This window comes from Oncorhynchus clarkii, chromosome 12, assembly GCF_045791955.1.
Source record: "Oncorhynchus clarkii lewisi isolate Uvic-CL-2024 chromosome 12, UVic_Ocla_1.0, whole genome shotgun sequence".
In the NCBI taxonomy this organism is placed as follows: domain Eukaryota; kingdom Metazoa; phylum Chordata; class Actinopteri; order Salmoniformes; family Salmonidae; genus Oncorhynchus; species Oncorhynchus clarkii.
The window spans coordinates 102241373-102313461 of NC_092158.1; the positions used below are offsets into that span (position 1 = coordinate 102241373).

Here is a 72089-nt window from a genome sequence, read left to right on the forward strand (position 1 = left end):
CTCCTACTGTATCATAGGTCTATAGACCAGGGTGATCTCCTACTGTATCATAGGTATATAGACCAGGGTGATCTCCTACTGTATCATAGGTATATAGACCAGGGTGATCTCCTACTGTATCATAGGTCTTTAGACCAGGGTGATCTCCTACTGTATCATAGGCCTATAGACCAGGGTGATCTCCTACTGTATCATAGGTCTATGGACCAGGGTGACCTGTTACTGTATCATAGGTCTATAGACCAGGGTGATCTGCTAGTCTAGCATAGGTCTATAGACCAGGGTGATCTGCTATTGTAGCATAGGTCTATCGACCAGGGTAATCTCCTACTGTATCATAGGTCTATTGACCAGGGTGATCTCCTACTGTATCATAGGCCTATAGACCAGGATGATCTCCTACTGCATCATAGGTCTATAGACCAGGGGGATCTCCTACTGTATCATAGGTATATAGACCAGGGTGATCTCCTACTGTAACATAGGTATATAGACCATGGTGATCTCCTACTGTATCATAGGTCTATAGACCAGGGTGATCTCCTACTGTATCATAGGCCTATAGACCAGGGTGATCTCCTACTGTATCATAGGTCTATGGACCAGGGTGATCTCCTACTGCATCATAGGTCTATAGACCAGGGTGATCTACTATTGCATCATAGGTCTATAGACCAGGGTGATCTCCTACTGTATCATAGGGTATAGACCAGGGTGATCTACTACTGCATCATAGGTCTATAGACCAGGGTGATCTCCTACTGTACTATAGGTCAATTGACCAAGGTGATCTCCTACTGTATCATAGGCCTATAGACCAGGGTGATCTCCTACTGTATCATAGGTCTATGGACCAGGGTGATCTCCTACTGCATCATAGGTCTATACACCAGGGTGATCTCCTACTGCATCATATGTCTATAGACCAGGGTGATCTCCTACTGTACTATAGGTCTATTGACCATGGTGATCTCCTACTGTATCATAGGTCTATAGAACAGGGTGGTCTACTACTGTATCATATGTCTATAGACCAGGGTGATCTACTACTGTATCATATGTCTATAGACCAGGGTGATCTCCTACTGCATCATAGGTCTATAGACCAGGGTGATCTCCTACTGTATCATAGGTCTATAGAACAGAGTGATATGCTAGTGTAGCACAGGTCTATAGACCAGGGTGATCTCCTACTGTATCATAGGTATATAGACCAGGGTGATCTCCTACTGCATCATAGGTCTATAGACCAGGGGGATCTCCTACTGTATCATAGGTCTATAGACCAGGGTGATATCCTACTGTATCATAGGCCTATAGACCAGGGTGATCTCCTACTGTATCATAGGTCTATGGACCAGGGTGACCTGTTACTGTATCATAGGTCTATAGACCAGGGTGATCTGCTAGTCTAGCATAGGTCTATAGACCAGGGTGATCTGCTATTGTAGCATAGGTCTATCGACCAGGGTAATCTCCTACTGTATCATAGGTCTATTGACCAGGGTGATCTCCTACTGTATCATAGGCCTATAGACCAGGATGATCTCCTACTGCATCATAGGTCTATAGACCAGGGGGATCTCCTACCGTATCATAGGTATATAGACCAGGGTGATCTCCTACTGTATCATAGGTATATAGACCAGGGTGATCTCCTACTGTATCATAGGTCTATAGACCAGGGTGATCTCCTACTGTATCATAGGCCTATAGACCAGGGTGATCTCCTACTGTATCATCGGTCTATGGACCAGGGTGATCTCCTACTGCATCATAGGTCTATAGACCAGGGTGATCTACTATTGCATCATAGGTCTATAGACCAGGGTGATCTCCTACTGTATCATAGGGTATAGACCAGGGTGATCTCCTACTGCATCATAGGTCTATAGACCAGGGTGATCTCCTACTGTACTATAGGTCAATTGACCAAGGTGATCTCCTACTGTATCATAGGCCTATAGACCAGGGTGATCTCCTACTGTATCATAGGTCTATGGACCAGGGTGATCTCCTACTGCATCATAGGTCTATACACCAGGGTGATCTCCTACTGCATCATATGTCTATAGACCTGGGTGATCTACTACTGCATCATAGGTCTATAGACCAGGGTGATCTCCTACTGTATCATAGGGTATAGACCAGGGTGATCTCCTACTGCATCATAGGTCTATAGACCAGGGTGATCTCCTACTGTACTATAGGTCTATTGACCATGGTGATCTCCTACTGTATCATAGGTCTATAGAACAGGGTGGTCTACTACTGTATCATAGGCCTATAGACCAGGGTGATCTCCTACTGTATCATCGGTCTATGGACCAGGGTGATCTCCTACTGCATCATAGGTCTATAGACCAGGGTGATCTCCTACTGTATCATAGGCCTATAGACCAGGGTGATCTCCTACTGTATCATCGGTCTATGGACCAGGGTGATCTCCTACTGCATCATAGGTCTATAGACCAGGGTGATCTACTATTGCATCATAGGTCTATAGACCAGGGTGATCTCCTACTGTATCATAGGGTATAGACCAGGGTGATCTCCTACTGCATCATAGGTCTATAGACCAGGGTGATCTCCTACTGTACTATAGGTCTATTGACCATGGTGATCTCCTACTGTATCATAGGTCTATAGAACAGGGTGGTCTACTACTGTATCATATGTCTATAGACCAGGGTGATCTACTACTGTATCATATGTCTATAGACCAGGGTGATCTCCTACTGCATCATAGGTCTATAGACCAGGGTGATCTCCTACTGTATCATAGGTCTATAGAACAGAGTGATATGCTAGTGTATCACAGGTCTATAGACCAGGGTGATCTCCTACTGTATCATAGGTATATAGACCAGGGTGATCTCCTACTGCATCATAGGTCTATAGACCAGGGGGATCTCCTACTGTATCATAGGTCTATAGACCAGGGTGATCTCCTACTGTATCATAGGTATATAGACCAGGGTGATCTCCTACTGTATCATAGGTCTATAGACCAGGGTGATCTCCTACTGTATCATAGGTCTATAGACCAGGGTGATCTCCTACTGTATCATAGGTATATAGACCAGGGTGATCTCCTACTGCATCATAGGTCTATAGACCAGGGGGATCTCCTACTGTATCATAGGTCTATAGACCAGGGTGATCTCCTACTGCATCATAGGTCTATAGACCAGGGTGATCTCCTACTGTATCATAGGTATATAGACCAGGGTGATCTCCTACTGTATCATAGGTCTATAGACCAGGGTGATCTCCTACTGTATCATAGGCCTATAGACCAGGGTGATCTCCTACTGTATCATAGGTCTATGGACCAGGGTGATCTCCTACTGCATCATAGGTCTATAGACCAGGGTGATCTACTATTGCATCATAGGTCTATAGACCAGGGTGATCTCCTACTGTATCATAGGGTATAGACCAGGGTGATCTCCTACTGCATCATAGGTCTATAGACCAGGGTGATCTCCTACTGTACTATAGGTCAATTGACCAAGGTGATCTCCTACTGTATCATAGGCCTATAGACCAGGGTGATCTCCTACTGTATCATAGGTCTATGGACCAGGGTGATCTCCTACTGCATCAGAGGTCTATACACCAGGGTGATCTCCTACTGCATCATATGTCTATAGACCAGGGTGATCTACTACTGCATCATAGGTCTATAGACCAGGGTGATCTCCTACTGTATCATAGGGTATAGACCAGGGTGATCTCCTACTGCATCATAGGTCTATAGACCAGGGTGATCTCCTACTGTACTATAGGTCTATAGACCAGGGTGATCTCCTACTGCATCATAGGTCTATAGACCAGGGTGATCTCCTACTGTATCATAGGTCTATAGAACAGAGTGATATGCTAGTGTAGCACAGGTCTATAGACCAGGGTGATCTCCTACTGTATCATAGGTATATAGACCAGGGTGATCTCCTACTGCATCATAGGTCTATAGACCAGGGGGATCTCCTACTGTATCATAGGTCTATAGACCAGGGTGATCTCCTACTGTATCATAGGTATATAGACCAGGGTGATCTCCTACTGTATCATAGGTCTATAGACCAGGGTGATCTCCTACTGTATCATAGGTCTATAGACCAGGGTGATCTCCTACTGTATCATAGGTATATAGACCAGGGTGATCTCCTACTGCATCATAGGTCTATAGACCAGGGGGATCTCCTACTGTATCATAGGTCTATAGACCAGGGTGATCTCCTACTGCATCATAGGTCTATAGACCAGGGTGATCTCCTACTGTATCATAGGTATATAGACCAGGGTGATCTCCTACTGTATCATAGGTCTATAGACCAGGGTGATCTCCTACTGTATCATAGGCCTATAGACCAGGGTGATCTCCTACTGTATCATAGGTCTATGGACCAGGGTGATCTCCTACTGCATCATAGGTCTATAGACCAGGGTGATCTACTATTGCATCATAGGTCTATAGACCAGGGTGATCTCCTACTGTATCATAGGGTATAGACCAGGGTGATCTCCTACTGCATCATAGGTCTATAGACCAGGGTGATCTCCTACTGTACTATAGGTCAATTGACCAAGGTGATCTCCTACTGTATCATAGGCCTATAGACCAGGGTGATCTCCTACTGTATCATAGGTCTATGGACCAGGGTGATCTCCTACTGCATCATAGGTCTATACACCAGGGTGATCTCCTACTGCATCATATGTCTATAGACCAGGGTGATCTACTACTGCATCATAGGTCTATAGACCAGGGTGATCTCCTACTGTATCATAGGGTATAGACCAGGGTGATCTCCTACTGCATCATAGGTCTATAGACCAGGGTGATCTCCTACTGTACTATAGGTCTATTGACCATGGTGATCTCCTACTGTATCATAGGTCTATAGAACAGGGTGGTCTACTACTGTATCATATGTCTATAGACCAGGGTGATCTACTACTGTATCATATGTCTATAGACCAGGGTGATCTCCTACTGCATCATAGGTCTATAGACCAGGGTGATCTCCTACTGTATCATAGGTCTATAGAACAGAGTGATATGCTAGTGTAGCACAGGTCTATAGACCAGGGTGATCTCCTACTGTATCATAGGTATATAGACCAGGGTGATCTCCTACTGCATCATAGGTCTATAGACCAGGGGGATCTCCTACTGTATCATAGGTCTATAGACCAGGGTGATCTCCTACTGTATCATAGGTATATAGACCAGGGTGATCTCCTACTGTATCATAGGTCTATAGACCAGGGTGATCTCCTACTGTATCATAGGTCTATAGACCAGGGTGATCTCCTACTGTATCATAGGCCTATAGACCAGGGTGATCTCCTACTGTATCATAGGTCTATGGACCAGGGTGATCTCCTACTGCATCATAGGTCTATAGACCAGGGTGATCTCCTACTGCATCATAGGTCTATAGACCAGGGTGATCTACTACTGCATCATAGGTCTATAGACCAGGGTGATCTCCTACTGTATCATAGGGTATAGACCAGGGTGATCTCCTACTGCATCATAGGTCTATAGACCAGGGTGATCTCCTACTGTACTATAGGTCTATTGACCATGGTGATCTCCTACTGTATCATAGGTCTATAGAACAGGGTGGTCTACTACTGTATCATAGGTCTATAGACCAGGGTTATCTACTACTGTATCATAGGTCTATAGACCAGGGTGACCTCCTACTGCATCATAGGTCTATAGACCAGGGTGATCTCCTACTGTATCATAGGTCTATAGAACAGGGTGATATGCTAGTGTAGCATAGGTCTATAGACCAGGGTGATCTCCAACTGTATCATAGGTCTATAGACCAGGGTGATCTCCTACTGTATCATAGGTCTATAGACCAGGGTGATCTCCTACTGTCTCATAGGTCTGTAGACCAGGGTGATCTCCTACTGTATCATAGGCCTATAGACCAGGATGATCTCCTACTGCATCATAGGTCTATAGACCAGGGTGATCTCCTACTGTATTATAGGTCTATAGACCAGGGTGATCTCCTACTGTATCATAGGTATATAGACCAGGGTGATCTCCTACTGTATCATAGGTCTATAGACCAGGGTGATCTCCTACTGTATCATAGGTCTATAGACCAGGGTGATCTCCTATTGAATCATAGGTCTATAGACCAGGGTGATCTCCTACTGTATCATAGGTCTGTAGACCAGGGTGATCGCCTACTGTATCATAGGCCTATAGACCAGGATGATCTCCTACTGCATCATAGGTCTATAGACCAGGGTGATCTCCTACTGTATCATAGGTCTATAGACCAGGGTTATCTCCTACTGTATCATAGGTATATAGACCAGGGTGATCTCCTACTGTATCATAGGTCTATAGAACAGGGTGGTCTACTACTGTATCATATGTCTATAGACCAGGGTGATCTACTACTGTATCATATGTCTATAGACCAGGGTGATCTCCTACTGTATCATAGGTCTATAGACCAGGGTGATCTCCTACTGTATCATAGGTCTATAGACCAGGGTGATCTCCTACTGTTTCATAGGTCTATAGACCAGGGTGATCTCCTACTGTATCATAGGGTATAGACCAGGGTGATCTCCTACTGCATCATAGGTCTATAGACCAGGGTGATCTCCTACTGTACTATAGGTCTATTGACCAGGGTGATATCCTACTGTATCATAGGCCTATAGACCAGGGTGATCTCCTACTGTATCATAGGTCTATGGACCAGGGTGATCTCCTACTGCATCATAGGTCTATAGACCAGGGTGATCTCCAACTGCATCATAGGTCTATAGACCAGGGTGATCTACTACTGCATCATAGGTCTATAGACCAGGGTGATCTCCTACTGTATCATAGGGTATAGACCAGGGTGATCTCCTACTGCATCATAGGTCTATAGACCAGGGTGATCTCCTACTGTACTATAGGTCTATTGACCATGGTGATCTCCTACTGTATCATAGGTCTATAGAACAGGGTGGTCTACTACTGTATCATAGGTCTATAGACCAGGGTGATCTACTACTGTATCATAGGTCTATAGACCAGGGTGTTCTCCTACTGCATCATAGGTCTATAGACCAGGGTGATCTCCTACTGTATCATAGGTCTATAGAACAGGGTGATCTCCTCCTGTATCATAGCTCTATAGACCAGGGGGATCTCCTACTGTATCATAGGTCTATAGACCAGGGTGATCTCCTACTGTATCATAGGTATATAGACCAGGGTGATCTCCTACTGTATCATAGGTATATAGACCAGGGTGATCTCCTACTGTATCATAGGTCTATAGACCAGGGTGATCTCCTACTGTATCATAGGTCTATAGAACAGGGTGATCTCCTCCTGTATCATAGCTCTATAGACCAGGGGGATCTCCTACTGTATCATAGGTCTATAGACCAGGGTGATCTCCTACTGTATCATAGGTATATAGACCAGGGTGATCTCCTACTGTATCATAGGTCTATAGAACAGGGTGGTCTACTACTGTATCATATGTCTATAGACCAGGGTGATCTACTACTGTATCATATGTCTATAGACCAGGTTGATCTCCTACTGTATCATAGGTCTATAGACCAGGGTGATCTCCTACTGTATCATAGGTCTATAGACCAGGGTGATCTCCTACTGTTTCATAGGTCTATAGACCAGGGTGATCTCCTACTGTATCTTAGGGTATAGACCAGGGTGATCTCCTACTGCATCATAGGTCTATAGACCAGGGTGATCTCCTACTGTACTATAGGTCTATTGACCAGGGTGATATCCTACTGTATCATAGGCCTATAGACCAGGGTGATCTCCTACTGTATCATAGGTCTATGGACCAGGGTGATCTCCTACTGCATCATAGGTCTATAGACCAGGGTGATCTCCAACTGCATCATAGGTCTATAGACCAGGGTGATCTACTACTGCATCATAGGTCTATAGACCAGGGTGATCTCCTACTGTATCATAGGGTATAGACCAGGGTGATCTCCTACTGCATCATAGGTCTATAGACCAGGGTGATCTCCTACTGTACTATAGGTCTATTGACCATGGTGATCTCCTACTGTATCATAGGTCTATAGAACAGGGTGGTCTACTACTGTATCATAGGTCTATAGACCAGGGTGATCTACTACTGTATCATAGGTCTATAGACCAGGGTGTTCTCCTACTGCATCATAGGTCTATAGACCAGGGTGATCTCCTACTGTATCATAGGTCTATAGAACAGGGTGATCTCCTCCTGTATCATAGCACTATAGACCAGGGGGATCTCCTACTGTATCATAGGTCTATAGACCAGGGTGATCTCCTACTGTATCATAGGTATATAGACCAGGGTGATCTCCTACTGTATCATAGGTATATAGACCAGGGTGATCTCCTACTGTATCATAGGTCTTTAGACCAGGGTGATATCCTACTGTATCATAGGCCTATAGACCAGGGTGATCTCCTAATGTATCATAGGTCTATGGACCAGGGTGACCTGTTACTGTATCATAGGTCTATAGACCAGGGTGATCTGCTAGTCTAGCATAGGTCTATAGACCAGGGTGATCTGCTAGTGTAGCATAGGTCTATAGACCAGGGTGATCTCCTACTGTATCATAGGTCTATTGACCAGGGTGATCTCCTACTGTATCATAGGCCTATAGACCAGGATGATCTCCTACTGCATCATAGATCTATAGACCAGGGGGATCTCCTACTGTATCATAGGTCTATAGACCAGGGTGATCTCCTACTGTATCATAGGTATATAGACCAGGGTGATCTCCTACTGTATCATAGGTCTATAGACCAGGGTGATCTCCTACTGTATCATAGGCCTATAGACCAGGGTGATCTCCTACTGTATCATAGGTATATAGACCAGGGTGATCTCCTACTGTATCATAGGTCTATTGACCAGGGTGATCTCCTACTGTATCATAGGCCTATAGACCAGGGTGATCTCCTACTGTATCATAGGTCTATGGACCAGGGTGATCTCCTACTGCATCATAGGTCTATAGACCAGGGTGATCTCCTACTGCATCATAGGTCTATAGACCAGGGTGATCTACTACTGCATCATAGGTCTATAGACCAGGGTGATCTCCTACTGTATCATAGGGTATAGACCAGGGTGATCTCCTACTGCATCATAGGTCTATAGACCAGGGTGATCTCCTACTGTACTATAGGTCTATTGACCATGGTGATCTCCTACTGTATCATAGGTCTATAGAACAGGGTGGTCTACTACTGTATCATAGGTCTATAGACCAGGGTGATCTACTACTGTATCATATGTCTATAGACCAGGGTGATCTCCTACTGCATCATAGGTCTATAGACCAGGGTGATCTCCTACTGTATCATAGGTCTATAGAACAGAGTGATATGCTAGTGTAGCACAGGTCTATAGACCAGGGTGATCTCCTACTGTATCATAGGTCTATTGACCAGGGTGATCTCCTACTGTATCATAGGCCTATAGACCAGGATGATCTCCTACTGCATCATAGGTCTATAGACCAGGGGGATCTTCTACTGTATCATAGGTCTATAGACCAGGGTGATCTCCTACTGTATCATAGGTATATAGACCAGGGTGATCTCCTACTGTATCATAGGTCTATAGACCAGGGTGATCTCCTGCTGTATCATAGGTCTATAGACCAGGGGGATCTCCTACTGTATCATAGGCCTATAGACCAGGGTGATATCCTACTGTATCATAGGTCTATGGACCAGGGTGATCTCCTACTGCATCATAGGTCTATAGACCAGGGTGATCTCCTACTGCATCATAGGTCTATAGACCAGGGTGATCTGATAGTGTAGCATAGGTCTATGTACCAGGGTGATCTCCTACTGTATCATAGGTCTATAGAACAGAGTGATATGCTAGTGTAGCACAGGTCTATAGACCAGGGTGATCTCCTACTGTATCATAGGTCTATAGACCAGGGTGATCTCCTACTGTATCATAGGTATATAGACCAGGGTGATCTCCTACTGTATCATAGGTATATAGACCAGGGTGATCTCCTACTGTACTATAGGTCTATTGACCATGGTGATCTCCTACTGTATCATAGGCCTATAGACCAGGGTGATCTCCTACTGTATCATAGGTCTATAGACCAGGGTGATCTACTATTGCATCATAGGTCTATAGACCAGGGTGATCTCCTACTGTATCATAGGGTATAGACCAGGGTGATCTCCTACTGCATCATAGGTCTATAGACCAGGGTGATCTCCTACTGTACTATAGGTCTATTGACCAGGGTGATCTCCTACTGTATCATAGGCCTATAGACCAGGGTGATCTCCTACTGTATCATATGTCTATGGACCAGGGTGATCTCCTACTGCATCATAGGTCTATAGACCAGGGTGATCTCCTACTGCATCATATGTCTATAGACCAGGGTGATCTACTACTGCATCATAGGTCTATAGACCAGGGTGATCTCCTACTGTATCATAGGGTATAGACCAGGGTGATCTTCTACTGCATCATAGGTCTATAGACCAGGGTGATCTCCTACTGTACTATAGGTCTATTGACCATGGTGATCTCCTACTGTATCATAGGTCTATAGAACAGGGTGGTCTACTACTGTATCATAGGTCTATAGACCAGGGTGATCTACTACTGTATCATATGTCTATAGACCAGTGTGATCTCCTACTGCGTCATAGGTCTATAGACCAGGGTGATCTCCTACTGTATCATAGGTCTATAGAACAGAGTGATATGCTAGTGTAGCACAGGTCTATAGACCAGGGTGATCTCCTACTGTATCATAGGTCTATTGACCAGGGTGATCTCCTACTGTAGCATAGGCCTATAGACCAGGATGATCTCCTACTGCATCATAGGTCTATAGACCAGGGGGATCTCCTACTGTATCATAGGTCTATAGACCAGGGTGATCTCCTACTGTATCATAGGTGTATAGACCAGGGTGATCTCCTACTGTATCATTGGTCTTTAGACCAGGGTGATCTCCTACTGTATCATAGGTCTATAGACCAGGGTGATCTCCTACTGTTTCATAGGCCTATAGACCAGGGTGATCTCCTACTGTATCATAGGTCTATGGACCAGGGTGATCTCCTACTGCATCATAGGTCTATAGACTAGGGTGATCTCCTACTGCATCATAGGTCTATAGACCAGGGTGATCTGATAGTGTAGCATTGGTCTATGTACCAGGGTGATCTCCTACTGTATCATAGGTCTATAGACCAGGGTGATCTGCTAGTGTAGCATAGGTCTATAGACCAAGGGTGATCTCCTACTGTATCATAGGCCTATAGACCAGGGTGATCACCTACTGTATCAGAGGTCTATGGACCAGGGTGATCTCCTCCTGTATCATAGGTCTATAGACCAGGGGGATCTCCTACTGTATCATAGGTCTATAGACCAGGGTGATCTCCTACTGTATCATAGGTATATAGACCAGGGTGATCTCCTACTGTATCATAGGTATATAGACCAGGGTGATCTCCTACTGTATCATAGGTCTTTAGACCAGGGTGATCTCCTACTGTATCATAGGCCTATAGACCAGGGTGATCTCCTACTGTATCATAGGTCTATGGACCAGGGTGACCTGTTACTGTATCATAGGTCTATAGACCAGGGTGATCTGCTAGTCTAGCATAGGTCTATAGACCAGGGTGATCTGCTATTGTAGCATAGGTCTATCGACCAGGGTAATCTCCTACTGTATCATAGGTCTATTGACCAGGGTGATCTCCTACTGTATCATAGGCCTATAGACCAGGATGATCTCCTACTGCATCATAGGTCTATAGACCAGGGGGATCTCCTACTGTATCATAGGTATATAGACCAGGGTGATCTCCTACTGTATCATAGGTATATAGACCAGGGTGATCTCCTACTGTATCATAGGTCTATAGACCAGGGTGATCTCCTACTGTATCATAGGCCTATAGACCAGGGTGATCTCCTACTGTATCATAGGTCTATGGACCAGGGTGATCTCCTACTGCATCATAGGTCTATAGACCAGGGTGATCTACTATTGCATCATAGGTCTATAGACCAGGGTGATCTCCTACTGTATCATAGGGTATAGACCAGGGTGATCTCCTACTGCATCATAGGTCTATAGACCAGGGTGATCTCCTACTGTACTATAGGTCAATTGACCAAGGTGATCTCCTACTGTATCATAGGCCTATAGACCAGGGTGATCTCCTACTGTATCATAGGTCTATGGACCAGGGTGATCTCCTACTGCATCATAGGTCTATACACCAGGGTGAACTCCTACTGCATCATAGGTCTATAGACCAGGGTGATCTACTACTGCATCATAGGTCTATAGACCAGGGTGATCTCCTACTGTATCATAGGGTATAGACCAGGGTGATCTCCTACTGCATCATAGGTCTATAGACCAGGGTGATCTCCTACTGTACTATAGGTCTATTGACCATGGTGATCTCCTACTGTATCATAGGTCTATAGAACATGGTGGTCTACTACTGTATCATAGGTCTATAGACCAGGGTGATCTACTACTGTATCATAGGTCTATAGACCAGGGTGATCTCCTACTGCATCATAGGTCTATAGACCAGGGTGATCTCCTACTGTATCATAGGTCTATAGAACAGGGTGATATGCTAGTGTAGCATAGGTCTATAGACCAGGGTGATCTCCTACTGTATCATAGGTCTATAGACCAGGGTGATCTCCTACTGTATCATAGGTCTATAGACCAGGGTGATCTCCTACTGTTTCATAGGTCTGTAGACCAGGGTGATCTCCTACTGTATCATAGGCCTATAGACCAGGATGATCTCCTACTGCATCATAGGTCTATAGACCAGGGTGATCTCCTACTGTATTATAGGTCTATAGACCAGGGTGATCTCCTACTGTATCATAGGTATATAGACCAGGGTGATCTCCTACTGTATCATAGGTCTATAGACCAGGGTGATCTCCTACTGTATCATAGGTCTATAGACCAGGGTGATCTCCTACTGAATCATAGGTCTATAGACCAGGGTGATCTCCTACTGTATCATAGGTCTGTAGACCAGGGTGATCGCCTACTGTATCATAGGCCTATAGACCAGGATGATCTCCTACTGCATCATAGGTCTATAGACCAGGGTGATCTCCTACTGTATCATAGGTCTATAGACCAGGGTTATCTCCTACTGTATCATAGGTATATAGACCAGGGTGATCTCCTACTGTATCATAGGTCTATAGAACAGGGTGGTCTACTACTGTATCATATGTCTATAGACCAGGGTGATCTACTACTGTATCATATGTCTATAGACCAGGGTGATCTCCTACTGTATCATAGGTCTATAGACCAGGGTGATCTCCTACTGTATCATAGGTCTATAGACCAGGGTGATCTCCTACTGTTTCATAGGTCTATAGACCAGGGTGATCTCCTACTGTATCATAGGGTATAGACCAGGGTGATCTCCTACTGCATCATAGGTCTATAGACCAGGGTGATCTCCTACTGTACTATAGGTCTATTGACCAGGGTGATATCCTACTGTATAATAGGCCTATAGACCAGGGTGATCTCCTACTGTATCATAGGTCTATGGACCAGGGTGATCTCCTACTGCATCATAGGTCTATAGACCAGGGTGATCTCCAACTGCATCATAGGTCTATAGACCAGGGTGATCTACTACTGCATCATAGGTCTATAGACCAGGGTGATCTCCTACTGTATCATAGGGTATAGACCAGGGTGATCTCCTACTGCATCATAGGTCTATAGACCAGGGTGATCTCCTACTGTACTATAGGTCTATTGACCATGGTGATCTCCTACTGTATCATAGGTCTATAGACCAGGGTGTTCTCCTACTGTATCATAGGTCTATAGACCAGGGTGATCTCCTACTGTATCATAGGTCTATAGAACAGGGTGATCTCCTCCTGTATCATAGCTCTATAGACCAGGGGGATCTCCTACTGTATCATAGGTCTATAGACCAGGGTGATCTCCTACTGTATCATAGGTATATAGACCAGGGTGATCTCCTACTGTATCATAGGTATATAGACCAGGGTGATCTCCTACTGTATCATAGGTCTTTAGACCAGGGTGATATCCTACTGTATCATAGGCCTATAGACCAGGGTGATCTCCTACTGTATCATAGGTCTATGGACCAGGGTGACCTGTTACTGTATCATAGGTCTATAGACCAGGGTGATCTGCTAGTCTAGCATAGGTCTATAGACCAGGGTGATCTGCTAGTGTAGCATAGGTCTATAGACCAGGGTGATCTCCTACTGTATCATAGGTCTATTGACCAGGGTGATCTCCTACTGTATCATAGGCCTATAGACCAGGATGATCTCCTACTGCATCATAGATCTATAGACCAGGGGGATCTCCTACTGTATCATAGGTCTATAGACCAGGGTGATCTCCTACTGTATCATAGGTATATAGACCAGGGTGATCTCCTACTGTATCATAGGTCTATAGACCAGGGTGATCTCCTACTGTATCATAGGCCTATAGACCAGGGTGATCTCCTACTGTATCATAGGTATATAGACCAGGGTGATCTCCTACTGTATCATAGGTCTATTGACCAGGGTGATCTCCTACTGTATCATAGGCCTATAGACCAGGGTGATCTCCTACTGTATCATAGGTCTATGGACCAGGGTGATCTCCTACTGCATCATAGGTCTATAGACCAGGGTGATCTCCTACTGCATCATAGGTCTATAGACCAGGGTGATCTACTACTGCATCATAGGTCTATAGACCAGGGTGATCTCCTACTGTATCATAGGGTATAGACCAGGGTGATCTCCTACTGCATCATAGGTCTATAGACCAGGGTGATCTCCTACTGTACTATAGGTCTATTGACCATGGTGATCTCCTACTGTATCATAGGTCTATAGAACAGGGTGGTCTACTACTGTATCATAGGTCTATAGACCAGGGTGATCTACTACTGTATCATATGTCTATAGACCAGGGTGATCTCCTACTGCATCATAGGTCTATAGACCAGGGTGATCTCCTACTGTATCATAGGTCTATAGAACAGAGTGATATGCTAGTGTAGCACAGGTCTATAGACCAGGGTGATCTCCTACTGTATCATAGGTCTATTGACCAGGGTGATCTCCTACTGTATCATAGGCCTATAGACCAGGATGATCTCCTACTGCATCATAGGTCTATAGACCAGGGGGATCTCCTACTGTATCATAGGCCTATAGACCAGGATGATCTCCTACTGCATCATAGGTCTATAGACCAGGGTGATCTCCTACTGTATCATAGGTATATAGACCAGGGTGATCTCCTACTGTATCATAGGTCTATAGACCAGGGTGATCTCCTGCTGTATCATAGGTCTATAGACCAGGGTGATCTCCTACTGTATCATAGGCCTATAGACCAGGGTGATATCCTACTGTATCATAGGTCTATGGACCAGGGTGATCTCCTACTGCATCATAGGTCTATAGACCAGGGTGATCTCCTACTGCATCATAGGTCTATAGACCAGGGTGATCTGATAGTGTAGCATAGGTCTATGTACCAGGGTGATCTCCTACTGTATCATAGGTCTATAGAACAGAGTGATATGCTAGTGTAGCACAGGTCTATAGACCAGGGTGATCTCCTACTGTATCATAGGTCTATAGACCAGGGTGATCTCCTACTGTATCATAGGTATATAGACCAGGGTGATCTCCTACTGTATCATAGGTATATAGACCAGGGTTATCTCCTACTGTACTATAGGTCAATTGACCATGGTGATCTCCTACTGTATCATAGGCCTATAGACCAGGGTGATCTCCTACTGTATCATAGGTCTATAGACCAGGGTGATCTACTACTGCATCATAGGTCTATAGACCAGGGTGATCTCCTACTGTATCATAGGGTATAGACCAGGGTGATCTCCTACTGCATCATAGGTCTATAGACCAGGGTGATCTCCTACTGTACTATAGGTCTATTGACCATGGTGATCTCCTACTGTATCATAGGTCTATAGACCAGGGTGTTCTCCTACTGCATCATAGGTCTATAGACCAGGGTGATCTCCTACTGTATCATAGGTCTATAGAACAGGGTGATCTCCTCCTGTATCATAGCTCTATAGACCAGGGGGATCTCCTACTGTATCATAGGTCTATAGACCAGGGTGATCTCCTACTGTATCATAGGTATATAGACCAGGGTGATCTCCTACTGTATCATAGGTATATAGACCAGGGTGATCTCCTACTGTATCATAGGTCTTTAGACCAGGGTGATATCCTACTGTATCATAGGCCTATAGACCAGGGTGATCTCCTACTGTATCATAGGTCTATGGACCAGGGTGACCTGTTACTGTATCATAGGTCTATAGACCAGGGTGATCTGCTAGTCTAGCATAGGTCTATAGACCAGGGTGATCTGCTAGTGTAGCATAGGTCTATAGACCAGGGTGATCTCCTACTGTATCATAGGTCTATTGACCAGGGTGATCTCCTACTGTATCATAGGCCTATAGACCAGGATGATCTCCTACTGCATCATAGATCTATAGACCAGGGGGATCTCCTACTGTATCATAGGTCTATAGACCAGGGTGATCTCCTACTGTATCATAGGTATATAGACCAGGGTGATCTCCTACTGTATCATAGGTCTATAGACCAGGGTGATCTCCTACTGTATCATAGGCCTATAGACCAGGGTGATCTCCTACTGTATCATAGGTATATAGACCAGGGTGATCTCCTACTGTATCATAGGTCTATTGACCAGGGTGATCTCCTACTGTATCATAGGCCTATAGACCAGGGTGATCTCCTACTGTATCATAGGTCTATGGACCAGGGTGATCTCCTACTGCATCATAGGTCTATAGACCAGGGTGATCTCCTACTGCATCATAGGTCTATAGACCAGGGTGATCTACTACTGCATCATAGGTCTATAGACCAGGGTGATCTCCTACTGTATCATAGGGTATAGACCAGGGTGATCTCCTACTGCATCATAGGTCTATAGACCAGGGTGATCTCCTACTGTACTATAGGTCTATTGACCATGGTGATCTCCTACTGTATCATAGGTCTATAGAACAGGGTGGTCTACTACTGTATCATAGGTCTATAGACCAGGGTGATCTACTACTGTATCATATGTCTATAGACCAGGGTGATCTCCTACTGCATCATAGGTCTATAGACCAGGGTGATCTCCTACTGTATCATAGGTCTATAGAACAGAGTGATATGCTAGTGTAGCACAGGTCTATAGACCAGGGTGATCTCCTACTGTATCATAGGTCTATTGACCAGGGTGATCTCCTACTGTATCATAGGCCTATAGACCAGGATGATCTCCTACTGCATCATAGGTCTATAGACCAGGGGGATCTCCTACTGTATCATAGGCCTATAGACCAGGATGATCTCCTACTGCATCATAGGTCTATAGACCAGGGTGATCTCCTACTGTATCATAGGTATATAGACCAGGGTGATCTCCTACTGTATCATAGGTCTATAGACCAGGGTGATCTCCTGCTGTATCATAGGTCTATAGACCAGGGTGATCTCCTACTGTATCATAGGCCTATAGACCAGGGTGATATCCTACTGTATCATAGGTCTATGGACCAGGGTGATCTCCTACTGCATCATAGGTCTATAGACCAGGGTGATCTCCTACTGCATCATAGGTCTATAGACCAGGGTGATCTGATAGTGTAGCATAGGTCTATGTACCAGGGTGATCTCCTACTGTATCATAGGTCTATAGAACAGAGTGATATGCTAGTGTAGCACAGGTCTATAGACCAGGGTGATCTCCTACTGTATCATAGGTCTATAGACCAGGGTGATCTCCTACTGTATCATAGGTATATAGACCAGGGTGATCTCCTACTGTATCATAGGTATATAGACCAGGGTTATCTCCTACTGTACTATAGGTCAATTGACCATGGTGATCTCCTACTGTATCATAGGCCTATAGACCAGGGTGATCTCCTACTGTATCATAGGTCTATAGACCAGGGTGATCTACTATTGCATCATAGGTCTATAGACCAGGGTGATCTCCTACTGTATCATAGGGTATAGACCAGGGTGATCTCCTACTGCATCATAGGTCTATAGACCAGGGTGATCTCCTACTGTACTATAGGTCAATTGACCAGGGTGATCTCCTACTGTATCATAGGCCTATAGACCAGGGTGATCTCCTACTGTATCATATGTCTATGGACCAGGGTGATCTCCTACTGCATCATAGGTCTATAGACCAGGGTGATCTCCTACTGCATCATATGTCTATAGACCAGGGTGATCTACTACTGCATCATAGGTCTATAGACCAGGGTGATCTCCTACTGTATCATAGGGTATAGACCAGGGTGATCTTCTACTGCATCATAGGTCTATAGACCAGGGTGATCTCCTACTGTACTATAGGTCTATTGACCATGGTGATCTCCTACTGTATCATAGGTCTATAGAACAGGGTGGTCTACTACTGTATCATAGGTCTATAGACCAGGGTGATCTACTACTGTATCATATGTCTATAGACCAGTGTGATCTCCTACTGCGTCATAGGTCTATAGACCAGGGTGATCTCCTACTGTATCATAGGTCTATAGAACAGAGTGATATGCTAGTGTAGCACAGGTCTATAGACCAGGGTGATCTCCTACTGTATCATAGGTCTATTGACCAGGGTGATCTCCTACTGTAGCATAGGCCTATAGACCAGGATGATCTCCTACTGCATCATAGGTCTATAGACCAGGGGGATCTCCTACTGTATCATAGGTCTATAGACCAGGTTGATCTCCTACTGTATCATAGGTGTATAGACCAGGGTGATCTCCTACTGTATCATTGGTCTTTAGACCAGGGTGATCTCCTACTGTATCATAGGTCTATAGACCAGGGTGATCTCCTACTGTTTCATAGGCCTATAGACCAGGGTGATCTCCTACTGTATCATAGGCCTATAGACCAGGGTGATCACCTACTGTATCAGAGGTCTATGGACCAGGGTGATCTCCTCCTGTATCATAGGTCTATAGACCAGGGGGATCTCCTACTGTATCATAGGTCTATAGACCAGGGTGATCTCCTACTGTATCATAGGTATATAGACCAGGGTGATCTCCTACTGTATCATAGGTATATAGACCAGGGTGATCTCCTACTGTATCATAGGTCTTTAGACCAGGGTGATCTCCTACTGTATCATAGGCCTATAGACCAGGGTGATCTCCTACTGTATCATAGGTCTATGGACCAGGGTGACCTGTTACTGTATCATAGGTCTATAGACCAGGGTGATCTGCTAGTCTAGCATAGGTCTATAGACCAGGGTGATCTGCTATTGTAGCATAGGTCTATCGACCAGGGTAATCTCCTACTGTATCATAGGTCTATTGACCAGGGTGATCTCCTACTGTATCATAGGCCTATAGACCAGGATGATCTCCTACTGCATCATAGGTCTATAGACCAGGGGGATCTCCTACTGTATCATAGGTATATAGACCAGGGTGATCTCCTACTGTATCATAGGTATATAGACCAGGGTGATCTCCTACTGTATCATAGGTCTATAGACCAGGGTGATCTCCTACTGTATCATAGGCCTATAGACCAGGGTGATCTCCTACTGTATCATAGGTCTATGGACCAGGGTGATCTCCTACTGCATCATAGGTCTATAGACCAGGGTGATCTACTATTGCATCATAGGTCTATAGACCAGGGTGATCTCCTACTGTATCATAGGGTATAGACCAGGGTGATCTCCTACTGCATCATAGGTCTATAGACCAGGGTGATCTCCTACTGTACTATAGGTCAATTGACCAAGGTGATCTCCTACTGTATCATAGGCCTATAGACCAGGGTGATCTCCTACTGTATCATAGGTCTATGGACCAGGGTGATCTCCTACTGCATCATAGGTCTATACACCAGGGTGAACTCCTACTGCATCATAGGTCTATAGACCAGGGTGATCTACTACTGCATCATAGGTCTATAGACCAGGGTGATCTCCTACTGTATCATAGGGTATAGACCAGGGTGATCTCCTACTGCATCATAGGTCTATAGACCAGGGTGATCTCCTACTGTACTATAGGTCTATTGACCATGGTGATCTCCTACTGTATCATAGGTCTATAGAACAGGGTGGTCTACTACTGTATCATAAGTCTATAGACCAGGGTGATCTACTACTGTATCATAGGTCTATAGACCAGGGTGATCTCCTACTGCATCATAGGTCTATAGACCAGGGTGATCTCCTACTGTATCATAGGTCTATAGAACAGGGTGATATGCTAGTGTAGCATAGGTCTATAGACCAGGGTGATCTCCTACTGTATCATAGGTCTATAGACCAGGGTGATCTCCTACTGTATCATAGGTCTATAGACCAGGGTGATCTCCTACTGTTTCATAGGTCTGTAGACCAGGGTGATCTCCTACTGTATCATAGGCCTATAGACCAGGATGATCTCCTACTGCATCATAGGTCTATAGACCAGGGTGATCTCCTACTGTATTATAGGTCTATAGACCAGGGTGATCTCCTACTGTATCATAGGTATATAGACCAGGGTGATCTCCTACTGTATCATAGGTCTATAGACCAGGGTGATCTCCTACTGTATCATAGGTCTATAGACCAGGGTGATCTCCTACTGAATCATAGGTCTATAGACCAGGGTGATCTCCTACTGTATCATAGGTCTGTAGACCAGGGTGATCGCCTACTGTATCATAGGCCTATAGACCAGGATGATCTCCTACTGCATCATAGGTCTATAGACCAGGGTGATCTCCTACTGTATCATAGGTCTATAGACCAGGGTTATCTCCTACTGTATCATAGGTATATAGACCAGGGTGATCTCCTACTGTATCATAGGTCTATAGAACAGGGTGGTCTACTACTGTATCATATGTCTATAGACCAGGGTGATCTACTACTGTATCATATGTCTATAGACCAGGGTGATCTCCTACTGCATCATAGGTCTATAGACCAGGGTGATCTCCTACTGTATCATAGGTCTATAGAACAGAGTGATATGCTAGTGTAGCACAGGTCTATAGACCAGGGTGATCTCCTACTGCATCATAGGTCTATAGACCAGGGTGATCTCCTACTGTATCATAGGTCTATAGAACAGGGTGATATGCTAGTGTAGCATAGGTCTATAGACCAGGGTGATCTCCTACTGTATCATAGGTCTATAGACCAGGGTGATCTCCTACTGTATCATAGGTATATAGACCAGGGTGATCTCCTACTGTATCATAGGTCTTTAGACCAGGGTGATCTCCTACTGTATCATAGGCCTATAGACCAGGGTGATCTCCTACTGTATCATAGGTCTATGGACCAGGGTGACCTGTTACTGTATCATAGGTCTATAGACCAGGGTGATCTGCTAGTCTAGCATAGGTCTATAGACCAGGGTGATCTGCTATTGTAGCATAGGTCTATCGACCAGGGTAATCTCCTACTGTATCATAGGTCTATTGACCAGGGTGATCTCCTACTGTATCATAGGCCTATAGACCAGGATGATCTCCTACTGCATCATAGGTCTATAGACCAGGGGGATCTCCTACTGTATCATAGGTATATAGACCAGGGTGATCTCCTACTGTATCATAGGTATATAGACCAGGGTGATCTCCTACTGTATCATAGGTCTATAGACCAGGGTGATCTCCTACTGTATCATAGGCCTATAGACCAGGGTGATCTCCTACTGTATCATAGGTCTATGGACCAGGGTGATCTCCTACTGCATCATAGGTCTATAGACCAGGGTGATCTACTATTGCATCATAGGTCTATAGACCAGGGTGATCTCCTACTGTATCATAGGGTATAGACCAGGGTGATCTCCTACTGCATCATAGGTCTATAGACCAGGGTGATCTCCTACTGTACTATAGGTCAATTGACCAAGGTGATCTCCTACTGTATCATAGGCCTATAGACCAGGGTGATCTCCTACTGTATCATAGGTCTATGGACCAGGGTGATCTCCTACTGCATCATAGGTCTATACACCAGGGTGAACTCCTACTGCATCATAGGTCTATAGACCAGGGTGATCTACTACTGCATCATAGGTCTATAGACCAGGGTGATCTCCTACTGTATCATAGGGTATAGACCAGGGTGATCTCCTACTGCATCATAAGTCTATAGACCAGGGTGATCTCCTACTGTACTATAGGTCTATTGACCATGGTGATCTCCTACTGTATCATAGGTCTATAGAACAGGGTGGTCTACTACTGTATCATAGGTCTATAGACCAGGGTGATCTACTACTGTATCATAGGTCTATAGACCAGGGTGATCTCCTACTGCATCATAGGTCTATAGACCAGGGTGATCTCCTACTGTATCATAGGTCTATAGAACAGGGTGATATGCTAGTGTAGCATAGGTCTATAGACCAGGGTGATCTCCTACTGTATCATAGGTCTATAGACCAGGGTGATCTCCTACTGTATCATAGGTCTATAGACCAGGGTGATCTCCTACTGTTTCATAGGTCTGTAGACCAGGGTGATCTCCTACTGTATCATAGGCCTATAGACCAGGATGATCTCCTACTGCATCATAGGTCTATAGACCAGGGTGATCTCCTACTGTATTATAGGTCTATAGACCAGGGTGATCTCCTACTGTATCATAGGTATATAGACCAGGGTGATCTCCTACTGTATCATAGGTCTATAGACCAGGGTGATCTCCTACTGTATCATAGGTCTGTAGACCAGGGTGATCGCCTACTGTATCATAGGCCTATAGACCAGGATGATCTCCTACTGCATCATAGGTCTATAGACCAGGGTGATCTCCTACTGTATCATAGGTCTATAGACCAGGGTTATCTCCTACTGTATCATAGGTATATAGACCAGGGTGATCTCCTACTGTATCATAGGTCTATAGAACAGGGTGGTCTACTACTGTATCATATGTCTATAGACCAGGGTGATCTACTACTGTATCATATGTCTATAGACCAGGGTGATCTCCTACTGCATCATAGGTCTATAGACCAGGGTGATCTCCTACTGTATCATAGGTCTATAGAACAGAGTGATATGCTAGTGTAGCACAGGTCTATAGACCAGGGTGATCTCCTACTGCATCATAGGTCTATAGACCAGGGTGATCTCCTACTGTATCATAGGTCTATAGAACAGGGTGATATGCTAGTGTAGCATAGGTCTATAGACCAGGGTGATCTCCTACTGTATCATAGGTCTATAGACCAGGGTGATCTCCTACTGTATCATAGGTCTATAGACCAGGGTGATCTCCTACCGTTTCATAGGTCTGTAGACCAGGGTGATCTCCTACTGTATCATAGGCCTATAGACCAGGATGATCTCCTACTGCATCATAGGTCTATAGACCAGGGTGATCTCCTACTGTATTATAGGTCTATAGACCAGGGTGATCTCCTACTGTATCATAGGTATATAGACCAGGGTGATCTCCTACTGTATCATAGGTCTATAGACCAGGGTGATCTCCTACTGTATCATAGGTCTATAGACCAGGGTGATCTCCTACTGAATCATAGGTCTATAGACCAGGGTGATCTCCTACTGTATCATAGGTCTGTAGACCAGGGTGATCGCCTACTGTATCATAGGCCTATAGACCAGGATGATCTCCTACTGCATCATAGGTCTATAGACCAGGGTGATCTCCTACTGTATCATAGGTCTATAGACCAGGGTTATCTCCTACTGTATCATAGGTATATAGACCAGGGTGATCTCCTACTGTATCATAGGTCTATAGACCAGGGTGATCTCCTACTGTATCATAGGTCTATGGAACAGGATGATCTCCTACTGTATCATAGGTCTATAGACCAGGGTGATCTCCTACTGTATCATAGGTCTATGGACCAGGGTGATCTCCTACTGTATCATAGGTCTATAGACCAGGGTGATCTCCTACTGTATCATAGGTCTATAGACCAGGGTGATCTCCTACTGTATCATAGGTCTATAGACCTGTCTTCTCACAGCAGGCTTAAAACACAACAAGCAACAAACAAACATGTTCTCTTTCTAATCTACAGTTAATGTTAATTATTTTCACTCAGGAAGGTTTGTTGTGTGAAAGAGAAACAAATAAATATGGTGGAAAGCCTAACAACAAATTACACTTCCTCAAAACAGTTTAAGTGTATTCATTAGTGCCACCGTAGCAAAACGTTTGGCGACAGAAACCGTTTAGGTCACATTGTACAGCATTTAGACAACTGTTTATGTTTTATGCAACATTTTAATACTGTTGGCTGTGGAGAAAACTAATGAACACAACCCAGGTTGTTGCCTACGACTCGGCATGTTGATACCTGCCTGATGCTGAAACCTGAACGTAGCCTGAGGGGTAAACTATGATACTAGCTTGATATACTGGTTTCCTAAAGTTAGCCAGATTCAGTTAGCTTCACATTCCAGCTCAGGCCTCACCCATCAGAATATACAGAACAGAACAGAAAATATCTCAATGACTTGACATGTTCTGGTTGTGAATTCAGGCTACAGTGGGAGAATCCTGACACAAATACTGGGTTAACTTTGTTTATACTGATACCGGGTTAACCCTATTGATACTGATACTGGGTTAACACTATTTATACTGATCAGTATCAATAGTGTTGACCCAGTATCAGTATAAATAGTAAGGTTAGGTCTAGGCTACCTACAAACTATTATAAGGTTAGGTCTAGGTTACCTACAAACTATTATAAGGTTAGGTCTAGGCTACCTACAAACTATTATAAGGTTAGGTCTAGGTTACCTACAAACTATTATAAGGTTAGGTCTAGGTTACCTACAAACTATTATAAGGTTAGGTCTAGGCTACCTACAAACTATTATAAGGTCAGGTCGACGTCAGGCATTCAAAAGTCAGAGTACGTTTGAGCTATAATCACTTATCATGCTGACAAACCTGATGGCCCCCGTTGGAAATGTTGTGAAAAATATAAGGCCTAGGCTACATTCTCTGTCCTGCTACTGGTAGGCCTGTAACGTTATGTGAACTGACCTGAACAGGTTTAGGCTGGTCATCAATGATATGTAGGTTATATACAGTACATTCTCTGTCCTGCTACTGGTAGGCCTATAACATTATGTGAATTGATCTGAACAGGTTTAGGCTGGTCATCTATGGAATGTAGGCTATAGCCAAGGCATAGACCTTGATCTGCACATCACTAACAAATTGCTAGTATACATTACAACCTAGCCACTACATGTAATATAACATCTCTTACATATGGCAAATAAACTTTCAGAATGGATCAATGATTTCCCCCTCAGATGATTTATGCCCATTTTAGCCCTTCTGTCTACATTCTCAGATACGTTTAGTAAATAACATATTGAAAGTATTCTACTTTAATTAATAAAAATAATTGTGAGACATGGCCTGGTGTTGCTGTACTATCTATAACTACCTTAATAAACAGTGACTTATTATTATTATTATTATTATTATTGTTGCTGTACTGTCTAGAACTACCTTAACAAACAGTGACTTATTATTATTATTATTATTATTGTTGCTGTACTGTCTAGAACTACCTTAACAAACAGTGACTTATTCATATTATTATTATTATTATTATTATTGTTGTTATTGTTATTGTTGCTGTACTGTCTATAACTACCTTAACAAACAGTGACTTATTATTATTATTATTGACAGTTACCATGGAGATGTCATTTCACAAATACATATTCATGTGATTGAATTAAATCACCCGACTGCTTCGATGTGTATATTAGTAAATGTATTATAAGAGATCATTAATAAATGATAACAATTGACATTCAATAATTACTGTGTTTACCACAACCAACATGTTGTATCTCTGTTTAGGGGTCAGTTCTCTAAAATGAGTCTCTCTGGGGAGAGAGAGGAGGGGGGCCCTGCCTCTAAAATGAGTCTCTCTGGGGAACATGACACCAAAGCGAAGAGGTGAGATAACAATTTTGTTTAAGAATTATTAAGAGTTTATTTCCAAATGCTATTTACAATTTTTCACATTTGTTTTTTAATCAGACATAGTTGCTCTTGGGTACCTTCAAAACTACTGTTCTCAGATTTATAATTAATAGTTTTTAGATGTGTATGAAAATGTGTTTTTTTTTAGCATTGTTTAGCTGAAATGTAAAGTTTGTATCCTGTATATTTGACTGTGATATGTGGATGTCTCACGGAGCTATCTTAAGATGAATGCACTTACTGTAAAGCGTTCTGGATAAGAGCATCTGCTAAATCAGGGGTTCTCAATCCGGGGTCTGTGGAGGTACTGCAGGGGTTCTCAATCCGGGGTCTGAGGAGGTACTGCAGGGGTTCTCAATCCGGGGTCTGTGGAGGTACTGCAGGGGTTCTCAATCCGGGGTCTGTGGAGGTATTGCAGGGGTTCTCAATCCGGGGTCTGCGGAGGTACTGCAGGGGTTCTCAATCCGGGGTCTGCGGAGGTACTGCAGGGGTTCTCAATCCGGGGTCTGTGGAGGTACTCAATTTAGGATTATTTATTAACAACGTGATGTTGCGCATGTCCGAAGTTTATTGTTCAATTTGCTTTTTGCTTTACAGTCAGGGACAGTATGAGTGTAGCCAGATCCTTTTCACTCTCTATCCAAGTTTCATTTTGTAGTTCACCAGATTCGTCATTAGGACAGACGAACGAGCTGCTAGCTAACCAGGTTAGTTGCTACAGATAGGTAAGCTGGCTAGCGACTCTACCAGCAGCATCGTAGTTATCAAACAGATCACCGACCATTTCGAATCCCACGGTACAGCTAGGTCATTATTTTTTATTTAACCTGTCTACGATACTGGTTCCCAATTGGGAATCAACCCTCCCACGTTCAGCTGAAACGGTGGCGCATGGAACGCAAAAATATTCTTACAAATATTTAACCTCCACACATTAACAAGTCCAATAGCTCAAATGAAAGATAAACACCTTGTTCATCTAGCCAGCAAGTCAGATTTCTAAAATGTTTTACGGCGAAAACATAGCACATATATATGTAAAACCACCACCAGACACAGCTCATTTCAATAGCCAAAACATGCAATCAACAAACGCAGGATTAAAAAATAAATCGCTCACTAACCTTTTGAAAATCTTCATCAGATGACAGTAATATGACATATTACACAGTACATATATTTTTTTTCAATAATATGCCATTTATATCCATAAATGTCCATTTACAGTGAGTTCACCTTCAGAAATTACTCAAAAATGCCCGCAGGAAATCTATGTAGCGCGGCAAGATAACGTAAATAGACATCATAAACTTTGACTAAATATACATGTTCTACATATAGTTAGAAAGATACACTGCTTCTTTATGCAACCGCTGTGTTAGATTTATTTTTAACGTTACAGAAATCGCACACTATTCCATATGCTGAGACAGCGCTCAGTTCCAAGCTACATTTCCACGTAATGTTGGAGTCAACAGAAACACAGATTTAATAAGCATAAATATTCCCTTACCTTCGATGGTCTTCGTTCAGAATGTTCTGGAAGGCTTCATACTTACCCAATACATCGTTTGGTTTCAAGTCTTGCGTCTTTGTATTAGCTACTGCTAATAACATCAGCTGAAATGCACCCAAAACGTCCTCTGGTCCGGAAAAGTTGCGCATCAAAACTTCAAAATGACATATTATATGTCGACTAAACAGGTCAAACTAAGTGCAGAAGCAAGCTTTATGATGTTTTAGACACGCAAAACAAACTTCAATTCAATCGGCCATCGTCTGCTCTTCTCTTGAGTGCTGGAACAAAGGAATGGCTGGGACCAATTCGCGCCCATACGCACAGCCTATTCTCTCGTGGCACGCACTAATTTCACTCCCATAGGGTCAATTCTCGCGGGATTTGAACGATTCAAAGCTCTAATGAAAGAGGACATCTAGCGGAAGAGATAGAAAGTGTCCCCAGAATCATAACTGGTTGGGAAGGGTGGGGGCCATGACGTCAAAGTTGCTCCAACTTTCATGGCCACAAAAACTAGTTTGGAAGAATGCCTGCCCTGTGAGTTCTGCTATACTTACAGACATAATTCCAACGGTTTTAGAATCTTTAGAGTGTTTTCTATCCAATAATAATTTTTATTTGCATATATTAGCAATTTTTGACAGATTTTTTTTCCAGTTTACTAGGGGTACCCAATCTCTCCAAAGGGGGCGTATGTCTGCCATTTAACCTTTATTTCACTAGGCAAGCCAGTTAAGAACAAATTCTTATTTACAATGACGGCCTCCTGCTGGACGGGGGCTGGGATTAAAAATAAATACAATATAAATACAAAACACACTTCACGACAAGAGAGACAACACAACACTACATAAATGTTATGCTAGCTACTCTACCAGCAGCATCCTAGTTACCTAGCTACCACTACATCATCACCGGCTGTCTGCATTTCTTGTGGACAGATGGAGCTCCCCAGTTGTTTCTTTCACCTGTTAAATCCCGTGGAGGGCTTCTCCCTCTCTCGTTGACGGATGCTGGCTACCTCTGTCCGGTTCTCCTCTCTTCCTCTCTTTTTTTCTGATAAAAACTAGTTCATTGCATCCGCCATGGAGCCCAGTTTCATAATATTCCATGATGTCCCTGGTTATGAAGTAATTGTGAAAAAAGGCCTTATCTTAGGTAATCTTTCTCCCTGCCAGCTCCGATAAATTACATGACAGAGATGGTCCCCTCACTTCGCGTTCTTAGGAAACTATGCAGTATTTAGTTTTTTTTAAAAGTATTATTTCTTACGCTGTTGTCCCAGGGAATCTTAAGTCTTATTACATACAGCCTTTACAATGTATCAGATCCTCTGTTTGGACCACCACCCAGGACAATGAATCAGATCCTCTGTTTGGACCACCACCCAGGACAATGGATCAGATTCTCTGTTTGGACCACCACCCAGGACAATGAATCGGATCCCAGTAGACCCAAAACAACGGCGCCGCAGAAGGGGCAGACAGAGCGGTCTTCTGGTCAGGGTCTGCACCGCTCCCGAGTATACTACTCGCCAATGTCCAGTCTCTTGACTACAAGGTAGACAAAATTCGAGCAAGGGTTGCCATCCAGAGAAACATCAGTGATTGTATCATTCTCTGTTTTACGGAAACATGGCTCTCTCGGGATACGTTATCAGAGTTGGTACAGCCACCTGGTTTCTTCACACATCGCGCCGACAGAAACAAACATCTCTCTGGTAAGAAGAAGGGCGGGGGTGTATGTCTTGTGATTAACGAGTTGTGGTGTGATCATAACAACATACAGGAACTCAAATCCTTTTGTTCACCTGACCTAGAATTCCTTACAATCAAATGCGCATTATCTACCAAGAGAATTCTCTTCGATTATAATCTCATCCATGTATATCCCCCCTCCAAGCAGACACCTTGACGGCCCTGAAAGAACTTAATTTGAATCTATGTAAACTGGAAAACACATATCCTGAGGGTGCATTTATTGTAGCTGGGGATTTTAACAATCTGAAAAAAGGCTCCCTACATTTTATCATCATATTGAATGCGCGACCCGGGCTAGCAAAATTCTGGATCATTGCTATTCTAACTTCTGCGACGCATATTCCACAACTCCCTTTTGTTGCTCCCAGCCTATAGACAGGGACTAAAACAGGAAACGCCCGTGCTCAGGTCTGTTCAACGCTGGTCCGACCAATCTGATTCCACGCTTCAAGATTGCTTCGATCACGTGGACTGGTATATGTTCCGGATAGCATCAGACAACTACATTGATGTTTACGCTGATTCGGTGAGTGAGTTTATTAGCACATGCATCGGTGATGTTGTACCCACAGTGACTATTAAAACCTTCCCAAACCAGAAACCTTGGATTGATGGCAGCATTCGTGCAAAACTGAAAGCACAAACCACTGCTTTTAATCATGGCAAGGCGACCAGAAACATGGCCGAATACAAACAGTGTAGCTATTCCCTCCGCAAGGCAATCAAACAAGCTAAGCGTCAGTATAGAGACAAAGTAGAGTCGCAGTAGAGTAGAGACGTATGTGGCAGGGTCTACAGTCAATCAGGGATTACAAAAAGAAAACCAGCCCTTTCGCGGACACCGATGTCTTGCTCCCAGACAAGCTAAACAACTTCTTTGCTCGCTTTGAGGACAATACAGTGCCACTGACACAATACAGTGCCACTGACAGGGTAGGAAACAACATCTCCACCCCGCTGAGCCGCAACACTGGGGCCCCACAAGGGTGCGTGCTCAGCCCTCTCCTGTACTCCCTGTTCACCCATGACTGCGTGGCCATGCAGCCTCCAACTCAACCATCAAGATTGCAGATGACACTACAGTGGTAGGCTTGATTACCAACAATGATGAGACAAAACAGCCTACAGGGAGGAGGTGAGGGACCTCGGAGTGTGGTGTCAGGAAAATAACCTCTCACTCAACGTCAACAAAACAAAGGAGATGATCGTGGACTTCAGGAAACAGCAGAGGGACCACCCCCCTATCCACATTGATGGGACAGTAGTGGAGAAAGTGGAACGTTTGAAGATCCTCGGCATACACATCACGGACAAACTGAAATGGTCCACCGACACAGACAGCGTCGTGAAGAAGGCACAGCAGCATTTCTTCAACCTCACCAAAAGCACTCACAAGCATTTACAGATACACAATCGAGAGCATCCTGTTTGGCCGTATCACAGCCTGGTATGGCAACTGCTCCGCCCACAACGGTAAAGCTCTCCAGAGGGGGCAAACTACCTGCCATCCAGGACACCTACACCACCCGATGTCACAGGAAGGCCATAAAGATCATCAAGGACAACAACCACCCGAGCCACTGCCTGTTCACCCCGCTATCATCCAGAAGGCGAGGTCAGTACAGGTGCATCAAAACTGGGACCGAGAGACTGTTAAACAGCTTCTATCTCAAGGCCATGAGACTGTTAAACAGCCATCACTAACATTGAATGGCTGCTGCCAACATACTGACTCAAATCTCTAGCCACTTTAATAACGCAAAATTGGATTTAATAAATGTACCACTAGTCACTTTAAACAATGCCACTTAATATAATGATTGCATACCCTACATTACTCATCTCATATGTATATACTGTCACAGAAAACGTTTGACCTCTGTCATTGCCAACAAAGGGTATATAACAAAGTATTGAGATAAACTGTTGTTATTGACCAAATACTTATTTTCCACCATAATTTGCAAATAAATTCATAAAAATCCTACAATGTGATTTTCTGGATTTTTTTTCCTCATTTTGTCTGTCATAGTTGAAGTGTACCTATGATGAAAATTACAGGCCTCGCTCATCTTTTTAAGTGGGAGAACTTGCACAATTGCTGGCTGACTAAATACTTTTTTGCCCCACTGTATATATATATATATATATATATATATATAAAAATAGATGTTTTATCTGCCAAAGCACAAGAGCTATATATATATATAATTAAATATTTATTTAGATGGGTGACATTATCTGCCAAAATAACAGCCCTGTAGACAAAGAAGAGCAGTAGGTAACAAAACGTTCAAAGGTCATTTTCTCAAAAGTGAGGTTACAAGTTTATCAACGTTTAAAGCAGAATTAGTTTTCCATTGTTCCTCAAATGTAGTGTGTGATATACAATTTCCCTGAGTCTCTGCTTATATCCAAAGTGAAAAACATAATTTCAAATGTTGCTATATAAGACCGAATCGAGCCGGTCGATCACATTTGAATGTGTAAAACCTAGCAGTACTGCTGATTTCTCTGAGAGTGAGGCAGATATATAGCATATAGCAAAAAAACATGATTATTTCTCTCAACATCGAGTTTTAAACAAATAGATCTGTCATTCAACCCCATGCCATGATTAGATAGTGAAAAAACACACCAATATCATTCAAAATTTCTGTAAACAATAAAAGCCATTTTACGAACATTTCTGAAAATGGATATATAGCATTTCAGAATGAAACTCTTTCTATGTTTCCCCATCTGAGCTCAGAGTAGATGAGAGATGTAATGTTTGTCTCTGTTGTGTTGAAGCCCAAACAAGCGGAAGAGACCAGCCTCCCCTGTTCCCAGCTGTGTGTCCATGAAGAGTGACTGGTCTATGGATCATTCTATAGTGTTTAGAGAGGGAGACTTTTCTACTGAACAAAGGTAAGAAGAACTCATGGGTCATGGTCAGTGAGTTAAACAACACTGTCTCTAGTCATTTCTCATCTCCCATTTTCCCATTTATTTTTGTTGTTTTCATAATCCATAGGCTAATCCTTTTGTCCATTTTCATAGTCCTAAAACAAAATTAAACAAACACAACATGTGTGTGTGTGTGTGTGTGTCCTCCCTGGATGAGGAGATGTAATAATCTCGTGTTTTGTCCACAGAAACCGACAGGAGAGATCAGAGTCAGAGATTCTCAGTGGTCAGTCTTCCCAGAGTCATCAAACAGACCTGGCCTCCATATTCAGTGTATGTGGTCCTGTTATGTACATTTGATTTTGTTTATCTCAAGAAAATGTAATCTGTCAATCATTCATTAATATGTTAATTAGAAAGCATTTATTATCTTGCTTAACTTATTTACCTCATTTATTTCAGTTGCTTGAAGAGAATATTATGACATTTTTGAAGAACGAGCTGAAGATGTTCAAGAGGATTCTTAGTCCAGAACTCCCAGAAGGCTTTGAGAGTCAGAAGCAGGATAAGGAAGTGGTGGACCCTGAAGATGAGAAGCAGGAGAGCAGTGCCAGAGAGGGGGCTCTGAAGATCACACTGCACATCCTGAGGAAAATGAACCAGAAGGAGCTTGCTGACAAACTGGAGAAAAGTAAGATCTCTCTGCCTCATGATGAATGATGTTTAATAACATTTAAAAGCTGAAGCTAAAGTACAGCTAAAGTAGCTGTATAACTCAATGATATTATAGTAGTCGTAACACAACACCTAGTGACTTCATCAAGTAGCAGCAGGGATGGGTTGTGATTATTAATTTAGAGAGAGAGAGAGAGAGAGAACATTAATAATACCATCAATAATACCAATAATAATATAATCAGTCACACCAGTCTGTAATGCATTATGAAAACATTTACACAGTCAAGAGAATAAATTACAATAATTTAAAACTTTATATCAGTCCTACAATACTGTAGGCATTAAAACAGACGTAATATTAATATCCTCTGTGTTATTTCTAGAGTCAAATGAGCTTGCTGTGATTTGCCACCGTGAACTCAAATCTAATCTAAAGAAGAAGTTTCAATGTGTATTTGAGGGGATCGCTAAACAAGGAAACCCAACACTTCTCAATAAGATCTACACAGAGCTCTACATCACAGAGGGTGGAACAGGAGAGGTCAATAATGAACATGAGCTGAGACAGATTGAGACAACAACCAGGAAACAAGCAAGACCAGAGACTGCAATCAAATGTAATGACATCTTCAAACCCTTAACTGGACAAGACAAACCTATCAGAACTGTGCTGACAAAGGGAGTCGCTGGCATTGGAAAAACAGTCTCTGTGCAGAAGTTCATTCTGGACTGGGCTGAAGGAAAAGCAAATCAGGATGTCCAATTTGTATTTTCATTCCCTTTCCGGGAGCTGAATTTGATGAAAGGGGACAAACACACTTTCATTGAACTTCTTAATCACTTCTCAATGGAAACCAAACAATCAGGAATCTCCAACTACGACAAGTACAAAGTTCTGTTCATCTTTGATGGTCTGGATGAGTGCCGACTTCCCCTAGACTTCCAGAAGAACAAGATCTGTTGTGACGTCACAGAGTCAACCTCAGTGGATGTTCTGCTGACAAATCTCATCAAGGGAAATCTGCTTCCCTCTGCTCTCCTCTGGATAACTACCCGGCCTGCAGCAGCCAATAAGATCCCTTCAGGGTGTGTTGACCAGGTGACAGAGGTACGAGGGTTTGATGACCCACAGAAGGAGGAATACTTCAGGAAGAGATTCAGTGATGAGGACCTGGCCATCAGAATCATCTCACACATAAAGACATCAAGGAGCCTCCACATCATGTGCCACATTCCAGTCTTCTGTTGGATTTCTGCAACAGTCCTTGAACACATGCTGAAACATCAGAGAGAAGAGATGCCCAAGACTCTGACTGAGATGTACACACACATTGTGGTGTTTCATACCAAACAGAATAATGAAAAGTATCTTGGGAAAGAAGAGACAGATCCACACTGGAATAAAAAGAGCATTCTGTCACTTGGAAAACTGGCTTTTCAACAGCTTGTGAATGGCAATCTGATTTTCTATGAAGAAGACCTTAGGGAAGCTGGCATTGATGTCAATGAAGCCTCAGTGTACTCAGGATTGTGCACACAGCTCTTTAAAGAGGAATGTGGGCTGTACCAGGTCAAGGTGTACTGCTTTGTTCATCTGAGCATTCAGGAGTTTCTGGCTGCTGTATATGTGTTCCTCTCATTCACCAACAACAATGAGAATCTAATGGACAAACTGCAAACAAAATCGAGTAACTTTTCTTTGCTATTCAGAGACGAGCCTGAAGTTACTGTCTACAAGAGTGCTGTGGATAAAGCCTTACAAAGTGAGACAGGAAACCTGGACCTGTTCCTTCGCTTCCTTCTGGGCCTCTCAATGGAGTCCAATCAGAAGCACTTACGAGGTCTACTGACAAAGACAAGAAGCAGCTCACAGAGCCATGAAGAAACAGTCAAGTACATCAAGGAGAAGATCAGGGACAATCCCTCTCCAGAGAGGAGCATCAATCTGTTCCACTGTCTGAATGAACTGAATGACCATTCTCTAGTGGAGGAGATCCAAAGCTACCTGAGATCTGGAAGTCTCTCTAGAGCCGGCCTATCACCTGTACAGTGGTCAGCTCTGGTCTTTGTGTTGCTGACTTCAGAAAAGGAGCTGGATGTGTTTGACCTGAAGAAATACTCCAGATCAGAGGAAGGTCTTCTGAGGCTGCTGCCAGTGGTCAAAGCCTCCAGAGCTGTTCTGTGAGTAAATAAAATGACATTTAAGAACTAATCATCAGGAAGAAATATTCAGTTTAGAGAAAAATATGTATTATAATATGTATATAATATTATTTTGAAAAACATATTGAATCAATGCATTGGTGTTCACATTAGTATAACAATATGACCATACAATTCTAGGAGACGGAAGGTGATGTTATATGTTTTTTGTGAAAAAAAATAAATACATCTGCCATTGTCCTTCTACACTACTGGTGTTAAATGAACAATTAAAAAAAATGATTTGACCTTTATTTAACCAGGTAGGCCAGTTGAGAACAAGTTCTCATTTACAACTGCGACCTGACCAAGATAAAGCATAGCAGTGCAACAAAAAAGACAACAACACATAAACAAGCGTACAGTCAGTAACAAATGAAATAAGATTTGAGAGGTAAGGCAATAAATAGGCCATAGTTGCGAAATAATTTCAATTTAGCAATAACACTGGAGTGAATAGATGTGCAGATGATGATGTGCAACGTGAAATACTGGGGTGCAAAATAGAAAAACAACTACATGGGAATGAGGTAGGTAGTTGTATGGGCTATTTCCAGATGGGCTGTGTACAGCTGCAGCGATCAGTAAACTGCTCTCACAGCTGATGCTTAAAGTTAGTGAGGGAGATATAAGTCTCCAACTTCAGTGATTTTTGCAATTCGTTCCAGTCATTGGCAGCAGAGAGCTGGAAGAAAATGCGGCCAAAGGTAGTGTTGGCTTTGGGGATGACCAGTGACATATACCTGCTGGAGCGTGTGCTACAGGGTGGGTGTTGTTATGCTGGCCAGTGAGCTGAGATAAGGCAGAGCTTTACCTCGAAAAGACTTATAGATGACCTGGAGCCAGTGGGTTCGACGAATACGTAGCGAGGGCCAGCTGACGAGAGCATACAGGTCGCAGTGGTGGGTAGTATATGGGGCTTTGGTGACAAAACGGATGGCACTGTGATAGACTACATCCAATTTGCTGAGTATAGTGTTGGAGGTTATTTTGTAAATTACATCATTGATATATACAGAGACAAGAGTCGGCCCGAGAATTGAACCCTGTGGAACCCCCTTATAGGCTGCCAGAGGTTCGGACAACAGGCCATCCGATATGACACACTGAACTCTATCTGAGAAGTAGTTGGTGAACCAGGCAAGGCAGTCATTTGAGAAACCAAGGTTGTTGAGTCTGCCGATAAGAATACGGTGATTGACAGAGTCAAAAGCCTTGGCCAGGTCAATGAAGACGGCTGCACAGTACTGTCTTTTATCGATGGCGGTTATGATATAATTTAGGACCTTGAGCATGGCTGAGGTGCACCCATGACCAGTTCGTAAACCAGATTGCATAACGGAGAAAGTATGGTGGGATTCAAAATAGTCGGTGATCTGTTTGTTAACTTGGCATTCAAAGACTTAAGGCAGAATGGATATACAGTTGAAGTCGGAAGATAAAATACACTTAGGTTGGAGTCATTAAAACTACAACCACTCCTTAACTCCAACCACTCCAACTTTTCAACCACTCCTAAAATTTCTTGTTACAAACTACAGTTTTGGCAAGACGGTTCCTTTTAGGGCTAGGCATCCCACATGCGAGACAACTTCCGGTGAAACTGGAGGGCGGGCAATTCCAATAAATAATCATAAACAATACGGATATTAAACATTTAGGTACATACAGTATGTGTCTTATTTCGGTTGAAAGCTTATATTCTAACTGTACTGTCCGATTTACCGTAGCTATTACAGAGAAAGCATGCCATGCGATTGTTTTAGGACGGCGCCCCACATCAAAATATTTTTCCACCCGCATAGGTATCATAAATTCACAAATAGCAAAATAGCGATTCAATATTCACTTACTTTTTGAAAATCTTCCTCTGATTTGTCATCCAAAGGGTCCCAGCTATAACATGTAGGGTCGTTTTGTTAGATAAAATCCTTCTTTATATCCCAAAAAGACAGTTTAGTTGGCGCCATCGATTTGAGTAATCCACTCGTTCAACATGCAGAGAAAGGAATCTGACAATCTACTCCCTAAACTTTGTTTCATCAATTCAAAATATGTTTATTTTTACTCCTAAGATACCGTAAAATGTAATCAAACTATAATATTTATTTCAGAAAGAAGTATGTTCAATACTAATTGAGTGTATGTTAACTTCTGACCCACTGGGAATGTGATGAAAGAAATAAAAGCTGAAATAAATAATTCTCTCTACTATTATTCTGACATTTCACATCCTTAAAATAAAGTGGTGATCCTAACTGACCTAAGACAGGAAAATTTTTACTACGATTAAAACTGGGTTTAAATGTGTTTGGCTATGGTGTATGTAAACTTCCGTAAACTTCCGAATTCAACTGTAGATCTGTAACAGTTTGGGTGTCACGCCCTGACCTTAGAGATCCTTTTAAATCTCTATTTGGTTAGGTCAGAGTGTAACTAGGGTGGGCAATCTATGTTTTATATTTCTTTGTTGGCCTGGTATGGTTCCCAATCAGAGGCAGCTGTCTATCGTTGTCTCTGATTGGGGATCATACTTAGACAGCTTTTTCCCACCTGTAGTTTGTGGGATTTTGTTTTGGTGCCGTTTACTAAACTTTTCATTTTGTTTGTATTTGTTGTTTTTTTGGTGTTCATTGAATAAAGTAAGATGTACGCATACCGCGCTGCACCTTGGTCCGATCCTTCCATCGACGAGCGTAACATTGGGTCTAGAGTGTCACCCCCTTTGAATAGGGGGATGACCCCGGCAGCTTTCCAATCTTTAGGAATCTCAGACGATACGAAGGAGAGGTTGAACAGACTAGTAATAAGGGTTGCAACAATTGCGGCGGATCATTTTAGAAAGAGATGGTCCAGATTGTCTAGCCCAGCTGATTTGTAGGGGTCCGGATTTTGCAGCTCTTTCAGAACATCAACTATCTGGATTTTGGTGAAGGAGAAGCTGGGGGGGGGGGCTTGGGCAAGTTGCTGTGGGGGGTGCAGTGCTGTTGGCCGGGGTAGGGGTAGCCAGGTGGAAAGCAAGGCCAGCCGTAGAGAAATGCTTGTTTAACTTCTCGATTATCGTAGATTTATCGGTGGTGACAGTGATTCCTAGCCTCAGTGCAGTGGGCAGCTGGGAGGAGGTGCTCTTATTCTCCATTGACTTTACAGTGTCCCAAATATTTTGGGAGTTAGTGCTACAGGATGAAAATGTATGTTTGAAAAAGCCTTTGCTTTCCTGACTGACTGTGTATATTGGTTCCTAACTTTTCTGAAAAGTTGCATATCACGGGGTCTATTCGATGTAAGGGAATACCCCCCTGAATTGTACAAAAATGAATGGCAAGATATTGGCATTGGACAAACCATATACACGATGTCCAATACCACCCAAAGCGGCGTTGATTCGTGTAAAGTATATGGCAAATGCCATATGGCAATTGCCAATTGTAACACCTCAAAAATCCAACAGGGGGCGAGTGCGCTCCACCGGGGTTTTTCATATTGGAAATGTAACCCAAGTCAACATCCAAAAGAAAATTTTTGAAAAAAGGATATTTTTTTCAAAAACTTTTCACCCCTTAAAAAAGTGCTTTCTGGGCCTTTTTTCGAAATTCTTTCGATTTTTTTGTCAATTACACATGTGTAAGAGCTGTATGAATATACTTTTGTCCAATTTTTTTATCATATTTTTTTTTATTTTAATTACATGCGCATAAGGCATATGTTTTGTACATTTGCAATATGATTTCATAGGAAGTCAAAAGTCAAAAGTCAAAAATGTCAAAATTTGGTAAAAAACTTCACACATCCTTAAAAAAGTGCTTTCTGGACCGTTTTTCAAAATTCTTTCAATTTTTATGTCAATTACACATGTATAAGAACTTTATCAACATACTTTAGTCATACTTTATTATCCTTTTTTTTTTTTTTTTTACTTGTGCATAAGGCATATGTTTTCTCCATTTGGAATATGATTTCATAGGAAGTCAAAAGTCAAAAGTCAAAAATGTCAAAATTTGGTAAAAAACTTCACACATCCTTAAAAAAGTGCTTTCTGGACCGTTTTTCAAAATTCTTTCAATTTTTGTGTCAATTACACATGTATAAGAACTTTATCAACATACTTTAGTCATACTTTATTATCATTATTATAAATTTTTTTTTTACTTGTGCATAAGGAATATGATTTGTCCATTTGCAATATGATTTCATAGGAAGTCAAAAGTCAAAGTCCAAAGTCAATTTTTTGGGGGGCCAAAATTGACTGAACTGATGAACTCGGGACGGCCGGGCAGTGATAGTTGTTCATTTCCATCACTCGTTGTGTTGATTTCATCATGTCCATTTGAATCATGTCCACTATAGAATCATATTGCAAATGCGCGTGCAACTGGTAACCGGGAAAAAAAAAATGATGATTTCATTATGTCCATTTGTTTATGTTTCCTTACTTTTTCAAAGTCACTGTGCATTTGCAATATGTTTCAATGGGCAGGTACCATCACGAATTTGTCATGCTCAAAATTTTTTAGATGTATTTTTTTTTGTTTCTTACTTTTTCAAAGTCACTGTGCATTTGCAATATGTTTTAATGGGCAGGTACCATCACGAATTTGTCATGCTCAAAATTCAAGCTTTACTTTGCTCAAACTATACCTTTGTCATCTTGTGATCTAAAATATGCAACTGGTTACCCAAAAAATGTGTTGATGTTTTTTTGTTTATGTTTCCTTACTTTTTCAAAGTCACTGTGCATTTGCAATATGTTTCAATGGGCAGGTACCGTCACGAATTTGTCATGCTCAAAAAATTTTAGATGTATTTTTTTTTGTTTCTTACTTTTTCAAAGTCACTGTGCATTTGCAATATGTTTTAATGGGCAGGTACCATCACGAATTTGTCATGCTCAAAATTCAAGCTTTACTTTGCTCAAACTATACCTTTGTCATCTTGTGATCTAAAATATGCAACTGGTTACCCAAAAAATGTGTTGATGTTTTTTTGTTTATGTTTCCTTACTTTTTCAAAGTCACTGTGCATTTGCAATATGTTTCAATGGGCAGGTACCGTCACGAATTTGTCATGCTCAAAAAATTTTAGATGTATTTTTTTTTGTTTCTTACTTTTTCAAAGTCACTGTGCATTTGCAATATGTTTTTTCACTATAGAATCATATTGCAAATGCACGTGCATCTGGTCACCCCCCCCAAAAAAAAATTGATTTTTTTTGTTTATGTTTCCTTACTTTTTCAAAGTCACTGTGCATTTGCAATATGTTTTTTCACTATAGAATCATATTGCAAATGCACGTGCATCTGGTCACCCCCCCCCAAAAAAAATTTGATTTTTTTTGTTTATGTTTCCTTACTTTTTCAAAGTCACTGTGCATTTGCAATATGTTTTTTCACTATAGAATCATATTGCAAATGCACGTGCAACTGGTCACCTAAAAATAAAAATAAAATGTTTATGTTTCCTTACTTTTTCAAAGTCACTGTGCATTTGCAATATGTTTCAATGGGCAGGTACCATCACGAATTTGTCATGCTCAAAATTTTTTAGATGTATTTTTTTTTGTTTCTTACTTTTTCAAAGTCACTGTGCATTTGCAATATGTTTTTTCACTATAGAATCATATTGCAAATGCACGTGCATCTGGTCACCCCCCCCCAAAAAAAATTGATTTTTTTTGTTTATGTTTCCTTACTTTTTCAAAGTCACTGTGCATTTGCAATATGTTTTTTCACTATAGAATCATATTGCAAATGCACGTGCAACTGGTCACCCAAAAATAAAAATGTTGGATTTTTTTTGTTTATGTTTCCTTACTTTTTCAAAGTCACTGTGCATTTGCAATATGTTTCAATGGGCAGGTACCATCACGAACTTGTCATGCTCAAAATTTTTTAGATGTATTTTTTTTTGTTTCTTACTTTTTCAAAGTCACTGTGCATTTGCAATATGTTTTTTCACTATAGAATCATATTGCAAATGCACATGCAACTGGTCATCCCCCCAAAAAAAATTTAGATTTTTTTTGTTTATGTTTCCTTACTTTTTCAAAGTCACTGTGCATTTGCAATATGTTTTTTCACTATAGAATCATATTGCAAATGCACGTGCAACTGGTCATCCCCCAAAAAAAATTTTAGATTTTTTTTGTTTATTTTTCCTTACTTTTTCAAAGTCACTGTGCATTTGCAATATGTTTTTTCACTATAGAATCATATTGCAAATGCACATGCAACTGGTCATCCCCCCCCAAAAAATTTAGATTTTTTTTGTTTATGTTTCCTTACTTTTTCAAAGTCACTGTGCATTTGCAATATGTTTTTTCACTATAGAATCATATTGCAAATGCACGTGCAACTGGTCACCCAAAAATAAAAATTTTGGATTTTTTTTGTTTATGTTTCCTTACTTTTTCAAAGTCACTGTGCATTTGCAATATGTTTCAATGGGCAGGTACCATCACGAATTTGTCATGCTCAAAATTTTTTAGATGTATTTTTTTTTGTTTCTTACTTTTTCAAAGTCACTGTGCATTTGCAATATGTTTTAAAGGGCAGGTACCATCACGAATTTGTCATGCTATAAAAATCTTGCAGGAATGTGAAATTGACTGGCCCGATGAACTCGGGATGGCTTTGCAGTGATTCTGGGTCATCTCAATCGCTCGTTTGGGTTGATTTCAGAATGTCGCTTTTGGTGATGTTTTTTCACTATAGGATCATATTGCAAATGTACAAGAGTCAAGTGGACAAGAGTCCATCAGTCAATTAGATATCATTCTGACCACCAAACTGATACAAACTGACACCAAACCCACTTTTTCCAACTCGTTTAGTAGCCAACTATTACATACTTCAGAGCTGGCCCAAAATTCACAACCCCTTCGGTTCAAACCATAAAAAAACCATAAAACACGTAGTTACGTTCTAGCTGCGGGTCCATTTCTTATGTTATGTGTTGGCCTAGCTGAGGCGACCCCGAATCCCAAGTTTCGGCTCGATAGGTCATTTGGTGTCCGAGAAAAACCCTAATTGGTGCTGAAAATCCACTATTTTCCATGACTTGCTACGGGGTCCTTGAATGAGCTATTGGACAGAAACGTTGGGGTCTGTCTATATGGGCCGAGACGTTTGCAATGCACCTAGTCTTGCGACTCTGGGACATTTTTAAATGTCGTCATTTTCGTGATGCAAAAATGAATTGAAGTTATTTCAAATGTACGAGGCTGTTTCTCGGTCCGAGAACCTTCTAGAGCCACGTAACTCACCACGCACCATCTACGGGAGGTCTAGAACAGGTTTCTAAAGTTTCGGAACTCTAGGTCCGACGGTTCTTTTTTAGCTCCAACAAAGCTAACTATTGGAGCCAGTGTCTGTCTCTACGCACCCCAATACGTCCCTCCTTCCAAGTTGTGTTTTAGTGTGATTTTTTTTTCCTTTGAATTTTTTTGGGAAAAATGACTGATTTACAGTTCATGGGGGTTGCCTAATCACACATATGAAGTTTTGGAAAGATCAGACTTTTTTAACCCTTCGAAACAGCCCCTAAGACACCAATTATGGCACTTCCGGTTGGCACAGGAAGTTATAAATCAACACATATCCTCATTGGGGTATGCTGTTACAGAATCCTGAGTTTTAAGTCCTTACGTTAAGAATTGACTGATCTACACAGGGTTGAATGCACTATGTCTATCAAACTGCATGCAGTGTATGGGTAAACACTTTTAGGGGCATTTTAACCACTTCCGGTTGGTCCAGGAAGCTTAGAATCAACACAGGTAGACCTCATAGTGGCCTGATGGACTGGTACCGAAGACAGGTTCATACGGCATTCATAACCCACATAGGCCTCAGGTTGAAATTAGGGGTGCAGGCAATGTATTCCTATGGGGAGAGATGACACTGTAATCTGTGAGATCAAAAAACACTGTTTTACTGTTAAGGGTTAATGCCACACGGTCAAGGTTAGGCTTGTTCAGATCGGGAGGACCTTAGGAACATTCATGTGGTGCAATTTTTCTTCTCACTCTAACGGTTCTCTCACTGTCACCCAAAAGCAAATGACATTGTGGTGCAGGCTTCATTTTGGGCCTACTATTCTAATGCTCGCTGCGCCTAGACCGAGCGAGCTACGGTCAAGCGGGATATCTCGCTGAACTCGGTACGGCCTAGGGATTATGGTAATGCCATTTCCTGCTCTCTGTGTCTTTAAGCACCGCACTTTATCACTCCATCCTTCCTGTGTGTGTGTGAGGGAGCTTTTCTTTGACATCTGTTGGGATTAATGACTGATTTACAGTTCAGAAGGGTTACCTAGTCACACATATGAAGTTTTGGAGAGATGTGACTTTTTTAACCCTTCGAAACAGAGAGTGTGACCCAATTAAAGGCACTTCCGGTTGGCACAGGAAGCTATAAGTAAACACATGTCTTGATTTACATAGCCACTTACAGAATCCCGAGTTTTAAGTCTTTACGTTAAGAATTGACTGATCTACACAGGGTTGAATGCACTATGTCTATCAAACTGCAGGCAGTGTATGGGTAAACACTTTTAGGGGCATTTTAACCACTTCCGGTTGCTCCAGGAAGCTTAGATTCGACACAGGTAGATCTCATAGTGGCCTGATGGACTGGTACCGAAGACAGGTTCATACGGCATTCATAACCCATATAGGCTTCAGGTTGAATTTTGTGGTGCAGGCTATGTATTCCTATGGGGAGAGATGTCACTGTAATCTGTGAGATCAAAAAACCCTGTTTTACTGTGAAGGGTTAATGCCACACGGTCAAGGTTAGGCTTGTTCAGATCGGGAGGACCTTAGGAACATTCATGTGGTGGAATTGTGCTTCTCACCCTAACGGTTCTCTCACTGCCACCCAAAATCAAATGACATTGTGGTGCAGGCTTCATTTTGGGCCTTCTTTTTTTCAAGTTTGCTGCACTCAGAACGAGCTACGGTCAAGCGGGGCGTCTCCTTGAACTCGGCACAGTCTGGAGACTATGGTGATGCCATTTTTTGTGTTGATTTCAGAATGCCATTTTGGTGATGGTCCCTCTCCGTTTAAACATATTGCAAATGTACAAAAGTCAACTAGCAAGTCAGTGTCCATCAGTCAATTAGATGTCATTATGACACCAAATGGATATCAATTGACACCAAACCCACTTTTTCCTACTCATTTAGTAGCCAACTATCACATATGTCAGAGCAGTCCCATAATTCACAGCGCCTTCGGTTTAAAACATAATAAAAAGGTAAAACACATAGTTACGTTCTAGCTGCGGGTCCAGTTCGGACATTATGTGAAGGCCTATGTGAGGCGACCCCGAATCCCGAGTTTCGGCTCGATAGGTCATTTGGTGTCCGAGAAAAACCCTAATTGGTGCTGAAAATCCACTTTTTTCCATGCCTTGCTACGGGGTCCTTGAACGAGCTATCGGACAGACACGTCGGAGTCCGTCTCTATGGGCCGAGCCGGTTTCAATGCACCTAGCCTTGCGTCTCTGAGACTTTTCTAAACGTCGTCATTTTTGTAATGGTCAAAATGAATTGAAGGTATTGCAAATGTACGAGGCTGTTTCTCGGTCCGAGAACCTTCTAGAACCACCTAACTCACCACGCACTATCGACATGAGGCCTAGAACAGGATTGTAAAGTTTCGGAACTCTAGGTCCGACCGTTCTTTTTTAGCTCCAACAAAGCTAACTATTGCAGCCACTGTCTGTCTCTACGCACCCCAATACGTCCCTCCATCCAAGTTGTGTTTAGTGTGATTTTTTTTTCCTTTGATTTTTTTGGGGAAAAATGACTGATTTACAGTTCATGGGGGTTCCCTAATCACACATATGAAATTTTGGAGAGATCAGACTTTTTTAACCCTTCGAAACAGCACCTGAGACACCAATTATGGCACTTCCGGTTGGCACAGGAAGCTATAAATCAACACATATCCTCATTGGGGTATGTTGTTACAGAATCCTGAGTTTTAAGTCCTTACGTTAAGAACTGACTGATTTACACAGGGTTGAATGCACTATGTCTGTCAAACTGCAGGCAGGGTATGGGTAAACACTTTTAGGGGCATTTTAACCACTTCCGGTTGGTCCAGGAAGCTCAGAATCAACACAGGTAGACCTCATAGTGGCCTGATGGACTGGTACCGAAGACAGGTTCATACGGCATTCATAACCCATATAGACTTCAGGTTGAAATTAGGGGTGCAGGCAATGTATTCCTATGGGGAGAGATGACACTGCATTCTGTGAGATCAAAAAACACTGTTTTACTGTTAAGGGTTAATGCCACACGGTCAAGGTTAGGCTTGCACGGATCGGGAGGACCTTAGGAACATTCATGTGGTGTAATTTTTCTTCTCACCTAAACGGTTCTCTCACTGTCACCCAAAAGCAAATGACATTGTGGGGCAGGCTTCATTTTGGGCCTACTTTTCTAATGGTCGTTGCACTTACACCGAGCGAGCTACGGTCAAGGCGGATAGCTCGTTGAACTTAGCACAGTCTGGAGACTATGGTGATGCCATTTTTTGTGTTGATTTCAGAATGCCATTTTGGTGATGGTCCCTCTCTGTTTAAACATATTGCAAATGCACAAAAGTCAACTAGCAAGTCAGTGTCCATCAGTCAATTAGATGTCATTATGACACCAAACCCACTTTTTCCTACTCATTTAGAAGCCAACTATCACATATGTCAGAGCAGTCCCATAATTCACAGCGCCTTTAGTTTAAAACATAATAAAAAGGTAAAACACATAGTTACGTTCTAGCTGCGGGTCCAGTTCGGACATTATGTGAAGTCCTATGTGAGGCGACCCCGAATCCCGAGTTTCGGCTCGATAGGTCATTTGGCGTCCGAGAAAAACCCTAATTGGTGCTGAAAATCCACTATTTTCCATGCCTTCCTACGGGGTCCTTGAACGAGCTATCGGACAGAAACGTTGGGGTCCGTCTCTATGGGCCGGGCCGGTTTCAATGCACCTAGCCTTGCGTCTCTGAGACTTTTCTAAACGTCGTCATTTTCGTAATGGTCAAAATGAATTGAAGGTATTGCAAATGTACGAAGCTGTTTCTCGGTCCGAGAACCGTCTAGAGCCACGTAACTCACCACGCACCATCGACCGGAGGTCTAGAACAGGTTTCTAAAGTTTCGGAACTCTAGGTCTGACGGTTCTTTTTTAGCTCCAACAAAGCTAACTATTGCAGCCACTGTCTGTCTCTACGCACCCCAATACGTCCCTCCATTCAAGTTGTGTTTTAGTGTGATTTTTTTTTCCTTTGATTTTTTTGGGGAAAAATGACTGATTTACAGTTCATGGGGGTTGCCTAATCACATATATGAAGTTTTGGACAGATCTGACTTTTTTAACCCTTCGAAACAGCCCCTGAGACACCATTTAAGGCACTTCCGGTTGGCACAGGAAGCTATAATTAACCACATATCCTCATTGGGGTATGCTTTTACAGAATCCTGAGTTTTAAGTCTTTACGTTAAGAACTGAGTTATTTACGGAGGGTTTAGTATGTGTGTGTTATTTCAGAAAATCATAGAAAATCACAGAAATGTCGCAGAGCTCCGCAGCACACTTTAAAAAGATTCGTATGAACACCCTGCAACTGGATCTGTAACCGTTGAAAAAAAAAAACGCCTATTTGTGACCATCACCAAGATGTCATTGTTCCGTTTCTCTTAAATGACGATAGATAAATGGCTGTTTTTTTTTTTATTGACACCGGAGGCTCCTTGACTTTGACCTGAAGTGGAAAAATAATTTCTCTATTTCCATTTAGGACCTTTAATCCCAGAAAAACGGCCATAACTCAAAAACCGTCGAGGCCTAGACGCCATCTTGTTCGGGGCCAACTGCCCATTATGCCAAACCTACGCTCACCGAGTTTCGGCTTCGAAATATTTTCCGTTTTCGAGATAAGGCCCCGTCGTGATTCGTGATGTTTTGCCAAATTGCCATATGATTCCGTATGCCCTCTTGTGGGAAATTCCGGGACAGCGGAAAAACGGTCAAAAACTTGTTTATTTTTTAAAACGGAAACCGAATGTCCGACAAAGTTCATTTGATGACTTCCCGGTAGGTCTGGCCCTACCGCACGGCCCGACGCCGACCGCGAATTTTACAAACGATTTCGGACGTCTAGTAAGGGACCGTACATTTGCAATATGGACTTTCTCACTGATCATACACGAAATGCCGAAATGTTCCCTTAAGGTATGCTAGTGCTGGTCAAGGGCAGTCAGGTCTGGAGTGAATCAAGGGCTATATCTGTTCTTAGTTCATTTTTTTTGAATGGGGCATGTTTATTTAAGATGGTGAGGAAAACACTTTTAAAGAACAACCAGGCATCCTCTAGTGACGGGATGAGGTCAATATCATTCCAGGATACGCCGGCCAGGTCAATTAGAAAGGCTTGCTCGCTGAAGTGTTTTAGGGAGCGTTTGACAGTGATGTGTGGAGGTTGTTTGACCGCTGACCCATTACGGATGCAGGCAATGAGGCAGTGATCGCTGAGATCCTGGTTGAAGACACCAGAGGTGTATTTAGAGGGCTAGTTGGTCAGGATGATATCTATGAGGGTGCCCATGTTTGCCAATTTAGGCTTGTACCTGGTAGGTTCCTTGATCATTTGTGTGAGATTGAGGGCATCTATCTTAGATTGTAGGACGGCCGGTACGAACTCTGAAGATAGATGGGGGGATATCAATTCACATATGGTGTCCAGGGCACAGCTGGGGACTGAGGGGGTCGGGAGACACGGCGTTCAGAAAGCTAGCGGGTCGGGAGACACGGTGTTCAGAAAGCTAGCGGGTCGGGAGACACGGCGTTCAGAAAGCTAGCGGGCCGGGAGACACGATGTTCAGAAAGCTAGTGGGTCGGGAGACACGGTGTTCAGAAAGCTAGCGGGTCGGGACAAGCAGATGGCTCTTCTGCGGCATCACAACGGAAAAACATGTTGAAAACAATTGGACAATTACATCGGCAGACCAGTCGTGATGGATTGGCGGGGCTCATGTCGACAATAAAGGGTCCAGACCAATTGGCAAAAGAGGTATTGTAGCCCAAGAGTTAGCTGGTGTACTTTATCGGCTAGCCGGGAGATGGGCTTAGCTCATTAGCTTCGGGGCAGAGCCTCCCGGTAGCAGCTAGCTAGCGGTGATGATCCGGTGTAATGGTCTAGATCTTGCTGCAGGAATCCGGTGATCTAGTGGAGAAAATCAGTCCGATATGCTCTGGGTTGATATCGCGCTGTGCAGACTAGCAGGTATTATCCGAGCTTAAAGCAGCTAAAGGTAATGGGGTGAGGCGGGTTGCAGGAAGGGATATATAATTTGAAAAAGGAAAAATAAATATATACAAAAATAGACAAAAAAAACAGAATATTTATACTGGACAAAAACAAACACGTTCGAATGCTACTTGGATTATAACAGTGTGTTTGTGAAGTCATGATGATCTCTTTGTCAGGCTGTCAGGTTGTGTAGTCACAGAGGAAGGCTGTGCTTCTCTGGTCTTAGCTCTGAAGTCAAACCCCTCACACCTGAGAGAGCTGGATCTGAGTAACAATGACCTGAAGGATTCAGGAGTGAAGCTGCTCTCTGCTGGACTCGGGAATCCCCACTGTAAACTGGAGACTCTGAGGTCAGTATTCCTGTAGTTGGTCAACAAATTATAACTCTTCACCAGATCCACATGTGTTTACCAGACACACATAGTCCACACCATATGTGTTTGGACAGTGAAGCTTACAGTTTTAAATTTGGTGCTTTGCTCCAGCATTTTGGATTTGAGATATAATGTTTCATATTAAGTGACAGTACAGAATGTCACCTTTTGTTTAAAGATATTCATACACATTTTACTGTTTAGAAATGAAAGAACGTTATGTATGTAGTTCTATCATTTGAAGAAGTCCTAATTATTTGTACAAATCATTCAGTCAAAAGTTTATTGTTTGGACCAATATTCTTTGCCTCCAGTGATTTCATCAAGCTTGTGATTCTACAAACTTGTTGAATGCATTTGCAGTTTGTCTTGGTTGTGCATTGGATGATGTTTTCCTAATAGAAACTGAATGGTGAATAATGTCCAGTCATTTTGGAGTCACTTCACTTGTATTGTCAGTAAGAATAGAAGATGTTTCTGAACACTTCTACATTCATGTGGATGCTACCATGATTGTGAATAATCTTTAATTAATCGTGAATGATGAAGAATAACAAAGTTATAGAGGCACAAAGATCAGAATAAATGCTAACCTCTCCTGCTATTGGTAATGGTGAGAGGTTAGCATGTTTTGTTGTAGCCTCTAACTTACTCACTCATTATTATTCATGATTCATTAATGGTTTTTCTTAATCATGGCATCATCAGGATTAATTTAGTAGTGTTTAGAAACATGTTATCTACTCACTTATAAAGACAATTACTCCAGTCATCACCCGCCATTTAAATATTGGGCAAAACATAACCCAAAACAAACTGCAAATGCAGCCAACGAGTTTAAGTCACAAGCTTGATGTAGTCATTGCATTGTGTTCAAGGAATATGGGACCAAATACTATTATTTTGACTACTTTAATATACTTTGAGTGAACTGATCAGAATACTTATGACTTCTTCAAATGGGCGGACTTGATACATAAAGTGCTGTCATTTCAAAACGGGAAACAGATATGTATTAAAATATCCTAAAATAAAAAGATTTGAAACATTTGATTCCAATTCCAAAATGTTAGAGTACAGAGCCACATTTAAAATGTTAGCTTCAGTGTCAAAATAGATATGGTGAGGACTGTTTACTCAATACAATCTAAATCTGATACCTCACTGTCTGTCTTCTGACTGATACTGCTTTTTAAACTGGTCTGGTCAGTCTACTCAAATATTTGTACTATACATTTTTCTCTCTACAAGCAACACTATGCAATGATAATACTCTGCAATGATAATACTATGCAATGATAATACTATGCAATGATAATACAATGCAATGATAATACCATGCAATGATAATACTATGCAATGATAATACTATGCAATGATAATTTGTAGTTTATAATAATGATACATTCATTTATGAATAAATATGACAGGTTTCAGGACACTGGTATATCTGAACTTTGTGAAAATATATACTGCCACTATTTTCACCACCAAAGAATAGCAGTGTGATTTTAATATGATTTGACTCTTTGCAGGCTGTCAGGCTGTCTAGTCACAGAGGAAGGCTGTGATTCTCTGGTCTCAGCTCTGGAGTCAAACCCCTCACACCTGAGAGAGCTGGATCTGAGTAACAATGACCTGAAGGATTCAGGAGTGGAGCTGCTCTCTGCTGGACTGGGGAATCGCCACTGTAAACTGGAGACTCTGAGGTCAGTATTCCTGTAGTTGGTCAATATGTGATAACTGTTCACCAGATCCACATGTGTCTACCAGACACACATAGTCCACACCATATGTGTTTGGACAGTGAAGCTTACAGTTTTAAATGTGTTGCCATGCTCCAGCATTTTGGATTTGAGATAGAATGTTTCATATTAGGTGACAGGACAGAATGTCACCTTTTATTTGAGGCTATTCATACATACAGTGGAGCAAAAAAGTATTTAGTCAGCCACCAATTGTGCAAGTTCTCCCACTTAAAAAATGAGAGAGGCCTGTAATTTTCATCATAGGTACACTTCAACTATGAATCAAATCAAATCAAATCAAATTTATTTACATAGCCCTTCGTACATCAGCTGATATCTCAAAGTGCTGTACAGAAACCCAGCCTAAAACCCCAAACAGCAAGCAATGCAGGTGTAGAAGCACGGTGGCTAGGAAAAACTCCCTAGAAAGGCCAAAACCTAGGAAGAAACCTAGAGAGGAACCAGGCTATGTGGGGTGGCCAGTCCTCTTCTGGCTGTGCCGGGTGGAGATTATAACAAAACATGGTCAAGATGTTCAAATGTTCATAAATGTCCAGCATGGTCGAATTATAATAAGGCAGAATAGTTGAAACTGGAGCAGCAGCACAGTCAGGTGGACTGGGGACAGCAAGGAGTCATCATGTCAGGTATTCCTGGGGCATGGTCCTATGGCTCAGGTCAGTTGAAACTGGAGCAGCAGCACAGCCAGGTGGACTGGGGACAGCAAGGAGTCATCATGTCAGGTAGTCCTGGGGCATGGTCCTAGGGCTCAGGTCCTCCGAGAGAGAGAAAGAGAGAAGGAGAGAATTAGAGAACGCACACTTAGATTCACACAGGACACCGAATAGGACAGGAGAAGTACTCCAGATATAACAAACTGACCCTAGCCCCCCGACACATAAACTACTGCAGCATAAATACTGGAGGCTGAGACAGGAGGGGTCAGGAGACACTGTGGCCCCATCCGAGGACACCCCCGGACAGGGCCAAACAGGAAGGATATAACCCCACCCACTTTGCCAAAGCACAGCCCCCACAACACTAGAGGGATATCTTCAACCACCAACTTACCATCCTGAGACAAGGCTGAGTATAGCCCACAAAGACCTCCGCCACGGCACAACCCAAGGGGGGGGGGGCGCCAAACCAGACAGGATGACCACATCAGTGACTCAACCCACTCAGGTGACGCACCCCCTCCAGGGACGGCATGAGAGAGCCCCAGTAAAGCCAGTGACTCAGCCCCTGTAATAGGGTTAGAGGCAGAGAATCCCAGTGGAAAGAGGGGAACCGGCCAGGCAGAGACAGCAAGGGCGGTTCGTTGCTCCAGAGCCTTTCCGTTCACCCTCCCACTCCTGGGCCAGACTACACTCAATCATATGACCCACTGAAGAGATGAGTCTTCAGTAGAGACTTAAAGGTTGAGACCGAGTTTGCGTCTCTGACATGGGTAGGCAGACCGTTCCATAAAAATGGAGCTCTATAGGAGAAAGCCCTGCCTCCAGCTGTTTGCTTAAAAATTCTAGGGACAATTAGGAGGCCTGCGTCTTGTGACCGTAGCGTACGTGTAGGTATGTACGGCAGGACCAAATCAGAGAGATAGGTAGGAGCAAGCCCATGTAATGCTTTGTAGGTTAGCAGTAAAACCTTGAAATCAGCCCTTGCTTTTACAGGAAGCCAGTGTAGAGAGGCTAGCACTGGAGTAATATGATCCAATTTTTTGGTTCTAGTCAGGATTCTAGCAGCCGTATTTAGCACTAACTGAAGTTTATTTAGTGCTTTATCCGGGTAGCCGGAAAGTAGAGCATTGCAGTAGTCTAACCTGGAAGTGACAAAAGCATGGATTAATTTTTCTGCATCATTTTTGGACAGAAAGTTTCTGATTTTTGCAATGTTACGTAGATGGAAAAAAGCTGTCCTTGAAATGGTCTTGATATGTTCTTCAAAAGAGAGATCAGGGTCCAGAGTAACGCCGAGGTCCTTCACAGTTTTATTTGAGACGACTGTACAACCATTAAGATTAATTGTCAGATTCAACAGAAGATCTCTTTGTTTCTTGGGACCTAGAACAAGCATCTCTGTTTTGTCCGAGTTTAAAAGTAGAAAGTTTGCAGCCATCCACTTCCTTATGTCTGAAACACATTCTTCTAGCAAGGGCAATTTTGGGGCTTCACCATGTTTAATTGAAATGTACAGCTGTGTGTCATCCGCATAGCAGTGAAAGTTAACATTATGTTTTCGAATGACATCCCCAAGAGGTAAAATATATAGTGAAAACAATAGTGGTCCTAAAACGGAACCTTGAGGAACACCGAAATTTACAGTTGATTTGTCAGAGGACAAACCATTCACAGAGACAAACTGATATCTTTCCGACAGATAAGATCTAAACCAGTCCAGAACTTGTCCGTGTAGACCAATTTGGGTTTCCAATCTCTCCAAAAGAATGTGGTGATCGATGGTATCAAAAGCAGCACTAAGGTCTAGGAGCACGAGGACAGATGCAGAGCCTCGGTCCGATGCCATTAAAATGTCATTTACCACCTTCACAAGTGCCGTCTCAGTGCTATGATGGGGTCTAAAACCAGACTGAAGCATTTCGTATACATTGTTTGTCTTCAGGAAGGCAGTGAGTTGTTGCGCAACAGCCTTTTCTAAAATTTTTGAGAGGAATGGAAGATTCGATATAGGCCGATAGTTTTTTATATTTTCTGGGTCAAGGTTTGGCTTTTTCAGGAGAGGCTTTATTACTGCCACTTTTAGTGAGTTTGGTACACATCCGGTGGATAGAGAGCCGTTTATTATGTTCAACATAGGAGGGCCAAGCACAGGAAGCAGCTCTTTCAGTAGTTTAGTTGGAATAGGGTCCAGTATGCAGCTTGAAGGTTTAGAGGCCATGATTATTTTCATCATTGTGTCAAGAGATATAGTACTAAAACACTTGAGCGTCTCTCTTGATCCTAGGTCCTGGCAGAGTTGTGCAGACTCAGGACAACTGAGATTTGAAGGAATACACAGATTTAAGGAGGAGTCCGTAATTTGCTTTCTAATAATCAAAATCTTTTCCTCAAAGAAGTTCATGAATTTATCACTGCTAAAGTGAAAGTCATCCTCTCTTGGGGAATGCTGCTTTTTAGTTAGCTTTGCGACAGTATCAAAAAGGAATTTCGGATTGTTCTTATTTTCCTCAATTAAGTTAGAAAAATAGGATGATCGAGCAGCAGTAAGGGCTCTTCGGTACTGCACAGTACTGTCTTTCCAAGCTAGTCGGAAGACTTCCAGTTTGGTGTGGCGCCATTTCCGTTCCAATTTTCTGGAAGCTTGCTACAGAGCTCGGGTATTTTCTGTGTACCAGGGAGCTAGTTTCTTATGAGAAATGTTTTTAGTTTTTAGGGGTGCAACTGCATCAAGGGTATTGCGCAAGGTTAAGTTGAGTTCCTCAGTTAGGTGGTTAACTGATTTTTGTCCTCTGGCGTCCTTGGGTAGACAGAGGGAACCTGGAAGGACATCAAGGAATCTTTGTGTTGTCTGTGAATTTATAGCACGACTTTTGATGATCCTTGGTTGGGGTCTGAGCAGATTATTTGTTGCAATTGCAAACGTAATAAAATGGTGGTCCGATAGTCCAGGATTATGAGGAAAAACATTAAGATCCACAACATTTATTCCATGGGACAAAACTAGGTCCAGCGTATGACTGTGACAGTGAGTGGGTCCAGAGACATGTTGGACAAAGCCCACTGAGTCGATGATGGCTCCGAAAGCCTTTTGGAGTGGGTCTGTGGACTTTTCCATGTGAATATTAAAGTCACCAAAGATTAGAATATTATCCGCTATGACTACAAGGTCCGATAGGAATTCAGGGAACTCAGTGAGGAACACTGTATATGGCCCAGGAGGCCTGTAAACAGTAGCTATAAAAAGTGATTGAGTAGGCTGCATAGATTTCATGACTAGAAGCTCAAAAGACGAAAACGTCATTTATTTTTTTGTAAATTGAAATTTGCTATCGTAAATGTTAGCAATACCTCCGCCTTTGCGGGATGCACGGGGGATATGGTCACTAGTGTAGCCAGGAGGTGAGGCCTCATTTAACACAGTAAATTCATCAGGCTTAAGCCATGTTTCAGTCAGGCCAATCACATCAAGATTATGATCAGTGATTAGTTCATTGACTATAATATAAGGGATCTAACATTAAGTAGCCCTATTTTGAGATGTGAGGTATCATGATCTCTTTCAATAATGACAGGAATGGAGGTGGTCTTTATCCTAGTGAGATTGCTAAGGCGAACACCGCCATGTTTAGTTTTGCCCAACCCAGGTCGAGGCACAGACACGGTCTCAATGGTGATAGCTGAGCTGACTACACTGACTGTGCTAGTGGCAGACTCCACTATGCTGGCAGGCTGGCTAACAGCCTGCTGCCTGGCCTGCACCCTATTTCATTGTGGAGCTAGAGGAGTTAGAGCCCTGTCTATGTTGGTAGATAAAATGAGAGCACCCCTCCAGCTAGGATGGAGTCCGTCACTCCTCAGCAAGTCAGGCTTGGTCCTGTTTGTGGGTGAGTCCCAGAAAGAGGGCCAATTATCTACAAATTCTATCTTTTGGGAGGGGCAGAAAACAGTTTTCAACCAGCGATTGAGTTGTGAGACTCTGCTGTAGAGCTCATCACTCCCCCTAACTGGGAGGGGGCCAGAGACAATTACTCGATGCCGACACATCTTTCTAGCTGATTTACACGCAGAAGCTATGTTGCGCTTGGTGATCTCTGACTGTTTCATCCTAACATCGTTGGTGCCGACGTGGATGAAAATATCTCTATACTCTCTACACTCGCCAGTTTTAGCTTTAGCCAGCACCATCTTCAGATTAGCCTTAACGTCGGTAGCCCTGCCCCCCGGTAAACAGTGTATGATCGCTGGATGATTCGTTTTAAGTCTAATACTGCGGGTAATGGAGTCGCCAATGACTAGAGTTTTCAATTTGTCAGAGCTAATGGTGGGAAGCTTCGGCGTCTCAGACCCCGTAACGGGAGGAGGAGAGACCAGAGAAGACTCAGCCTCTGACTCCGACCCGCTGCTTAATGGGGAAAACCGGTTGAAAGTTTCTGTCGGCTGAATGAGCGACACCGGTTGAGCGTTCCTACAGCATTTCCTTCCAGAAACCGTGAGAAAGTTGTCCGGCTGCGGGGACTGTGCCAGGGGATTTATACTACTATCTGTACTTACTGGTGGCACAGACGCGGTTTCATCCTTTCCTACACTGAAATTACCCTTGCCTAGCGATTGCGTCTGAAGCTGGGCTTGTAGCACAGCTATCCTCGCCGTAAGGCGAGTACAGCGACTGCAATTAGAAGGCATCATGTTAATGTTACTACTTAGCTTCGGCTGTTGGAGGTCCTGACGAACCGTGTCCAGATAAAGCGTCCGGAGTGAAAAAGTTGAGTGACAGACAAAATGAGAAAAAAAATCCAGAAGATCACATTGTAGGATTTTTAATGAATTTATTTGCAAATGATGGTGGAAAATAAGTATTTGTAGCCTTTCAAGATTGATTTATGATTTGTATTAATCATGGCATCATCAGGATGAATTTAGTATTGATGAGAAACATGTTATCTTCTCACTTAAACAGATAATTACCGCAGTCATTATCCACCATTCAGTTACTTTTGGGCAAAACATAACCCAAAACAAACCGCAAATGCAACCGTATTTACAACCATATATTTTTGACTATTTTAATACACTAAAAAGAAAAATTGTCAGAATACTTATGACTTCTGCAAATGGGCGAACTAAATCAAATCAAATTTGTCACATGTGCCTAATACATCAGGTGCAGAGCTTACAGTGAAATGCTTACTTATAAGCATTAAGGATACACCCATTTTTCGGGCCTTTCACCAGTTTGCTGGTGATGTGGACACCAAGTAAGCTTGGCCCCAGTGGTGTATTGGGCCACTCGCACTACCCTGTGTTGTGCCTTGCGGTCGGAGGCCGAGCAGTTGCCGTACCAGGCAGTGATGCAAACAGTCAGGATGCTCTCGATGGTGCAGGTGTAGAACCTTTTGAAGATCTGAGGACCCATGCCAAATCTTTTCAGTCTCTTGAGGGGGAATTGGTTTTGTCGTGCCCTCTTCACAACTGTCTTGGTATGCTTGGACTATGTTAGTTTGCTGGTGATGTGGACACCAAGGAACTTGAAGCTCTCAACCTGCTCCACTACAGACCCGTCGATGAGAATGGGGGCGTGCTCGGTCCTCGTTTTCCTGTAGTCCACAATCATCTCCTTTGTGTTGATCACATTGAGGGAGAGGTTGTTGTCCTGGAACCACACGGCCAGGTCTCTGACCTCCTCCCTATAGGCTGTCTCGTCGTTGTCGGTGATCAGGCCTACCACTGTTTTGCCATCGGCAAACTTGATGATGGTGTTGGAGTCGTGCCTGGCCGTGCAGTCATGAGTGAACAGGGAGTACATTAGGGGACTGAGCACACACCCCTGAGGGGCCCCTGTGGTGAGGATCAGCGTGGCAGATGTGTTGTTACCTACCCTTACCACCTGGGGGTGGCCCGTCAGGAAGTCCAGGATCCAGTTGCAGAGGGAGGTGTTTAGTCCCAGGGTCCTTAGCTTATTGATGAGCTTTGAGGGCACTATGGTGTTGAACGCTGAGCTGTAGTCAATGAATAGCATTTTCATTGATGTTCCTTTTGTCCAGGTGGGAAAAGGCAGTGTGGAGTGCAATAGAGATTGCATGATCTGTGGATCTGTTAGGACGGTATGCAAAGTGGAGTGAGTCTAGGGTTTCTGGCATAATGCTGTTGATGTGAGCCATTACCAGCCTTTTAAAGCACTCCATGGCTACAGACGTGAGTGCTACGGGTCTGTAGTCATTTAGGCAGTTTACCGTAGTGTTCTTGGGCACAGGGACTATGGTGGTCTGCTTAAAACATGATGCTATTACAGACTCGGACAGGGAGAGGTTGAAAATGTCAGTGAAGACACCTGCCAGTTGGTCAGCACATGCTCGCAGTACACGTCCTGGTAATCCGTCTGGCCCTGCGGCCTTGTGAATGTTGACCTGTTTAAAGGTCTTACTCACATCGGCTGAGGAGAACGTGATCACACAGTCTTCCAGAACAGCTGGTGCTCTCATGCATATTTCAGTGTTATTTGCCTCAAAGCGAGCATAGAAGTAGTTAAGCTCATCTGGTAGGCTCGTGTCACTGGGCAGCTCTCAGCTGTGCTTCCCTTTGTAGTCTGTAATGGTTTGCAAGCGCTGCCACATCCGACGAGCGTCAGAACCGATGTAGTACGACTCGATCTTAGTCCTGCATTGAAACTTTGCCTGTTTGATGGTTCGTCGGAGGCGGGATTTCTTATACTCTTCTGGGTTAGAGTCTCTCTCCTTGAAAGTTTTTAGAAACATTATGTACAAAATAAGTTACAAATATTTTTTTATTTACTGCCACTATTTTCACCACCAAAGAATATCAGTGTGATTTTAATATGATTTGACTCTTTGCAGGCTGTCAGGCTGTCTAGTCACAGAGGAAGGCTGTGCTTCTCTGGTCTCAGCTCTGAAGTCAAACCCCTCACACCTGAGAGAGCTGGACCTGAGCTACAATCACCCAGGAGACTCAGGAGTCAGACAGCTCTCTGCTGGACTGGAGGATCCACACTGCAGACTGGAGAAACTCAAGTATGTAGAGGGTTTATGTCAATGTTCATATCAGACATGTTGGACTAATCAGGCTAGTTAAGACAAACATTCTTACCACCCCTTGGACAAAGTTGTGTGTGTGTGTGCGTGTGTGCGTGTGCGTGTGTGTGAGAGCAGGTGTATCCCTCAATGACTGTCTGTTCTTCTGCTTACCGCTACAGTGTGGAACATGGTGGAGAGAACAGAATGAAACCTGGGCTTAGAAAATGTGAGTGTTGACTGCTGTGAAGAATATGACTAAGAATACATCTTAATTCAAGTTAAGTCAAAGACCACCATCATTACTTACTTGGTCATATTAAATATCAGCTGTAGTTCTACAGAAGCAGAAATCAGGGACACCAAAGATTACAGAGTTGTTTTGAAAATGTGTGTGTGTGTGTTTGTGTTCATACAGGTGTGTGTGTGTGTGTGTGTGTAATTAATAGGAAAAGGTGTGTTTTATATTACCATACAGTATAACATATGATCATTCAACAAGTCTTAAGCTACCTTAAATTCTCCTTAAGATACCTAGAAACATCTACATTAAATGAAATGGTGAAAAGTGAGATAACATTCTAATGTGAATGTTGATGATTTCTAATATTGTGTCTGGTTTCATCCATCAGATGTCTGTGATCTCACACTGGACCTAAACACAGTAAACAGACACCTCTCTCTGTCTGAGGGGAACAGAAAGGTGACATGGAGGAGAGAGGAGCAGCCGTATCCTGATCACCCAGGGAGATTTGAGGACTGTGAACAGGTGCTGTGTAGAGAGGGTCTGACTGGGCGCTGTTACTGGGAGGTAGAGTGGAGTGGGAGAAGGGCTGATATAGGAGTGACATATAAAGGAATCAACAGGAGAGGAAGGGTTGAGGACTGTGGTCTTGGATACAATGACAAGTCCTGGAGTCTGGACTGCTCTGACTACAGTTATATTGCCTGTCACAATAATAATGACACTACCATAGACGTCCCCTCCTCCAGCTCCCACAGAGTAGGAGTGTATCTGGACTGGCCAGCCGGCACTCTGTCCTTCTATAGAGCCTCCTCTGACACACTGACCCACCTGCACACATTCACCTCCACGTTCACTGAGCCCCTCTATCCAGGGTTTAGGGTTCATGATGATACCTCAGTGTCACTGTGTCAGGTGGTCCCTGTGTCAAACACATGATGTTTCACTCTAATCAGGGTCATGTTCAGTAAGACACACTGGAGCAACAATGTAGAATATCTTTCTAGTGTGTCAAACATATGATTGTATATATTCATGAATAAACACCATTGAAGTTGACAGACATTGTCAACTAGAGTCATTAATTAATATAATGAATCACCACACTGAGTTGTTAAAACGGGTTTCATTTACAAATCATTGATCTTGTTGGTTTTTTCTCCCCAATTTCATGGTTTCCAATTGGTAGTTATAGTCTTGTCTCATCGCTGCAACTTCCACACGGACCAGACTCCTAGGTATTTGTAGTTGTCCACATATTCTAAGTCAGAACCGTCCAGAGTAGTGATGCTAGTCGGCGGGTTGGCGGGTGCGGGCAGCGATCGGTTGAAGCGCATGCATTTAGTCTTACTTGCATTTAAGAGCAGTTGGAGGCCACGGAAGGAGAGTTGTGTGGCATTGAAGCTCGTCTGGAGGTTAGTTAACACAGTGTCCAGGGAAGGGGCCCGAAGTATACAGAATGGTGTCGTCTACGTAGAGGTGGATAAGAGAATCACCAGCAGCAAGAGCGACATCATTGATGTATACAGAGAAAAGAGTCGGCCCGAGAATTGAACTCTGTGGTACCCCCATAGAGACTGCCAAAGGTCCGGACAACAGGCCCTCCAATTTGACACACTGAACTCTGTCTAAGAAGTAGTTGGTGAACCAGGCGAGGCAGTCATTTGAGACACCAAGGCTGTTGTCTGCCGATAAGAATGTGGCCCAATTTTTCAGTTTTTGATTTGTTAAAAAAGTTTGAAATATCCAATAAATGTTGTTCCACTTCATGATTGTGTCCCACTTGTTGTTGATTCTTCACAAAAAAATACAGTTTTATATCTTTATGTTTGAAGCCTGAAATGTGGCAAAAGGTCGCAAAGTTCAAGGGGGCCGAATACTTTCGCAAGGCACTGTATATCTGTACTGTCTTCCAACCTGAACACCAACCTGAACACTGTTGATACCAGTTTATATCTGTACTGTCTTCCAACCTGAACACTGTTGATACCAGTTTATATCTGTACTGTCTTCCAACCTGAACACTGTTGATACCAGTTTATATCTGTACTGTCTCCCAACCTGAACACCAACCTGAACACTGTTGATACCAGTTTATATCTGTACTGTCTTCCAACCTGAACACTGTTGAGACCAGTTTATATCTGTACTGTCTTCCAACCTGAACACTGTTTATACCAGTTTATATCTGTACTGTCTTCCAACCTGAACACTGTTTATACCAGTTTATATCTGTACTGTCTTCCAACCTGAACACTGTTGATACCAGTTTATATCTGTACTGTCTTCCAACCTGAACACCAACCTGAACACTGTTGATACCAGTTTATATCTGTACTGTCTTCCAACCTGAACACTGTTGATACCAGTTTATATCTGTACTGTCTTCCAACCTGAACACTGTTGATACCAGGTTATATCTGTACTGTCTTCCAACCTGAACACTGTTGATACCAGGTTATATCTGTACTGTCTTCCGACCTGAACACTGTTGATACCAGTTTATATCTGTACTGTCTTCCAACCTGAACACCAACCTGAACACTGTTGATACCAGTTTATATCTGTACTGTCTTCCAACCTGAACACCAACCTGAACACTGTTTATACCAGTTTATATCTGTACTGTCTTCCAACCTGAACACCAACCTGAACACTGTTGATACCAGTTTATATCTGTACTGTCTTCCAACCTGAACACTGTTGATACCAGTTTATATCTGTACTGTCTTCCAACCTGAACACCAACCTGAACACTGTTGATACCAGTTTATATCTGTACTGTCTTCCAACCTGAACACTGTTGATACCAGTTTATATCTGTACTGTCTTCCAACCTGAACACCAACCTGAACACTGTTGATACCAGTTTATATCTGTACTGTCTTCCAACCTGAACACTGTTGATACCAGGTTATATCTGTACTGTCTTCCAACCTGAACACTGTTGATACCAGGTTATATCTGTACTGTCTTCCAACCTGAACACTGTTGATACCAGGTTATATCTGTACTGTCTTCCAACCTGAACACTGTTGATACCAGGTTATATCTGTACTGTCTTCCAACCTGAACACTGTTGATACCAGTTTATATCTGTACTGTCTTCCAACCTGAACACTGTTGATACCAGTTTATATCTGTACTGTCTTCCAACCTGAACACTGTTGATACCAGTTCATATCTGTACTGTCTTCCAACCTGAACACCAACCTGAACACTGTTTATACCAGTTTATATCTGTACTGTCTTCCAACCTGAACACTGTTGATACCAGGTTATATCTGTACTGTCTTCCAACCTGAACACTGTTGATACCAGGTTATATCTGTACTGTCTTCCAACCTGAACACTGTTGATACCAGTTTATATCTGTACTGTCTTCCAACCTGAACACTGTTGATACCAGTTTATATCTGTACTGTCTTCCAACCTGAACACTGTTGATACCAGGTTATATCTGTACTGTCTTCCAACCTGAACACTGTTGATACCAGTTTATATCTGTACTGTCTTCCAACCTGAACACTGTTGATACCAGGTTATATCTGTACTGTCTTCCAACCTGAACACTGTTGATACCAGTTTATATCTGTACTGTCTTCCAACCTGAACACTGTTGATACCAGTTTATATCTGTACTGTCTTCCAACCTGAACACTGTTGATACCAGTTCATATCTGTACTGTCTTCCAACCTGAACACCAACCTGAACACTGTTTATACCAGTTTATATCTGTACTGTCTTCCAACCTGAACACTGTTGATACCAGGTTATATCTGTACTGTCTTCCAACCTGAACACTGTTGATACCAGTTTATATCTGTACTGTCTTCCAACCTGAACACTGTTGATACCAGGTTATATCTGTACTGTCTTCCAACCTGAACACTGTTGATACCAGGTTATATCTGTACTGTCTAAAAACCTGAACACTGTTGATACCAGGTTATATCTATACTGTCTTCCAACCTGAACACTGTTGATACCAGGTTATATCTGTACTGTCTTCCAACCTGAACACCAACCTGAACACTGTTGATACCAGTTTATATCTGTACTGTCTTCCAACCTGAACACTGTTGATACCAGTTTATATCTGTACTGTCTTCCAACCTGAACACTGTTGATACCAGTTTATATCTGTACTGTCTCCCAACCTGAACACCAACCTGAACACTGTTGATACCAGTTTATATCTGTACTGTCTTCCAACCTGAACACTGTTGAGACCAGTTTATATCTGTACTGTCTTCCAACCTGAACACTGTTTATACCAGTTTATATCTGTACTGTCTTCCAACCTGAACACTGTTTATACCAGTTTATATCTGTACTGTCTTCCAACCTGAACACTGTTGATACCAGTTTATATCTGTACTGTCTTCCAACCTGAACACTGTTGATACCAGGTTATATCTGTACTGTCTTCCAACCTGAACACTGTTGATACCAGGTTATATCTGTACTGTCTTCCGACCTGAACACTGTTGATACCAGTTTATATCTGTACTGTCTTCCAACCTGAACACCAACCTGAACACTGTTGATACCAGTTTATATCTGTACTGTCTTCCAACCTGAACACCAACCTGAACACTGTTTATACCAGTTTATATCTGTACTGTCTTCCAACCTGAACACCAACCTGAACACTGTTGATACCAGTTTATATCTGTACTGTCTTCCAACCTGAACACTGTTGATACCAGTTTATATCTGTACTGTCTTCCAACCTGAACACCAACCTGAACACTGTTGATACCAGTTTATATCTGTACTGTCTTCCAACCTGAACACTGTTGATACCAGTTTATATCTGTACTGTCTTCCAACCTGAACACCAACCTGAACACTGTTGATACCAGTTTATATCTGTACTGTCTTCCAACCTGAACACTGTTGATACCAGGTTATATCTGTACTGTCTTCCAACCTGAACACTGTTGATACCAGGTTATATCTGTACTGTCTTCCAACCTGAACACTGTTGATACCAGGTTATATCTGTACTGTCTTCCAACCTGAACACTGTTGATACCAGGTTATATCTGTACTGTCTTCCAACCTGAACACTGTTGATACCAGTTTATATCTGTACTGTCTTCCAACCTGAACACTGTTGATACCAGTTTATATCTGTACTGTCTTCCAACCTGAACACTGTTGATACCAGTTCATATCTGTACTGTCTTCCAACCTGAACACCAACCTGAACACTGTTTATACCAGTTTATATCTGTACTGTCTTCCAACCTGAACACTGTTGATACCAGGTTATATCTGTACTGTCTTCCAACCTGAACACTGTTGATACCAGGTTATATCTGTACTGTCTTCCAACCTGAACACTGTTGATACCAGTTTATATCTGTACTGTCTTCCAACCTGAACACTGTTGATACCAGTTTATATCTGTACTGTCTTCCAACCTGAACACTGTTGATACCAGGTTATATCTGTACTGTCTTCCAACCTGAACACTGTTGATACCAGTTTATATCTGTACTGTCTTCCAACCTGAACACTGTTGATACCAGGTTATATCTGTACTGTCTTCCAACCTGAACACTGTTGATACCAGTTTATATCTGTACTGTCTTCCAACCTGAACACTGTTGATACCAGTTTATATCTGTACTGTCTTCCAACCTGAACACTGTTGATACCAGTTCATATCTGTACTGTCTTCCAACCTGAACACCAACCTGAACACTGTTTATACCAGTTTATATCTGTACTGTCTTCCAACCTGAACACTGTTGATACCAGGTTATATCTGTACTGTCTTCCAACCTGAACACTGTTGATACCAGTTTATATCTGTACTGTCTTCCAACCTGAACACTGTTGATACCAGGTTATATCTGTACTGTCTTCCAACCTGAACACTGTTGATACCAGGTTATATCTGTACTGTCTAAAAACCTGAACACTGTTGATACCAGGTTATATCTATACTGTCTTCCAACCTGAACACTGTTGATACCAGGTTATATCTGTACTGTCTTCCAACCTGAACACCAACCTGAACACTGTTGATACCAGTTTATATCTGTACTGTCTTCCAACCTGAACACTGTTGATACCAGTTTATATCTGTACTGTCTTCCAACCTGAACACTGTTGATACCAGTTTATATCTGTACTGTCTCCCAACCTGAACACCAACCTGAACACTGTTGATACCAGTTTATATCTGTACTGTCTTCCAACCTGAACACTGTTGAGACCAGTTTATATCTGTACTGTCTTCCAACCTGAACACTGTTTATACCAGTTTATATCTGTACTGTCTTCCAACCTGAACACTGTTTATACCAGTTTATATCTGTACTGTCTTCCAACCTGAACACTGTTGATACCAGTTTATATCTGTACTGTCTTCCAACCTGAACACTGTTGATACCAGGTTATATCTGTACTGTCTTCCAACCTGAACACTGTTGATACCAGGTTATATCTGTACTGTCTTCCGACCTGAACACTGTTGATACCAGTTTATATCTGTACTGTCTTCCAACCTGAACACCAACCTGAACACTGTTGATACCAGTTTATATCTGTACTGTCTTCCAACCTGAACACCAACCTGAACACTGTTTATACCAGTTTATATCTGTACTGTCTTCCAACCTGAACACCAACCTGAACACTGTTGATACCAGTTTATATCTGTACTGTCTTCCAACCTGAACACTGTTGATACCAGTTTATATCTGTACTGTCTTCCAACCTGAACACCAACCTGAACACTGTTGATACCAGTTTATATCTGTACTGTCTTCCAACCTGAACACTGTTGATACCAGTTTATATCTGTACTGTCTTCCAACCTGAACACCAACCTGAACACTGTTGATACCAGTTTATATCTGTACTGTCTTCCAACCTGAACACTGTTGATACCAGGTTATATCTGTACTGTCTTCCAACCTGAACACTGTTGATACCAGGTTATATCTGTACTGTCTTCCAACCTGAACACTGTTGATACCAGGTTATATCTGTACTGTCTTCCAACCTGAACACTGTTGATACCAGGTTATATCTGTACTGTCTTCCAACCTGAACACTGTTGATACCAGTTTATATCTGTACTGTCTTCCAACCTGAACACTGTTGATACCAGTTTATATCTGTACTGTCTTCCAACCTGAACACTGTTGATACCAGTTCATATCTGTACTGTCTTCCAACCTGAACACCAACCTGAACACTGTTTATACCAGTTTATATCTGTACTGTCTTCCAACCTGAACACTGTTGATACCAGGTTATATCTGTACTGTCTTCCAACCTGAACACTGTTGATACCAGGTTATATCTGTACTGTCTTCCAACCTGAACACTGTTGATACCAGTTTATATCTGTACTGTCTTCCAACCTGAACACTGTTGATACCAGTTTATATCTGTACTGTCTTCCAACCTGAACACTGTTGATACCAGGTTATATCTGTACTGTCTTCCAACCTGAACACTGTTGATACCAGTTTATATCTGTACTGTCTTCCAACCTGAACACTGTTGATACCAGGTTATATCTGTACTGTCTTCCAACCTGAACACTGTTGATACCAGTTTATATCTGTACTGTCTTCCAACCTGAACACTGTTGATACCAGTTTATATCTGTACTGTCTTCCAACCTGAACACTGTTGATACCAGTTCATATCTGTACTGTCTTCCAACCTGAACACCAACCTGAACACTGTTTATACCAGTTTATATCTGTACTGTCTTCCAACCTGAACACTGTTGATACCAGGTTATATCTGTACTGTCTTCCAACCTGAACACTGTTGATACCAGTTTAAATCTGTACTGTCTTCCAACCTGAACACTGTTGATACCAGGTTATATCTGTACTGTCTTCCAACCTGAACACTGTTGATACCAGGTTATATCTGTACTGTCTTCCAACCTGAACACTGTTGATACCAGGTTATATCTATACTGTCTTCCAACCTGAACACTGTTGATACCAGGTTATATCTGTACTGTCTTCCAACCTGAACACCAACCTGAACACTGTTGATACCAGTTTATATCTGTACTGTCTTCCAACCTGAACACTGTTGAGACCAGTTTATATCTGTACTGTCTTCCAACCTGAACACTGTTGATACCAGTTTATATCTGTACTGTCTTCCAACCTGAACACTGTTGATACCAGTTCATATCTGTACTGTCTTCCAACCTGAACACTGTTGATACCAGGTTATATCTGTACTGTCTTCCAACCTGAACACTGTTGAGACCAGTTTATATCTGTACTGTCTTCCAACCTGAACACCAACCTGAACACTGTTGATACCAGGTTATATCTGTACTGTCTTTCAACCTGAACACTGTTGATACCAGTTTATATCTGTACTGTCTTCCAACCTGAACACTGTTGATACCAGGTTATATCTGTACTGTCTTTCACTTATTTTATTAGATGAATAAATAAAACCTAATTGAGGAAAGTTTTTACTTGTAATGACCTGTGTTCTGTTAAAAACCCTGATTTAAACTGAGATTCAGTGACATGACAGTGTCTTTATCCATATAAGTACCTGATTCAGACTGCGTTGTGCTCCAGTCCGGTGGCTCTTTGTGGGATACATTGAATGTAACGGAGTTGAAGTTGTGTTCCCAGAAGTCCACTGGATGGCGCCAGAGCAGCATAAATGGACTGGTGAGACCTGAGTAATGTACCAGGGGAATACACTATATAACCAGCAGTATGTGGACACGCCTTCAAATTAGTGGAATCGGCTAATTCAGCCACACCTGTTGCTGACAGGTGTATAAAATCGAGCAGACAGTCATGCAATCTCCACAGACAAACATTGGCAGTAGAATGGCCTTATTGAAGACTTCAGTGACTTTCAACGTGGCACCGTCATAGGATGCCACCTTTCCAACAAGTCAGTTTGTCAAACTACTGCCCTTCTAGAGCTGCCCGGGTCAACTGTAAGTGCTTTTATTGTGAAGTGGGAAACGCCTAGGAGCAATAACGACTCAACCGCGATGTGGTAGGCCACACAAGCTCACAGAACGGTACTGCCGAGTGTCTACGGAGATTTGATGGCTGTGTGCTCGATTTCATACACATGTCAGCAACGGGCGTGGCCGAAATAGCCAAATCCGCTAAATTTGAAAGGGTGTATATATAGAGTGTACCTTCACCTATCGTCCGCTTATTCGAGTGCCTTATTTGGAATGATGTTGAGTCCACATGTTTAGACAGACAGGAAGTGGCTGATTAAATCACCTTTATTAAAAGATACAAGATGCTGGAATACCAACACTTTAGAATGCAGAAGTACTTTACACACAGGCCCAGGCTTGTGTCCAATATGGCCCCTTATTCACTATATAGTGCACTACTTTACACACAGGCCCAGGCTTGTGTCCAATATGGCCCCTTATTCACTACATAGTGCACTACTTTACACACAGGCCCAGGCTTGTGTCCAATATGGCCCCTTATTCACTATATAGTGCACTACCTTTACACACAGGCCCAGGCTTGTGTCCAATATGGCCCCTTATTCACTATATAGTGCACTACTTTACACACAGGCCCAGGCTTGTGTCCAATATGGCCCCTTATTCACTATATAGTGCACTACTTTACACACAGGCCCAGGCTTGTGTCCAATATGGCCCCTTATTCCCTATATAGTGCACTACCTTTACACACAGGCCCAGGCTTGTGTCCAATATGGCCCCTTATTCACTATATAGTGCACTACTTTACACACAGGCCCAGGCTTGTGTCCAATATGGCCCCTTATTCACTATATAGTGCACTACTTTACACACAGGCCCAGGCTTGTGTCCAATATGGCCCCTTATTCACTATATAGTGCACTACTTTACACACAGGCCCAGGCTTGTGCCCAACCAAACTCACATAGAGGCTGTATCCAATATGGCCCCTTATTCACTATATAGTGCACTACTTTAGACCAGAGCCATGTTCCCTATATAGTGTACTCCTTTAGAACAGAGTCCTATTCCCTATATAGTGCACTACTTTAGACCAGAGCCCTATTCCCTATATAGTGCACTACTTTATACTACAGCCCTATTCCCTATATAGTGCACTACTTTATACTACAGCCCTATTCCCTATATAGTGCACTACTTTATACTACAGCCCTATTCCCTATATAGTGCACTACTTTATACTACAGCCCTATTCCCTATATAGTGCACTACTTTATACTACAGCCCTATTCCCTATATAGTGCACTACTTTATACTACAGCCCTATTCCCTATATAGTGCACTACTTTATACTACAGCCCTATTCCCTATATAGTGCACTACTTTATACTACAGCCCTATTCCCTATATAGTGCACTACTTTATACTACAGCCCTATTCCCTATATAGTGCACTACTTTATACTGCAGCCCTATTCCCTATATAGTCCACTACTTTTAACCAGAGCCCTGAATAGACCAGACACCTAATCATGTGTATATATCTGAATCTAGCATTGTGTTTGTCCTGTTAATCACCCTGTGAATGACTCTCTATGGGTCCAGGTTAACACTCTATAAAGGGAACAGAATGACTATGGGTCCAGGTTAATAGAATGACTCTCTATGGGTCCAGGTTAACACTCTATAAAGGGGACAGAATGACTCTATGGGTCCAGGTTAACACTCTATAAAGGGGAATAGAATGACTCTCTATGGGTCCAGGTTAACACTCTATAAAGGGGAATAGAATGACTCTCTATGGGTCCAGGTTAACACTCTATAAAGGGGAATAGAATGACTCTCTATGGGTCCAAGTTAACACTCTATAAAGGGGAATAGAATGACTCTCTATGGGTCCAGGTTAACACACTATAAAGGGAACAGAATGACTCTCTATGGGTCCAAGTTAACACTCTATAAAGGGGAATAGAATGACTCTCTATGGGTCCAAGTTAACACTCTATAAAGGGGAATAGAATGACTCTCTATGGGTCCAGGTTAACACTCTATAAAGGGGAATAGAATGACTCTCTATGGGTCCAAGTTAACACTCTATAAAGGGGAATAGAATGACTCTCTATGGGTCCAGGTTAACACTCTATAAAGGGGAACAGAATGACTCTATGGGTCCAGGTTAACACTCTATAAAGGGGAATAGAATGACTCTCTATGGGTCCAAGTCAACACACTATAAAGGGAATTAGAGTCCATTTGGAACACAGCCACAGTAGTAATAACAAAGGTATTTTTGATCTAAATCCCTGTAAATATCTGCGGTATCCTTGGCAACCCATTTCAATCTGCAGGTTGGTTTTTTTTCTTTTCAAAATCACAACGTGACAGTAAAACAGTCTTTAAAGAAAGAAGAGATGTGAAACCATGCAACACTCAACAAGCCCACGTTACAGTTACTTCTGGGTTCGCCACCGTTTTGAATGGCATCATCAATATCATCATCAATATCATGATCAATATCATGATCATCAATATCATGATCATCATCATCAATATCATCATCATCATCATCAATATCATGATCATGATCATCATCATCATCATCATCAATATCATGATCATCAATATCGTGATCATCACAATCAATATCATGATCATCATCAATATCATGATCAGCATTAATATCATGATCATCATTAATATCAATATCATGATCATCATCATCAATATCATCATCATCATCATCAATATCATCATCACCATCATCATCATCATCATCAACACTTACAACACCATAAGACTTCACACAATAGTGACAAGGACGTTTTTTTTTGGGGGGGGGGGGGGGGGGGGGGGGGGGACAGCATCGATCAAATCTCGAAGACCTCATCCACTGAGTTTCCATGACAGGACAAAACGGGTCACGTCGTAGATAGAACGGAGTTCTCTTCTGTTTCATTAGTTCGTTACCCGAGTCCATCGCTGCCTTTAGGCCTCATGCTTGGTGTTAAAGGGGGACAGTGACCCCGAGCAACAGATATACACTACACTTCAGCAAACTAACCACTGGCACCAAACGCTAACCTGCTGCTCCCAGATCAGTGTCTAACCTGCAGCTCCCAGATCAGTGTCTAACCTACTGCTCCCAGATCAGTGTCTAACCTACTGCTCCCAGATCAGTGTCTAACCTGCTGCTCCCAGATCAGTGTCTAACCTGCTGCTCCCAGATCAGTGTCTAACCTGCTGCTCCCAGATCAGTGTCTAACCTCTGTGTTGGTACCAAACGCTAACCTGCTGCTCACAGATCAGTGTCTAACCTGCTGCTCCCAGATCAGTGTCTAACCTGCTGCTCCCAGATCAGTGTTGTGCCACCATTCCATTCATTGTCATGTTTGGATGCCAGGAAGTAGCTAGGAGTGACATGATGGTCCAAGCATACTGATATACCCAGGCTAACCAATCACCATCGTAACATTCTAATTTACATTCTGACTGGAATAATCATGTCATGATACTTTGGGTGCTAACAGTGGCGCCCATTAAGGAACCTCCAACCCAGTTGACCCTCTACTGTACTGTATAGATATGTCTCAGGGTCACTACCTAACAGAGAGGTAAAGACACTGTGTAGGCTACTTCTGTTGGGCTGTATTCTGTAGCGACTACTACAGAGCATATTGTACACATCACAATCACATTTTCTTCATCATAGCCAGACAACAGGCCTCCTCAGGATGTTTACATGATGTTTAATGGGAGATGGTTGATACATGGTGAATGGCGTTATCTTTTAAAGAGCAACTCTCTCAATAGGCAAAGAGGCAGACATTGGGGAAATGACATTCAAGCAGCATTGAAAAAATAGAGCAACTATAAGGGCAAACCTGAGAAAACAACAGTTGTCTGTTGATATGTTACCATGGTAAAACTCCTCCAGACAGCGTGAAACCATGTTGTTTACATGAATCCAATAACAGCTCAGGTGTGTCAAGTATAACAGAGACAGAAGGCAACTGAAAGACACAGTAACAGAAATTAGATTCTAGATGTAGGACTTAGAAGATGGTCATTCTAGAACTATAACTTAGAAGATAGTCATTCTAGATGTAGAACTTAGAAGATGGTCATTCTAGATGTAGGACTTAGAAGATGGTCATTCTAGAACTATAACTTAGAAGATGGTCATTCTAGATGTAGAACTTAGAAGATGGTCATTCTAGATGTAGGACTTAGAAGATGGTCATTCTAGAACTATAACTTAGAAGATGGTCATTCTAGATGTAGAACTTAGAAGATGGTCATTCTAGATGTAGGACTTAGAAGATGGTCATTCTAGATGTAGGACTTAGAAGATGGTCATTCTAGAACTATAACTTAGAAGATGGTCATTCTAGATGTAGGACTTAGAAGATGGTCATTCTAGATGTAGAACTTAGAAGATGGTCATTCTAGATGTAGAACTTAGAAGATAGTCATTCTAGATGTAGAACTTAGAAGATGGTCATTCTAGATGTAGCACTTAGAAGATGGTAATTCTAGATGTA

The 72089-nt window shown here is 42.5% G+C and overlaps 2 protein-coding genes across 3 annotated transcripts in view; one reads left to right on the top strand and one right to left on the bottom strand.

Annotated features, from left to right (window-relative positions):
* The first annotated feature begins 26053 nt into the window (after nucleotides 1-26053).
* On the top strand, nucleotides 26054-59540 carry LOC139421751 (NLR family CARD domain-containing protein 3-like). The gene is made up of 11 exons (XM_071172871.1): nucleotides 26054-26136; nucleotides 26809-26817; nucleotides 32236-32352; nucleotides 32580-32664; nucleotides 32794-33022; nucleotides 33393-35190; nucleotides 48707-48880; nucleotides 50440-50613; nucleotides 58184-58357; nucleotides 58540-58586; nucleotides 58990-59540. The coding sequence occupies exons 1-11, from the start codon at nucleotides 26054-26056 to the stop codon at nucleotides 59538-59540; spliced, it is 3441 nt and encodes a 1146-aa protein (XP_071028972.1).
* An 11734-nt stretch (nucleotides 59541-71274) lies between these two features.
* LOC139421768 (rho GDP-dissociation inhibitor 2-like) overlaps nucleotides 71275-72089 on the bottom strand; it is a 40036-nt gene continuing 39221 nt past the window's right edge. For both annotated transcript variants that reach the window (XM_071172889.1, XM_071172888.1), the window contains exon 6: nucleotides 71275-72089. This exon is cut by the window's right edge and continues 1504 nt beyond it. The gene's annotated coding sequence lies outside the window, so the exon portion shown is untranslated.

Bases quoted from the DNA above. Each gene is read 5' to 3' on its own strand.
- LOC139421751 (XM_071172871.1), top strand. From the start codon at position 26,054: ATGAGTCTCTCTGGGGAGAGAGAGGAGGGGGGCCCTGCCTCTAAAATG. The intron at 32,353-32,579 runs GTAAGAAGAACT...TTTTGTCCACAG, and splicing joins GACTTTTCTACTGAACAAAG to AAACCGACAGGAGAGATCAG. The intron at 33,023-33,392 runs GTAAGATCTCTC...TGTTATTTCTAG, and splicing joins TGCTGACAAACTGGAGAAAA to AGTCAAATGAGCTTGCTGTG.